Source organism: Malania oleifera, chromosome 10 (assembly GCF_029873635.1).
Source record: "Malania oleifera isolate guangnan ecotype guangnan chromosome 10, ASM2987363v1, whole genome shotgun sequence".
NCBI classification, from domain to species: Eukaryota; Viridiplantae; Streptophyta; class Magnoliopsida; order Santalales; family Ximeniaceae; genus Malania; species Malania oleifera.
The window spans coordinates 25,781,098-25,848,843 of record NC_080426.1 but is presented as its reverse complement, the minus strand read 5'-3'; the positions used below and the strand labels follow the sequence as shown (position 1 = coordinate 25,848,843).

At 35.8% G+C, this 67,746-nt stretch overlaps 1 protein-coding gene and 1 long non-coding RNA gene across 3 annotated transcripts; one reads left to right on the top strand and one right to left on the bottom strand.

The window, feature by feature from the left end:
* Positions 1 to 24,268: 24,268 nt before the first annotated feature.
* Positions 24,269 to 25,326, bottom strand: LOC131167125 (uncharacterized). The gene is made up of 2 exons (XM_058125951.1): positions 25,001 to 25,326; positions 24,269 to 24,570 (listed from the first exon to the last, which is right to left on the bottom strand). Exons 1-2 carry the CDS (start codon positions 25,324 to 25,326, stop codon positions 24,540 to 24,542), a joined length of 357 nt encoding a protein of 118 aa, XP_057981934.1. The 3' UTR covers positions 24,269 to 24,539.
* Positions 25,034 to 51,500, top strand: LOC131167126 (uncharacterized). Of its 2 annotated transcripts, none has more exons than XR_009139994.1 (2): positions 25,034 to 25,695; positions 26,520 to 27,115. It is a non-coding gene; the product is annotated as an uncharacterized LOC131167126 (long non-coding RNA). The 2 variants fall into 2 exon arrangements; XR_009139993.1 differs by lacking the exon at positions 26,520 to 27,115 and adding an exon at positions 51,283 to 51,500 and having other exon boundaries at positions 25,035 to 25,695.
* Positions 51,501 to 67,746: the final 16,246 nt, after the last annotated feature.

The window sequence follows — 67,746 nt, the reverse complement described above, 5'->3', positions numbered from 1 at the left end:
TTGTGAGATATGTATATAATTTTTACAAGTTTAATCCTATTAGAGTGTTTATTATGTAATTTATGTGTATGTCCAAATATTATTAATATTATTATTAAAATACAAAACTTCCTTTGTTTCTAATATTAAAGGGCCGCTCAAAAGGTAAATTCAAAGTTTTTTTAATTAATTGATCACAATTTAAGTTTCGAAAAGTTATGGCTTTTCATTTAAAATAATACTTTGATAGGTAAATAGAAAAAGTTAGGAGGATGAACCCGTTATTCTAATAGATTAATCGAGTGTCGATTTTAGACACCATGGTTTTCAAAAAAAAAAAACGTTTATATATATTTTTATGTGTTAATGGGCAAATATGATAGTACTCGTACAAAATGTTCATTTTAAAAAATAAATCGACAGTATATTATATTTTCTGATTTCTGGCGGGGAAATTATATCCGTTCCTCCAATGTGGCCCTATGCCGGTCGGCTGGATGCATATGACGCGTGGCTCATGCTGGAAAAACGAATCACGTTGATGATGGAAGCCAACGTCGTTAATTGTTCTTGCGGCGCAACGTCAATTTTGAAAGATTTCAAATCTTCAATGGCAGGTTCATTTTTGGAAACAACAATTGCCAGAGATTTCAAATTTTCAATCTATGATATTTCGTCCAAAATTGAAGGGATCTCAATGATGAATTTTCGGCAATTTTTACGACAAGCTGGTACTCCAACATATATTCTTCTCTGTTTTCAATTTCATCTTAAAAAAATCTCCGGCAGCCACCAAAATTTCCAACGCAAAATAAAATTTCCAGCAACCGCCAAAATCTCCAATGCAGAAGAAAATCTCCAGCAGCCACCAAATTTTTTCTTCGTTGCATATATTCTATGTGCAATGTTTTGAGCGTTATTTTCAGAAAATCTCCGGCAACCACATAATCTCCAACCTAGAAGAAAATCTCTGGCAGCGCCAGCCACCAAATTTATTTTCCCTCGCAAATTTTTCTTGCAAGTCAATTTGGGCAGTTTGTTTCAAATTTTTTTTTCCCCACAGGAAGCTTTCTCATGTCTATCCTTATCTTTCACCCTCTTGTTTCAAAATTTCCCCCATTTTGAGTATGAAATCATAAGATTAAAAAGGCCATTGAAAGTGTTAATATATGTTGCCTACCACCTGTTTGTTGAAATGCTTAACTCACTGTATGCTGAATCAAGTTGCCTAGTACTCATTGAAATGATGAATTAGATGGAAAATTAATTAACAAAAACCTCATTAGACATGAAGATTGCTTTGTTCATAATCCTTATCTCGCTCTCTATTGTTTCAATTTTTTTCCCATTTTAAGTATGAAATCATAAGGAAAAAAAAAAGTCATTGAATATCTCAAAATAGTTTCAATTTTTCCCCCTATTTTAAGTGTGAAATCATAAGGAAAAAAAATATGCTGCCTACGAGTTGTTTGATGAAATGCTTAGTTTACTATGTGTTAAATTATGCTTATCACAAAATAAAAAAGTTAATGAGAAGGAGTAGGGCAGTGGACACTATCTATTTGTTAACATGCCCAAACCAAGCAACCCCGTCCTTCTAGCATTTCTTTTGTTATGGATTGTTTTAAGTGGCAACTGTTAGGTCCAGAGGAGTCATGAGTGGACTTGATACACATGGGGAGCACCAACTTGACCCAAAAGTTTAAGTCTATTAGGTTTTGGACCCAATCATATATATAAGCACCCATTATCCACTCAATTTTTTCAATGTGGGACAAAATATAACGCCCCGGACCCGCCACGTGGGGCTTGGAGTGTTAAGAGACCAAACACGCGTATCTGATACTATTCACGTAGCAGAAATAATTAAATAACCTCAAACATAATGTCAAAGTTCTATATTTACATATACGAACCCATAAAATACAATCTCATTATCCATATTACATGACCAGAATAATTAAACATAAAACTATACACATAACCGTTATGGTAACCACTCACAACATTAACCCCACCCTGGAGCTATCTAAACTCGATCACTTGGAAGACTTGAAAAGATTGATAAATCGATGGGGTGAGACACCCCTCAGTAAGGAAGCAATAAGTTACAACAATGTGTAATTGAAGTGTTTAATATACAATTTCAAAATATACATACAGTTGTATTCTACTATCCATAGCAGCCAAATGAACGCATTCATAACACACCATCGTCAACTTCTATGTCGCCCATTCACATTCGCATTTACATAATTATTTTTACTAATAATTCCCAATAATAAGGAAGTCTACCTGTTCATACAAGTAGATTCCCTCTACTCTAGTGCTAACACTAGGGCACTCACCTTCCTCAGTAAGTTCTCGGGTTATGTATCCAGGTAAAGTCTCCGAGAATAGGGAAGGTCACCCACCCATACAAGTGGTTTCCCTCTACTTTGGTATCCACAAATAATTATCAGAATACTCGCTTTCCTCAACAAGCCCTTGGGTGGAGAATTTTACTCTACCAAAAATATTTAAGTACTTAAAGTCACCCGCAACCAATAATAACCATTTCACAAAGTTCCACATATCATAATCATTCCACAAAGGATATACACATTATCCATTCTCACCCACATAGGGTCCATATCCACATAGAATGTAATGTCCACACAAGACTCCAATACACACAACATACACGTCCATATAGGACTAGTCCACACAAGACTATCATATATACAGATTACAACACATACCACCCTGTTCATGGTAAATAGGTAAAACAAATTCTTCATACCATTGCCAATGTTTTACCCCCTAATATAAACGTCCATATAACGACCTCCTTATACCACTGCCAACATTATATCGCAATTCACATGAACCACGACACAAATCAAAAGCAAATCCAATCACTCAAACACATCCACACATCTACCACAGTATACACAATCGAACAGTATCCACAACCAGCCAGTATTTCCAACCAAGCAGAAATCGTAGCCCAAATAGTATTCAAAATCACAATAATTCATTATTCCACAGTACTCGCAACCATTTAATTTTCAAAACTATTTTCATGCCACAATATTTTTCCCAATATACTATATATTCAAAAACAGTATTTTCAATACCTGGATATTTAGAAAATTATACCTAAATATGTAGAATTTATACCCAAAATTAGCTAGTTTAAAATTAATAAAAATGTTGTTATAAAATATTTCCCTTTACCTGCTCCTCGGGATTCCTACCTAAACCAAACAAAACGAGACCATGTATTCCAAAAATCTCAACTTTCTCAAATCTAAAAAAAAATACCCATTTAATACATCCTAGGTTCCATATATCTCAAAATAATAATAAAACCTTAAATTATCTCACTTACCCTGATTTTAGGATGTTTCCCAAACTTCTCAAAACGAAATTTTGCTCCACTTATGTTGTAGAGAATCTTCCCAAGAGTCTCATGGTAGCTTTCGATTGTTGAATCGAGGAGAAATAGGGTCAAAAACCTAGAGAGAAGGTGAGAGGACCGTTTTTCTATAGAGAGAGAGAGAGAGGATACATGTAGAAAATCCTTGCTGAAAATGAAAGGATTCGCTATTTATAGGCAGAGATTTGTTGACGAGACATGTGGACTCGTCGATGAGTCCAAGCACACCGTTCATGGACGAAAATGGAAACTCATCGACGAATTTTAGTAATATGAAAATCTCTCTCGGTAACTCCTCGTCGACGAGACATGTGCCCTCGTCGACGAGCCAAGGTAGAACGTGTAACAACCTGCCATTTAACTTGGGATTTTTTTTATACTATAACATTTAAAATGCTCTAATACCATATTGAACTAAACCCAATCATCAACCTAAGCAACAAGAAGTAGAAATCAAATAAACATAACAATACGTAGTTATATACAATACTAGAGTGCTAAAGTGTTTCTCAAAATATACATATATGTCTGTTTTCCAGAATACCCTCAACTAGTTAGAGCTATACAAAAATACTCCCAAAAATACTCACAGTGCTGTCAGGGCAATACCGAGGCCCCTCTATCTGCGAGCGTGATCTGCTCGCATACTTAAATCACCTGAAAAATGTTAAAGTAATTGGGATGAGCCAACGCTCAGTAAGACGAAATATTCTATTGCTAGTGTGCGGCAAATGAGTTACAATACCGTGAAAATCTATTACTATATAGTCATGTATCACTGAATCTGTAAAGTACAAAACCAGTAATATAAATCTTCATCTTTTACCTGTTGCTTAACATTTCTATACTTAGGTTTCTACTCAAAATACTACTAATATATATATATATATATATATATATATATATTCCGTTTCTGTAAACCTGTATAAACATAGTAATAACTGTAAACTTCCCAGTGGATAACTGTGTGTCATGATTTGACCCTTCATGACAGGGTTGTGCGGCCCGTACGCGGGATTTACCCTAACTGGCCAACCAAGAATAAATCACTATACTCCATAGTTTGATCAGCCCTCCTCAACCCATATCTGATGGGGAGCCTGTTCACTCGTGGGTTCTATGCGATCGACCTTTATACCACGTATTATCTGAATAGGTGGTTGCACTCTATAAACTGTATGTAACTACGATACCGTGCTCTATAAACTGTATGGTCCAACAAGGTCTGATATTATATAATACATCTTTATACACAACTATCTGTTTTACTATAATTCTGTAATAACTGTATAAACCATGACGCTGTAACAAACTATATCTATATCAACTGTGTTTCTGTAATTAACTGTAAATCTGTATATCATGGTACTGTAAAACTATATAATCATGGTATTTCTGTAATTGCTGTAAAATATATTTACTGTCTTTATATTCAGTAAAACACATCTCTAAAAAAAATACTGTAAAGCATGTTTTTGTACTATATCTATATTTTCAAGCCACACAGTAATTTTAAAACATATTAATCATATTTGATAAATTGTATAAATCTCTACTGTAAACAATACTCTGGTGGAACATTTATAATTTTATATTGAAAATATATTAAAATAACTTAGCATAGCATATTTCCCTTGCTTGTTTCCTGCTAAAATCCCCTACTATATCAGGTCCAACACCCGCAGGGTTCTCCACTCAATACCCTGAAAATCATAAATCTCAGAATAAAGCATTACTATTTCTACGTCTATTACTTTTCTTACAACTGTTGGGAACTCAAATTTCGAATAAAAGACCTTACCCTGGATTTGGGATGACTACCAATTTTGTTCCACCGACGATCTGCTCCAGTAGACTTGGAGAGAACTTCGCCAGGAACGTCGTTGCGACCTCGGATCGTTGATCCAGCGACTGAAGGGGCCGAAATCAAAGAGAGAAGAGGGAGAGGCTGTAGGAGAGAGAGAGAGAGAGAAGAGAGCGGCGCTGAAATTCTACGTAAACTGAGTTTAAGCACTATTTATACTGCGAGATTCGTTGACGAGCCACATCACCTCGTCGATGAGTCCTTCAATAATTTCGTCGACGAACTTCCTCCTTCATCGACGAATTTTAGTCTGTCCCAAAAACCCTTCTCGGTATCTCGTCGACGAAGACGGGACCTCATCGACGAGGTCCTGAAAAACCCTCGTTGAGGAAACCCCTGTGTTCGTTGATGAGGCCTGGGGAAATTTCTTGAAATTATCACCTTTAAAATGCAATGTCGTTCGCGTTCGTCGACGAAGTCAATTGCCTCCTTCTGTTACTGATTCCATTTCCCTCTCTCTTTATTATTTAAATACTATTATTTTTCGAATCGTTACTAAACGCTCGTCGACGAGATCAATTGGTTCGTCGACGATTCCTTGCTGATACCCATTGAAATATTTCTTTTTCTTTCCTTTTTCTCTTTTTTATTATTTTTATTAATTAATTTTTTCGAGTCATTACACAAACTCACAAGTGGAATTCTCAACAATCTCCTCCTCACTTGTGAGTTCCAACTACTTTCCTTTGAATGGAATTCGTCTCTCTTTTGGGAGTGTCGCGACGTCCCGACGCGCGTGTGCCCCGTGCAGCGAAATAAGAATCAATTTTAAATATTCAGGGAAAACAAGGAATGTTGGAGCCGCCATTAACCTTTTAGTGTGGTTAGAACACATGATTACTACCCCGTTAAGGGTAGAATGGGTCTATGTTACCAGAGTTGGATTCAGGAGTTCGGTTACGCGAGGGGAAGGTACGAGCACCCCCTACGCACCCATTCTTACGAACGGTACCTAATTAATTTGGAATTATCCCTAAGTCAATCTAGTAAGTCTTTAAAATTACTCCTCTAGTAAATTTATGAATATACATGTGGTATAAATGAATAAAATAATACAAAAATATATTTACTATATATATATTCCCTCAGAACTAAAGGTACATAAAACGCGAAGGCTAATACCCTAGCATTAAGATCATAGGGATTAAAAATCAAAAATACTTTATAAAATACATTCCCAAATTTTATAAATCTTATGGGTTTTCCTAAGTATGAAAATACTAGTTTGGGAGGTTTTGGATAATAGATATAATAATTGAAACATAATAATAAAGATAAAAAAAAACATAGTAATAAACTAGAATATTAGGATACCACAATACATACTAATCAACATATATAATATAAGCCAAAATACTAAAACTATCACAATACAAAATACTAGATATAAATATATGATATTTGCTAAGATTCTAAATATACCACCATACTATAAGACTAAATATATAACACGAGCTAAAATATCCAACATACCAATAATAGTAGAATAAAATATATAATATAGACTAAGATAATGAACATACCATAATATTAAAATAATACATGTACTTTATAAACAAAATACTCAAACATACCATAATAATAATAATAATAATAATAATAATAATAATAAATATCCACAAAAACTATAATACGTAACAAATTACTATAACACTATATATACTAAACATATAATATGATAGCATGATACCAAAACACCAAATATATTATATTACCTAAAATACTAAACTTACCATAATGAATAATACCTTATATATTAACATACTAAAAGTATCATAATAATAATAAATATATAGTATTACTTAAGACGCTATATTAAAATTTACCTAAAATACTAAATTAGATGTATGATGTTACTTATAAATCTTAAGTTGTTAAATACCTAATATGACTAACATTCTAGAATACTAAATACACATACAATTATAGTTCTAAAATACCACATATACTACAACTAATCTACTAAAAATCCTAACATTATATATAACATGACCAAAATTCTAAAATACTAATAATATAATATAAAGTTAACATACAATATAAGCATGAATAAAATAATAAAAAAGTATATCTTACAAATAAGAGCCACAACAAGATAACAACTCGAAACTTGAGAATACATATTACACACTTGACTATTGCAGAAATTATTACGTTTAAATATTACAAATGAAATCTTACCTTGGCAATAAAAAGAAAAAAATCAGTGGAGGTACTTGCAAAGGGGGGATACCGCCGGAGAACTGGGGTTGGTGGCTGCTATTGGTGCTTGCGGTGGCTGGTGGGAGTGACGGCGACGGTGACGCCGTGCTGGGTTACAGGATGTGGAGAGTTGTGACAGAGGGGGTCTTCGGCTGCTTCTGTGCTGGAGTTGACAGATGGTGGTCTGCGGTGCTGTGGCCGGAGTTGGAAGGCTGGAACGAGAATGGAGAAAAGAGTGAAGGAGAGGGTGAGAGCAGGGGAAGAAGAGGGAGACTGAGATGCAGCGGCTGTTGCCGCTTGGACAGAAATCCGGCTAGAAAAGATTAGGCTTTTTTTCTTTGTAGTTTTCTTAGCTCCGCACGCCCCCTTGCTGTGCACCTGCCCTTTGCCTTGGCTGTACCCCTTATATAAAAAAAATTCTGAAAATCCTAAAAAAAAAACTTCCTTTTTGATCTTATTTTTCTTTTTCTTTTCTTTTTCTGCTTTTACTATTATGGTAATAATGAAAATAGTAATAATAATAATAATTATAATAATAATATAAGGATAATAATAATAATAAAATCAATAAGGTTATAATAATAATAGTAATAATAATACTACTAATAATAAATAATAATAAATAGTTGTAGTAAAAAAAAAAAGAAAGATACTATTAGTAAAATAATAATAATAATACTAATAATAATAATAATAATAATACTAATAGTAATAGTAAAAGAAATACTAAAAATAATGACAATAAATAAATAATAATAATAAAAGTGACAATAATAATAATAATAATAATAATAATAATAAATATATCCAAAATAATAATAGTAAAGTAATACTAATAATACTACTGGTAATAAATAATAATAAATAAAAATGATTATAAGAAAGTAAATAATAATAATAATAATAATAATAATAAATAATAGTAATAATAATAAATTACTTATATCAAAATAGGAAAATAATTAATAATAATAATAGTGAAGAAAAAAAAAATAATAATATAAATAACAACAATAAAAATCATAGTAATAATAATAATAATAATAATAATAATAATAAATAATAATAATAATAATAATAATAATAATAAATATATCCAAAATAATAATAGTAAAGTAATACTACTGGTAATAAATAATAATAAATAAAAATGATTATAAGAAAGTAATAATAATAATAATAATAATAATAAAATAATAGTAATAATAATAAATTACTTATATCAATATAGGAAAATAATTAATAATAATAATAATAATAATAGTGAAAATAAAAATAATAATAATAATATAAATAACAACAATAAAAATCATAGTAATAATAATAATAATAATAATAATAATAATAATAATAAAATAATAGTGATAATAAAATAATAATAGTAATAAAAATAAGGTAATAATAATAATAATAATGAAAATAAGAATATACCCCTTATTCTATTTGGCTAGAGCAAAAATAGGGTGTCTACAGGGAGTATGCCCAATTCTCCAAGACTTTATTCGAATCCATCCACAGCCTAGATGATCCTTATTGGTCTCGGCCACACACTTAATCCTCCAATTGTTAACATGACAGGAGAATTAGCTTCACGTTTTGACCTTTTTTACAATTTTGCTCACCCAAAGTTACGAACCGTCGGCTCTATTACCACTTTGTAACGCCCCGAACCCGCCAAGTGGGGTTCGGGGTGTTATGTGTCTCTCAAGAATTTCGAATGGTCCAATATACCTAAGGCTCAGCTTACCTTCCTCCCAAATCTCATAACCCCTTTCACTGGTGCCACTTTTAGGAATACGTGATCTCCTGCATTAAACTCTAACTCCCGTCGGCGTGTATCTGCATAACTCTTTTGCCGACTCTGTGCTATTCTGATCCTATCTCTGATGAGTCTGGCTTTATCTTGAATCTACTGTACTAGCTCTGGCCCCAATATTTGTCTTTCCCCAATCTTATCCTAGTATAATAGGGATTGGCACCTCCTGTCATATAACGCCTCATAGGGTGTCATCTCAATGCTGGCCTGATAGCTATTGTTATAAACAAACTCGACCAACGACATAAACTGTATCCAATTGCCTCCAAAGTCCAGCACACATGCTCCCAGCATATCCTCCAAAATCTGTATCGTCCTCTCTGTTTGCCCATCTATCTAAGGGTGAAATATTGTGCTGAACGTCAACTGAGAACCCATGGCTCTCTACAAACTTCTCCAAAATTGGGATGTAAACCGTGGGTCTTGGTATGAAACTATGGACACTGGCATGCCATGGAGTTTAACTATCTCCTGCATATACAACTCTGCCAGTTTGCTTATGTAGTAGTTAACTCTGATAGGAAGGAAATGGGCAGTCTTCATCAAACTATCTACGACTACCCAGATGACATCCTAACCATGCAATGCCGGCAGTAATTCCGTGACAAAATCCGTCGATGTATGCTCCCACTTCCACTCGGGGATCTAGAGTGGCTGCAATGACCCTGCCGATCTTTGATACTCAGTTTTCACCTGCTAGCATGTCAAATACTGCTTTACATATTCATCTATCTCTTTCTGCATGTTGCTCCACCATAATGACTCCCAAAGACCCCTATACATTTTAGTGCTTCCCGAGTGCACCGTATAAAGGGATCGGTGCGCTTCCTCCAAAATAATTGTTGACTTTTTGGTCAGATCCCTATTTTGATTATGACAAACTACAGTATCACATATGTGTGCTTTAAGTATTTGAGCAGGTTTACATTTTAGTTAGCTTAGATAATGATGCAATTTGGCAGCCGAGAAGCACTTAAACAAGCACATCATTCGGTGCATTCCATGGAAATGTAGAGGAGCAGAGCATGAAGTCCTTGTTTACTTCAAGTTGCAATGACCCAAAGAATAATGATATTTAAATAATAAGAGAGAGAAAAATAGAAAAATGTACAAAAGTGGTAGCAGGCTTCGTTGACGAGCGCGAAGCATTCGTCAAAGACGTTGCACTGTGGGCTCGTCGACGAGGGAATGCTTCGTCGAAGAGAAAATACCGAGACGATGTTTTGGGCGACTCTGAATTTCATCAACGAAGGGTTGAGTTCATCAACGAATTGCCTCTTGACCTCGTCGATGAGGTGACGTGGCTCATCGACGAATTTCATAGTATAAATAACCTCAAACTCGGATTTTTAATGCAGAAAATCAAAAATTCACACACTCTCTCTCTCCTCCCTATGGTTTCTCTCTCCTCTCTCTTTGATTTCGATTTCGTTGTTTGCCGGATCAACGATCTGAGGCCACCACGACGCTCTTGGGGAAATTTTCTTCAAATCTACCGGAGCAGATTGTTGGTGGAAGCGAGTTGAAATTCATCCCTGGGTTCAGGTAAGGCTTTTTAAGCAAAATTTAATCTTACCGTAGTTATAGGAAATGATATTCACGGAAAAATATTGAAATTTAGTTTTGAGAGTTATTGTTTTCAGGGAGTTGAACGGGAAACCCTATGAGTGCAAGACCGATATTTTAGGGGGTTTCTTTTCAGTGTCAGGTAAAGGACTAAACTAAATGAGTTATTTTCCACGCAAATTATTATTATTTATCAGAAAATTAATTTTCAAAAAAACATGTATTATATTTGATATTATTGAATAAATGCATATTTGAGAAAATACTGCTGTTATAGAGGAATTGCGATTTTAGAATGAAATGTATGATTTTATTAAGTATTGTGTGACATGAATATCATTTTTACATGATATGTATTTATATTATGGCGATTTTGCGAATAAGCATGTTTTTAGGAATTATGAAATAATACAGTATATGATGATTTTGAAATACATGATAGATGACTTATTTATTTAGAATGATATGTATGAGATTTTCAACGTAAGGCCGTGATTGATAGCCGGCGCAAGGCCGTGTTTATGAAAAGTTTGGCGCAAGGCCGTATTTATTAAATGTTCGGCACAAGGCCATATTTATGAAAGTATAGAAATGCTATTAATCCATTTATGTTAAATGCTATATTATCATGTACTATATGTTATCAAAACCCAAATGTTAGTTTAGTTCAGTTTTAGGAGCACGGTACCGTAACTATATAGATAAGATATCTATGTTTAGACTTGTGCTAATCACCCCACAAGGGGTGGGAGATGGATAGTCGATGTGACTTTCAGTGTAGAGTTGTAGACGTCCACCTGACAGTCTGGACCAGGGTGTGGCGGGTTCATCGTACTTACATACATTTTTTATTTGGCAGTGGTCGGCCAGCCATTGTCGGGTCCCGCCTTTGGGCTGCACAAGCTGTCATGGGGGGGGTAATACATGAAATTAGCTAGCTATTCATCCTGGGTATGTTTTCAATATTATCAGTTATACCAGACATTTTATTAATCATATGATTTATTAGAAAATACGAGAGTATATGGTTATTCAGTATGTTATGATGAGTGTTTTCAAGTATATGAAATGTACTGTATATATATATATATATAATTGCATCAAATATTCATGTTGCCACATAACTATATTTAGTTTATTTTCCCTTACTAAGAAGTGTCTCACTCCCGAACTTAAATAATTTTCAGGAAACCCAGAAAGACCAGCGGATCATGGCTGTTGTTGAGTTAGTTGTACTACCCTATTAGGAGGGTAAGTTTTGATCTAAGGGTGGGAAATTCATGTTGTAGGTCCCTAGATATGAATATATTTTTGTATTTTGGAGATTGTATATAAATACAGTATTTTGGGAATCAGTTGACTCTGGTGTTATATATTTTATGGTTATAAAAATGTGATTTATATTTACTGCTGCATAGGTTTCCACTGTGAATGTCAGGTGTGTCCCCGTTACCCCACGGGTTTAGGTTGACTTTATTTTTAAATATATTTTATTATATGATTATATAAGTGGGTTGTTACAGTTTGGTATCGGAGCTTAGGATACTAGGTTCTGTAGACTCTAAAATGCAACAGTAACAATACTTGAGTATAGGATAAGGGAATTTGAGGTCTAATTTTGTAGTCTAGATGCAGGACTTCCGTGGTGGTTTGTGTGATTTTCCTGGGATGATGATTTCAGGAAAGTCATGGTAAACTATCGTCGGGTTGGGTATTTAGATTGTAGGATTAAACCTTGAATTAAGATTAGGATGGATTAATTAAGGAAATATTGTACTACTTGGATGATATGTTATGGTGATAGGGTTCTAAGTTAAGTTATTTGTTTTTCAAGATAGACCTTGGTGGCAGTAGTGCCCACGCCAGTGGAAATGAGGGTGCTGGGCCCTCAGGCGCTGTGGGTGGTGATTCAGATGCAGTCTTACGCAGCGTGGCATAGCAGGTTATGACCGAAATTGCTAGGAATTCCAGGGAGCAGGGTGGTTCATCTGCAGGCCACGGTAGCTCGATCGAGAAATTCATTAAGATGAATCCTCCGACTTTCTCAAGAGGAACTGATCCTGTAGTCGCTGAAAACTGGGTGTAGGAGATAGAGAAAATATTTGCAGTTCTGCAGTGTTCAGAGGAGCAGAGGGTGCTATTTGCTACCTACAGATTGACTGGAGAGGCCGAAAGATGGTGGTCGGTGGTGAAACTCTTAAAGCAGTAGAGGACAATACCTGTGGAAATGACATAGGAGCGGTTTAAAGAGATATTCTTCGATAGGTATTTTCCAGCCTCGTCCAGGGAAGCTAAGATTGAGGAGTTCTTGAATCTGAAACAGGGACAGTAGATCGTGCTGCAGTACACGGAGAGACTCATCAAACTATCTCGCTTCGCCCCGTACATGATTCCAGATGAAGCGAAAAAGGTATGGCAGTTTGAAAGAGGTCCGAGGAGATAAATACATAAACAAGTGTCGATACTAAAGTTACAGGATTTTACTAAATTGGTGGATAGGGCCACTATAGTAGAGGTTGGGGAGCGGATAGAGGCTGAGGAACAGAGACAAAAGAAGAGATCCACACCTTCTAGTTCCCAGTAGGGAGTCGGCCATGGTTCGTGGAAGAGAGGTTGTAGTGACCCGAAGAATAATAGTATTTAAATAATAAAGAGGGAGAAAAATGAAAACAGTAACAGAAGGAGGCAGTCAACTTCATTGACGAACGCTCCGTATTTGTCTACGACATTGCATTTTGGAGGTGATAATTCCAAGAAATTTCCTAGGCCTCGTCGACGAACACATGGGTTTTGTCGACGAGAAGATACCGAGAGATAATTTTTGGGAAGACTGAAATTCGTCGACGAGGGTGCAGATTCGTCAACAAACTTTCTAAAGAACTCATTGATGAGGTGACGTGGCTCTTCGACGAATCCTGTAGTATAAATAGTGCAAAACTTCGGATTAATTCAGAAATTTGGCGCTGCTCTCTCTCTCTCCTACGACCTCTCTTCTATCTCTCTTCGATTTCGGTCCTGTCAGTCACTAGATTGACAATCTGAGGCCACCACGACACTCCTGGCAGTCTTCTCTTCAAGTCTGATGGGGCGGATCGCCGGTGGGATCAAGTTGAATTTCTCCCTAGAATCAGGGTAAGGCCTTTTAGTCAATTTTTGGCCTTTTGGAAGTTGCAGGAAATGATGTAGGCAAAGAAATATTGATATATTGTTCTGAGATTTATGGTTCTCAGGGTGTTGAGTGGAGAACCCTGCGGGTGTAGGACCCGTCATAGTAGGGGGATTTTAGCAAGAATCAGGTTAGGGAAATATGTTATACTAGGTAGTTCTAAAATGATTTTCAGTATGAAATGTATATTTTTACCAATTTATTATTCACAGTAGGACATTATACAAATTATTAATTATGAATATTATGTATTAAATCACTGTGTGGCTTGAGAATATAAATATAGTACATAAGCATGTTTTACAGTATTTTTAGGGTATGTTTTACAAAATATACAGCCAGTGGATATGTTTTATAGTAATTACAGAATACCATGATTATATAGTTTTCAGTACCATGATTATACAGTTTCTAGTATCATGACTTACAGATTACAGTTCAGTTCAGAAATACAGTTGACACAGTTACAGTTTATTTCAGTGTCATTGTTATTACAGTTATTTCAGAATCATGGTAATTCAGATAGTTGTATATAGAAATATATTATATGGTATGACCCTGTTGGACTATTACAGTTTACAGAACACGGTACCATAGCTACAAATATTCAGTTCAGAGTGCAACCACCTATTTAGATAATATGTGGTAGTAGGTCGATTATGTCTAGACATGGACAGGCTCCCCATCAGATATGGGTTGAGGAGTGGCCGATCTGACTGAGGGAGTATAGTGATTTATCCTGGTCGGTCAGCCAGGATAGATCCCGCCTACGAGCCGCACAATCCTGTTATGAGAGGTTAAATCATGACACACAGTTATCCACAAGGAAGTTTTCAGTTATTATTATGTATATACAGATTTATAGAGACAAAGAATATACTTACATACATTAGAAGTATTTTGATTAGTAACCTAAAATACTAATATGTTAAGCAACATGAAAATGGTGGTGGTTTCTATTACGTGTATTGTATTCACAGATCCAATTATACATGATTATATAGCAACAGATTTTCATAGTAATGTAACTCTTTTGCCATACACTAACAATAGCATATTTCGTCTTACTGAGCGTTGACTCATCTCGTTACTTTAACATTTTTCAGATGATCCAGGTAGGCGAGTAGACTAGGCTCGCAGATAGAGCCTTAGTATTGCCCTGTCAGTAGAGAGTGAGTATATTTTTGAGAGTATTTTTGTATAACCCTCATCAGTTGAGGATATTTGGGGAACAGACATATATGTATATTTTGGGAAACATGTTAGCCTTTTGGTATTGTATATAATTATATACGGTTATGTTTATTTGATTTTTGCTTCTTACTGCTTAGGTTGATGGTTGAGTTTAATTCAGTTTGGTATCAGAGCATTGTAAATTGTATAGTATAAATAGCAAGTCGTTACAGAGGTGACTATTACAGAGATCGGAGGCAGGAGATCGGGAATCGTGGTTTTTAGGATGTGCAACCATCTCCAGCTTGCCTGACTTGCGGGAAGAGACACCTGGGGGAGTGTTGTGCCAGGCGAGGTGTCCGCTATCGGTGTGGGGAGCCAGGGCATTTGCTGAGGGATTGTCAGGCTCAGATTGGTGCTGCTTCCGCTCCTAGACCTGCTCGAGGAGGCTACCAGGCGCCACGTGGAGGCCAGTAGAGGAATATGGCTCCAACTAAGGTCTTCGCTCTAACGCCGGGTGATGCTGAGACAGCCGGTGATGTGGTGACAAGTACAGTTAATATGTTTTTATTTAAAGTTATTGCACTATTTGATTTAGGTTCCACACACTCATTTGTATCTTCGGGGTGTATTTAAGTTATGTGGAGCAGACACACAATTATTAGATGTTGAATTATTAGTGGCTACACTGACTGGGTCAGCGGTGAGGTGTAGTAGGATGCTCTGGGGTTGTCCAGTTGATATTCAGGGGAGGATTTTATTTGCTGATTTGGTGGTGCTGGATATGCATGGGTTTGATATCATCTTAGGCATGGATTGGCTAGCAGCTAATTCTGCCGTTATAGATTGTTGCGTGAGAGAAGTGATATTCAGACCTCCAAGGAAACCAGAATTCAAATTTACAGAATCACGAGTGCAACCTCTACCTCAGATGGTCTCAACTGTTCAGGCGAGGTGGCTGCTCTAGAGTGGCTGTCAGGGATTTGTGGCCTTTGTGAAAGAAATATTAGAGAATGAAATGAAGCTTATCAATAAGCCTGTAGTAAAAGAATTTACAAATGTGTTTCCAGATGAATTACCAGGTCTACCACCTGATTGTGAGGTAGATTTCCTTATTGATCTACTTTCAGGTACAACACCGATCTCTAAAGCACCGTATCGAATGACGCTGGTAGAGTTGGTAGAGTTAAAAGATTAGTTGCAGGATTTACTTGATAAGGGCTTCATACGACCTAGTGTATCTCCATGGGGAGCTCTAGTATTATTTCTGACGAATACTCCTGCTATATTTATGGATTTGATGAATAGGTTAGCCTTACCACCAGTCTTTTCTAGGATCCACGACATATTTCCTGTATTTCATGTTTCTATATTGAGGAAACACGTCCTAGATACCTCCTATGTGATTAGTTATGAGGCATTGGAGCTTGGTGATGCCTTGTCTTATGAAGAAGAGCAGTGCAAATTTTGGATTGGAAGGAATAAGAACAGCATACAAAGAGGATTCCACTGGTAAAGTGTTATGGCGCAATTATGCAGTTGAAGAAATTTTGTGGGAATTGGAGGATAAGATACGCCAGAAACATCCGCACCTGTTCGGTGAAATCCAGGGTTGAATTGGTAGAAGAAAGTGAATGATGGTGTATGTTTATAGACTTGTATAGTATAGGAAAGGTAGTGTTTTGGATTTTGGTTATAAATGGTTTGGGGGGAGTTTTTCTTTTGATGTACATGATTGTAACTCCCAGAACCCTTTTCTGTAACCACAATATTCCTCTGCCATAAGTGAGGGTGATTAATAAAGTTTTTTTGGTTTCTTTTAAATGAGGATAAAGAGCTGGATAGCAAATTTCGAGGACAAAATTTTATAAGGAGGGAGAATGTAGAGACTGCAAAATTTAACTTATGAAAATAATAAAAGAAAAGAGGAAGGGAAAAAAAAAAGAAGGAAAAGAAATTTAAAAGGGGCAAGCAGCAGGGACCGTAGACGAGATACCAAGAGGAAGGGAAATTTAGAGAATTTAAGAATCGTCGACGAACCAGCTTATCCCATAGACGATTGTTCTTCATTGGCTTGTTGTCGAATCTGTAATAACTCGACCTAAGAAATCCAGATTAAATAAATGAGAAAAGGGAAGGAAAATTAAAAGGAGAAAATAGTAGGGCTTGTCGACGAGGCTTCTTCTCTCGTCGACGAAATCCTTTCTGTGCTCGTTGGCGTGATTCAGAGGATCGTCAACGAGAGCATACCAAAAGATTTCTGAAATTTTAGAATCTCAGGCTTGTTGACGAGGCCAACTTTGTCATCGACGAACTCCCTTCTTCTGCTCATCGGCGAGTGCTCCAATTCGTCGACGAGGCTGGCCAGGTCAAAGGTTTATAAGTTGAATTTTTGGTTGCTTCATTGTTAAGAAAACTCAATTCCTCTCTCTCTCTAGAATTCGAAGGAGACTCTCTCTCTCTCTCTCTCTCTAAGATCTTGGACCTTCTGTTACCCGAATCAACGATCCGACGTTACCACGTGAATCAAGAGGAGAATTCTACGATTGTAGCGGATCAGATCTTCATTTTGAGGATTTCTGAGTTTTATCCTAAAATCGAGGTAAGGGTCTAAGTTCATTTTTAGTCTGGTAGATATGTAGTAAATAGGATTGTATTGAAGTATTGTTCTTTGGTTTTTAGGTTTTGGGAACTCGGTTCGCACTTTTAAAGCCGTTTAGTTCGTATTTCGGTTTCCAAGGAAAGATAAGGGGATTCTATTTATATCAGTTATTTGTGAAATCTGAATCAGTAAAACTATGGTTTACGATGACACAGATGTTTTGGTTACTTATTTGGGAAAATCTATCGAGTGAAATTACGAGATTTTTGGGTTTATGGTTTTTTTTTGGGAAAATTGGGGTTTTGGGTATCATCTCAGTTTCTGTTGGAAAATCATATTTTGAATAAACTGTATTATAGGGATGATCATACCTTTATTTATGTTAAACTGTATTCTCGAAGTAATTATGATGTAATTGTTTATTTACCCAAATAAGTGTGGCATGAGCTTGTGTATTTAAATGATTTGAGTTGTGAATCATTGAATTGAGATATAGGAACAGGAGTTCCAAATTGTTCCAGGTTTTGTGAAAATGTCGATTCGGAATAATACCGTAGAGGATATATCAAAGCGGGCCGGATTAAAATGCCGTAGGCTGAGATATTGAACTGAGTTGGAATAATATTGTAGGCGGCTGAGTCGGCTAATTACCGTAGGCTTAGATATCCGACTTGAGGCCAAGGATGTGACATACCACCTATGATTCTGGTTTATTCGCGAAGGGTGTGAGACACCAGATTTGCGTCGGTTAAACATTGTGGAGGCTTATGCTATGCCAGGATACCGGGTGCATCGTGTAATGCTGCCGACTTAGGCCGAAGAGTGTGACGACACTGATAGATCAATGTGATTTGTGAACTATACTGGAACTGTATTGTGAAAATACTGGAATTATGAAATGTTATGTTTTACTGATGAAATAACAATCATGTGACCACACACTGATATAACCTGATTCTCCCTTACTGAGAAGTGTCTCACCCCAATCATACAAATGTTTTTCAGGTCCTTCGAGTAGCCGACACTAGCGTCCTAGCGTTTCAGGAGCGTGGTTGTTGGTTAGCATTGTCTATGTACTTGTGTAAGTACTAATCTTTGGCTGGGTTGTCATTTTTAGGTTATGTAGGTGTTTGGGGGTATGTGATGTATTATGGTACTAGATCCTGGTTTTGTATAGATTCTAGTATGGTGTTATGAATGTAATAGGTTGAATATTTCCACTGCGTATATTGTGTATGTGATGGTGTATAGGGTATACGTGAACCCTACGGGGTTGAACCCTTATATTGTGTAATATTATGGATGGTTGTATGATACAGGGACAGGTTAGGTTATTAAATCACACCTTGGGGCCCATTTTTGGGTTTGGGGCGTGACATAAATGCCTAAATGTATAAGGATTAAAGTATATGTATATACATACATAAGCTTAACTTGTAAGCTGAATAGGATTGGAATTTGAAAAAAAAAAAAAGTTATAAAGAGCAGCGCGCTCTCTCTCTCTCTCTCTCTCCCCCTCCAGTTCACTCGTCTTTCTCTCCTCGTCTCCTCTCCCTTTCTCCTCGGTTTTCTCGACCATATGGGTGTCGATTGAAAATAAAAAAATATCACTGGGCTCCATTCTCCGCCACCGACATTTCTACTAGAGTGGATTTTTTGTAGGAGCGACGTAAGCATATCTTCTGGGATAAGGCAATTTCTCACTTTTACCATAATTTTTATTAAATCTTAAGTCAAATTAACAATCAGGAACCACCACAGGATTCTTGTAACAATTTTCTACAACTCTAGTAGAGCGTAAATTTGGTTTGAGGTTTTGGAGCATAGCTCCAAAATCGGGGTAAAGTTGTATTTTTGGGTTTTAATGATTATTTGAGGGAAACATGTTAAGGAATATTATTAGAAAGTGTTATGGGATTGAGATGATTGGTTTGGAATTTATGGATACAATGGCATTTGCACGGACACCGTAGAAGCGGTGTAGGTCCTTGCGAGTTTATTTTTGAGGGTCAGGTAAGGGGGACAAATTTATATCAGTATTTTATTAAGGTGAATTGGTTATTTACGAGTTTATCTATATGATTTTCATAACAGCCTGAGTATTGGAAAATGATGATTTTGTTTAAGATTTATATTTGAGATAATTGCATATGATATTAAATCTATGTGACATGAGAACAATTTTTCCTAATAAATTGAATATGAATTATTGTGGTATTTGGGCTTGCATATGTGGATGTTTGTAATAATTATGACATGACGAATGAATTGTTATGTTTGGTTCCTGTGTGGAAATGTATTGATGCGTCTGTGTGAATTACCTAGTGTGGTTATTTGCATGCATCACGATATAACGTTGACATGAGGAGGTTGTTATATTGCCTAGATATAAATCATGATATGACGTTGGTAGGTCGAGGAGTTCGTCATATTGTCATTTATATGGGGTAGGACATTGGTAGGTCTGAGGAACTTGTTCTACTGATGTACTACGGGTAGGTTATGGGGATTGGATACTGGTGAATAGTGGTGCCTGTGTGGGCCATGTGTCGCGGAAGCCGGAGTGGTACTTGTGTGGGCCACGTTATATCCTGTGTGGATGATGGCGCCTGTGTGGGTCATATTATGTACCTTGTGTGGATAGTGGTACCTGTGTGGGCCACGTGTAGATAAGAAGTACGTAGGTGCCTGTGTGGGCCACGTACTGATATGTATGCAGTTGCTCTGCATGGGCCACGTATTGAGGACATTGGAATACTAAGTATGAGATGCATGATTCCTACGTGGATGTGTTGTGCGCATGTGAATTTAATTATAGCATAATAATAATGATATAATATATTGTGAATGCATGTGTGTGTATGCGGCGAGGTAAACATACCGCCTGAGGCTTGCTGAGAAAGACGAGTGCTCTGATAGGTAGTTTTTTGGTATCAGTGTAAAAGGATACTACTTATATGGGCAGGTAATCATCTCGATCCTCGGAAACCTTCTCCTTTAATAAAAATAAAGATGTGTATACTGGCGGCGAGATAATTCTTTGCCTGAGGGCTTACTGAGTAAGGTGAGTGTTTTGGTAGGTATTTTTTAAGTACCATAGCAAAGGGAAGCTACTTGTATGGACGGGTAATCTTTCCTATCCTTGGGGACTTTCGCCTGTATAAAAATTATGTACTCGTGCATATTAGATGTAACACCTTAAACCCGCCACGAGGGGCCCGGTGCGTTAAGAGATCGACACGCGTCTCTGATACCATTCACACAGTGAAAATAATAAATATCTTCAACAGAAAATACTAGAGTGCTATATTTACATACATTGATCCATAATAATTACAACCTAATCCTTCACATTATAAATCCATAATTAATACATATTAAACATAAACTAAATACATATCCGATCTGCTATATTTAACTCACAAAACTACCCCATCCTGGAGCTAGCTAAGCTCGATCACCTGGATAACCTGAAAAGATTTAACATATGACGGGGTGAGACACCTCTCAGTAAGGAGGAAATAATTTATAATAGAGTGTGGCTGAAGTGTTTATAATACAATTAAAATATCCATCTAAAGTGTACACACAGTTCACAAGAAGCCAGATAACATGCCCATAATCGCATAAGATCAACATCCTTATCATCCAATCACATACCCATAACCATCAGTATTTTAATGTTAGTTTCCGAGAATAGGGAAATCCACTCGCCCATACAAGTGGGTTCCTTCTGCTCTAGTGCTAACACGAGGGCACTCACCTTTCTCAGTAAGCCCTCGGGTTGTGTATTCAGGTAAAGTTACCGAGAATAGGGAAGATCACCCACCCATACAAGTGGCTTCCCTCTACTCTGGTACCCACAAATAATTACTAGCGTACTCGCCTTTCTCAACAAGCCCTTTGGTGGAGTAATATACTTTACCCTAAATACTTAATTAATTAACATTCATACACAACCGACACAATCGCTTCACAGAATTTCATGCATACGCCCATATCATAATCAATCCACACAGGATCAAATCACACAGCATTAGTGTCCACACAGGACTGGTCCACACAGGACTAATCAAACACACTGCATCAATGTCCACACAGGACTGCTCAAACTACAACATTGACGTCCACACAGGACTACTCAAGCACAGTATAAATGCCCACACAAGATTGGTCCACAAAGGACTAACCAATCACACATATTACACGGTCCACACAGGACTAATCAAACCACACAGATTACAAAACAAACACCTCGTTCATGGTAAATAGGTAAACAACCTCCTTATACCACTGCCAATGTTTACCTCCCAGTATAAACGTCCATATAACGACCTCCTCATACCATTGCCAACATTATATGACAGTTATACCAGGTACAATATAACAACCTCCTCATACCACTGCCAACGTTATATCATCATTTACATGAACCACACCACATATCAATTATAAACCTGACAAATCAACCATGTCCAGCAAATACCACAGTATACTCAACCATACAGTATTTTCAACCAAACAATGTTCACAATCCAATCAATGTATTCAACTAGACAAGAATTTCAGTCCAATGACATTCACAATCTCAACAATTTCCTCATTCCATTAAGCTCAACAATCATTTAATGATCAAAATGGTTTCAACCACATAATTTTTTCCCCCAATTTAATACTAATATAATTAAAATAGTAATTTCAATATCAGTTTGGTTCAGAAAAATTATACCTGTATATGTAGAATTTTCACCCAAAATTAGTTATTTTAATAATTACTAAAAAGCTATTATAAAATATTTCCCCTAACCTAATTCCTGAAAAGCCTCCTAAAATAACTAGTCCTGCACCTACAGGATTCCCTGTTCAACGTCCTGAAAACCATATCTCCCAAAACTAAACTTCAGTATTTATTCGCATATAATATTTCCTACAATTAGGGTAAAGCCAAATTTTACATAAAAAACCTTACCTTAAATCTGGGATGAATTCCTAACTAGTCTCACCGATGATCCACTATAGCAGATTTGTAGAGAACTCTTCCAGGAGTGTCGTGATGACCTCAGATTGTCAAACTGGCGGAAATTCGGCCCGAAATCGAAAAGAGAAGTTGGTAGTGCCGAATTTTAGTGAGAGAGAGAGAAAACATGCAGAGAATTCCCATAAAAATGAAAAAAATCCACTATTTATACGTAGGGACTCGTCGACGAGACACGTCGATTCGTCGACGAGTCCTAGTGCACAGTTAGTTGACGAGACAACCAACTCGTCGACGAATTTCAGTCATGTGAAACACCTTTCGGTAATTCTTCGTCGATGAGACACGTATCCTCGTCGACGAGTTAAGAAGAACATTCATCGACGAAACCAAGCTATTCGTCGACGAATGCTTGGTGCCACCTTTCGAATTTATTCCTTCTTCCCCTTCCATCTTCCTCATTAATTTAACTTGTTTGAAATTTCTCGGGTTGTTACATTAGATGTGTGTATGATATCAGATGTCAGTGATGTTATTAATGATGCGTTTTCTCAACTGTTATTGATATTATATGAGAAACAATTTATTTTGATATATATATATATATATATATATATTAAAACTTATTTGCCACATATTGTTATAATTTATTCCATCCTTACTAAGAAGTGTCTCACCCTAGTGTATTATCAACTTTTCAGGTTCTTTTGGAGATCGGGCTTGAAGGTCTGAGCTGGGACTGTTTTTGGTAGCTTTCTTTATGGGATATTGTGAGATATACATATACAGATATATTTGTACGAGTTTATGTTTTAAAATACTAGTTGTAGATACAGATATCTAAATGTTATAGTGTTTATTTTTTTTGGGATGTTATATAGAACTCTAGTATTTATTTGAGATTATTTATTTATATTCGTTGCGTATATGTTAATTATGGTATTAGAGATCGAGGATTGAACAACGTGGTACTCGAGTCCCATTTGGCGGGTTCGGGGCATCACAGCAAGTGCTAATACATCTAACAACGCCATATGTGGGGAGCCAAACATTTATTCATTTAGCATATGAGATATATTATATGTGTTCGTAAAATAATACATTGAGGTATTTATTAAAGTGTCCTCACTTGGTTATTTTTGTAGGAACAACCAGCTAGCTTCCAGTCTCCTTTACCTGTACCGGTCTCCTTCAACAGGCCTCCACCTTGCCATTGAATTTTGGTTAGGTATACTTTGTATGTTTGCATTTTATTTAATGATTTTATTGTAGGATGCAAACACTAGTTATTAGAAGAGCGCAGAGCTTTCGAGGACCCAACCATAAAAAAATAATTTCACCTTCTTTTTAAATTTTTTTACAATTAAGATAAATCATCATTCCTAATTAAATTGAATAAATTAAGTGAAAGATCAAGGCTCACGGGTGATGGTGAGAAATTTAAGATGTCCATGAACCATGACGCTGCAACCGAAGAAACACTTACTCATGCACACACAAGAACTGGCGATAAAGAAATTTTGAGATAATTATATAATATTAAATGACTATAGTTGTAAGCATCTAGTACATAAAATTTAACCAGCATTAATATTCAGTCGTAAGGAGAAAATGTCATTTAATTTTTGAGCCACCCTGCAGCCTCTCAATATCCAACGAGGCTTCTACTTTTCACTCCCATGCATCTGTTGCTTACTGCCACACACCAAAAATCTTTGCGAAAAAAATGCTCACATATTCTAAGCAGCTTCACTGGAGATTAAAATGACATAGCCTTACTGGTTGCCGTTGTCATAACTCACATGGCTGACCAAGAAAAGTAGAAAACCTTTCCAGAGTGAAATAAAATAAAATAAAATAATGTTGCAAAATTATGAGTAGGCAAACAACCCACAGGTATAAGGATTATAAACAAAGCAATCTTCGTTTGCAATGAGGTTTTTATTAATTAATTTTTCATCTGATTCAACATTTCAATGTGTAGTAGGCAACATAATATTGAGCTAAACATTTTAACAAACAGGTGGTAGACAATATATATTAAGGCTTTCAATAGTCTTTTTTTCTTATGATTTCATATTCAAAATGGGGGAAGAAAATTGAAAGTAGAGGGGGAAAGATGAGGACAGACCTGAGCAAGCTTACCGTGAGGGAAAAAATTTAAAACGATTTGCCCTGCCCGACTCGCAAGAAAAATTTTGAAAATAAATTTGGGGAGTTCAATGTTTGTGCTTACACATAAACTTGGAAATAGAGACATGGAAGAGGGAGTAGCAGTGGGTCGGCTGCCTCTCCATCCCGGAGAGGGAGCCGCCGCCGCCACCGCCACGGCCATCGAACATGCGGTTCTGCTCCATACCCAATGTCCTGCCGTCGGAGATGGATTGCGGCGCCGACATTGCCGGCTTCGTCGAGACCGTCATGACGAAGATAGAGCTGCCGACGAATGTTATAGTGGCTGACGTGTTCCTGCATTGGGCGGTGGAGGTTCGAAATCGCAAGAATATTCCGTTGCCGTTGCTGTACACGTTGTCGGCATCGGTATTTTGAATTATGCATCATTTTTTGACCGCGCCGTCGAGAACCAACACTTTTCGGTGAAATTGGCAGTTGTTGTTCCCAAAAAATGAACCTGCCGTTGAAAATTTGAAATATTTCAAAATTGAGCTCGCGCCACAAGAATAATTAACGGCGTTGGCTTTCATTATCAACGTGATTCGTTTTCCAGCGTGAGCCACAACCACGCGTCACGCATCCAGCCGACCGGCATAGGGCCACGTTGGAGGGACGGGCGCCGGCTCCCCTTCTGGCGCTTCTTCTCGACGGTCGAGTCTCTCTCCCTGCTCTCCCCTGGTCTCCCTCGTCTCCGGTCGATGTAAAGCTCCCTCTCTCACGCTCTCTTCTCAATGATCGAGCGGACAATCGAACCAGGTATGGAATCTCTCTCTCATGTGTGCCCTAGTTTTTTTGGCTGTATGAATACGAAACTTATGTTGATTTTTGTTCTGCTGTGCATTATGCTGTCGAGTTTTTTTTTTGGGTATCTGTGTGTGTAAGAGAGACAATGTTTGATTCAATTAAAGTTTTTGGCTCTCAACGGTAAGGGTGCCACACCCAAACATGCGTTAAGGCCATACTCTCCAAGCATGGAGGCGTACATCTTATCCTCCTCAAACCCCTGATGGCGTGGGAGCCTTGTAACACTGATATTACATTTACATTTATTTTTGTCATATTCTGCATTCTTTCATGGGTATTCACTGAAATTTGAAAGATTAGAAAGAAAAAGATGCAGCCATGGTGACTCCTACTGCACCGCATTGGCCAAGTTTTTCCTAACTTAATGAACTTCTTGTATATGAATTTGCAAGAGATGGGTTGTTCTACTTGTTAATGTATATAACACTTGTTCCATATCGATTTGGTAAACAAACCTTGCCCTTACTAGACTATATATAGAATACCCCTCTTGTATACAAATTACACCATTCAATACAATTCTCTTCTCTTGTATTCTCTCTCTCTCTCTCTCTCTCAATATGGTATTAGAGCCACTATTTCCGTTTAGTGGTCCTTGGCCTATCAAGAGTTGAGTATGCTCCGTGATTGCCACTATAAGTGGATCTTTTGCATAAGAAATACTTTTTGTGTAGCTTGGTATATCAAGAGTTGAATATGCTCTATGATTGCAACTATTATTAGTTGATCCTTCACATCAAAAAGACTTCTTGTATAACCTCTTCATACCTGTCCAGCTGCCTCTAGCTGCTGCCTGCCTCCGGCCGCCGCCACTGCCTTCGATAGTTGCTGCTCGTCCCCGGTCACCGTCTTCGACCGCCCGTCTTTGATCACCGCCTCTAACTGAAGTCGCCCGTTTCTGGCCGCCACCGTTGTCCTCTAGCCATTGTCGTCGCCTCCGCACACTATGGAGCATCTTTGAGGCTTCAAAACCCCATTGCCATCATTATGGAAGACCCCAACTACTTTGTATGGGCTCAGGCTATGTCGAGCTTTCTCAAGTGCAGAAAGCTTTGGCGATATGCCACTAGCGATATCACCGAACCAAAGAAAATTGATGGTGAAGCCAATTTGTGCGCAAGGATCGGTGAGAAATTCTCAGTAGAAACTTTAGCATTTATGTGAGCAAGAGAGCTTTTTGAAGATTGTAAGCAAAGAGAGCTTGATTGCTGATTTTAATTCTTGGTATCTTTAATCCTTTGTCTTGGGGGGTATTTATAGAGTTTAGAAAGTGTATTTTGTGTTCCCCAAGTGACTTGGAGTGTTTCCCAAGTTTTCATAACGTTTAGAATTCAAAAACTCAATTTTGGAAACTTTCCGTTACTTTTAAAAATCTGAATTTCGAAGAGTCAGTTGATTGGGTTTGAAGAGTCAGTCGCCTGGGTCAACACATTCAGGTGCTTGACAGCTTCGACCACCTTTCAGCATTTTGGTCATAACTTTTCCTATACAACTCCAAATTAGACGTTCTTGGTATCAACAGAAAACTAAGAGAAAATCTCACAACTTTCATGTTGAACACTTTTTAAAATAAGGAGTGTTTGATAGAGAAAAATGCGCATCAATGCAGATATAGAAAAAAAAAAACAAAATGTGGAAAATCCTGTTTTGATACTTTTCATTCCAAAAATAATTTTAACCTTTTTGAATTAACTTTTGACCTTATAAAAATATTTTCTAAGTATTTTAAAAGGTATTTAGGTCCAAGAAATTAACCTAAGAGTTTCATGCATTCATATTGAAATTGTTTGAAATACTTAGATAAAGACTTCTTAAGACTTTGACATTCTAAGCACTTAAGTCTTTATGCTTGTCTTTCTTTGAGTCTATCTTGTCTTCAAGTTTCAATATACTTTCTATCTTTGAATCCAAGCTTTTCCTTCTTCAATTTTCTTTTGTTTCATCATGGGCCAAGCATAATCTTCATGCGAGCTTTTTTATAAACACTTTTGAGCTTGATTTCTTTTTATGAAAACTTTTGAGCCTTCAAACGTATCTTAGCAAAACATGTTAAGTTCCTTTAGTTTGTTATCATCAAAATAAGATTCTAAGCCTTGTGAGGCCAACAATTTCCCCCTTTTTGATGATGACAAATAAGGAACAAAAAATTGAGTAAGCCTTAAAAAGGCTCTCCCTTTCAATAAGTATCATCTTAACACCATTTGCAATATCAAGATCAATTTCAATATCATGCTCATATATCAAGATTAATTATCATGTTCATATACCTCATTTCATAGTTGAGCCAATATACATGCTTAGGTATGCAGAGTCATGCTAGTGTCATGCTCAATTTTTGTCCAAAACTTCTCCTCCTTTTTGACATCAATCAAAAAAAGCAAAAAAAAAAAAAAAAATATATCAAAGCAATGAGCAACCATAAGCAAAAGTATATATCCAGTGAATGCACAAAACAAAACTTTGCATTCATCATGCATAAAAAGATAGAAAACAAGTCTCAAAGTAGCATGAGAAAATACAAAAGATTGTATATAAGAATTTTCAATAATTTCATAAGTCATGATATCATTACATAACAAATCTAACTCCCTCTGAATGAAATGTATTTCATATTCAATAAATTCATAATTTCATTCTTGAAGTGCAAACTATGTATCCATAAATAATATGAGTGTAAATATTATGTGAAGCTATGTTTTTAATTTTATCATGTCATGCTCATTTTTAGTTTGCTAATATTTAGTTTTGCTAAATTTTCTCCAGCTTTTTTATTTTTATTTTTTTATATCAACAAAAGAATAAACTGAGAGAAATATTATGCAAAGGTACTAAGGACCAAAAAAATTCTGCATTTATATCACAATAACAAGGTCCATAAGCCAGCATATATTTCAATCAAAACATGGTCATCCATTATTCATCATGCCAAAAATATATAACATAATCCAACATCAGCATGTGAACTAAGATGGTCAAGAGAAAACAAATAAAAGAGCTAAGCAAAAAGATAGTAGCGTCAAACATTTCAACTCAGTTTAGTGTTTTTGACTTTTCTGCTATCTTCAAGCACTTATCCTTATTTCTTATTCAAAATTCTTATGCAATAAGCTCAATTTGCTTTAGATTTTATTTCTTTTGATTTCAGATAATTTTTTTGCATATGAATACCCAAAATTCATATGGCTTTCCAAATCTCAATACTTTCTAAGTTTTAGCCTTGTACCATCCAAGCTTTCTTGATTTGTGGCCAAAAATGCCATTCTTGTATTTATTTGTTTTAATATTATAGTTGTCAATAATCTCATAAACTCTTCTTTAAGATTTTCCATTTCAACTAGTTCAATATTTTTGTATTAATTGGGATTAAGTGACTTTCCATATATTGAACAAGGAGAATTTTTCTTCTTATATTTAAATTTGACTATCTTGAATCTTGTAGACTATCCTAATATCTTTGGAGTGAACTAGTTTGTGAACTAGGCCTTTTATCTAGGTATCCATACTTTCTTGGGTCTGGATGGTTTAACAAGTGATGTTTCTTTTATTCTCCAAACTTGTCTAGTTTTCACACCCTTTCTCTTTAATGGACATTCAAACTTAATGCGTCCTTTCTTCTTACATAGAAAACATGTGGTATGTGTGTAAGAATTTGAGGAGGTGCTAACATAGTCTTTGGAGGCTTTTGCAAAGTACCCCATGTAGAGGTTCTTTTTCCTTGTATTCTCAACTCCATTGAATCCTATGCCTTCTTTATTCAAGGACATTCTTTGTGCGCCAATCATTTTATCAAGATTTTTTTTTCCTCTAGTGAAGTTGTAAATTATTTTATTTTGATCCTCAATTTTCTTTTCAAGATCACGTATTTTTGGGTCTTTTGTATTTTTACCCTTTTCTTGATTTTAAGACATTTTGCTGATTTTGTTTTCTAGTTCAGAAATATATAGATCTTTCTCATTATCAATGGAAGTTTGGGATTTTAGATCTTCCAATTCTTTTATCATTTTTTCATTCTTGCTTTCTAATCTTTTGATTTTTAAATCCTTCTCTCTTTCAGCAAGATTTTTAGATTCTAATTCTTTCATAACAGCTTCATTCTTATTTTTCAATGAAGTGTATCGTTTAGTTACTTTAACGAGAATTTTATGAACCTTGAATTGTTCACTTTGTAATTCTTAGTAAGATGGTCTACTCTCATCATTGGATTCATCAGATGAATCATCACAAGAATCATTAAATGATTTGGATGAAGAGCTTTGTACTTCATCAACATCCCATGCCATAAGACAACCATTTGACATCTCTTGATCGCTTGATTCACTCTCCGAACTGCTGGTGCTTATATTGTTCCATGTAGTTGCCTTCATTGCCTTTTTCTTTTTCTTCTTAGAATCCCTCTTAAGCTGTGGACAATCCGGTTTAATATGCCCAACTTTCTTACAATTGTAACAAATAGGGGGTTCATTTTTAGTTTACTTTTTACTTGTTTCCTCTTTATTTGATTTGGAGTCCTTGAATTTTCTTGTAAATTTATTCTTCTTTCTAAGGATTTTTGCAAGTTTCTTGGTTATGAAGGCTGTATCATTTACATCCATCACTTCTTCATCTAGAGCTTTCACTTGAGACTTTAAATGCAATGGATTCTTTGTTTTTAGATTTTCCACTTCTTTCGTTTTTGCCATCTAATAAGTGAGTAGGGAACCTATTAATTCATCTAAGGAGATGTTTTTCAAATTTCTTCTTTCAGTTATTGCAGTTGCCTTAGGTTCCCAAGTCGGTGGAAGTCCTCTAAGAATTTTTCGAATCATTTCATATGTTGAGTAATTTTTCCTTAAAGCATTTAATGAGTTTATTATGTGAGTAAACCTAGTATACACGCTAGTGATAGTTTCATCCGGGTTCATCCTAAAGGCCTCGTACTCGCTTGTGAGCATGCCGATTCTACTATCTCTAATATCGACCGTTCCTTCATAGGTTACCTCTAACTTTTCTCAAATTTCTTTGGCTGACTTACATGCCATGACACTATTAAACTCATTTACATCCAAGGCACAATATAGTGCATTCAAGGCACTTGAATTAACTTGTAGCATCTTAAAATCATTATCGGTCATGTCTTTTTCCTCTTTGGGTGCTTCTTTGCCATCAACTAATTTAGTGGGGATGTGGTCACCATTTGTGACAACTTTCCATGCCTTCCAATCCATGGTTTGCAGGTATATCCTCATTCGTTGTTTCCTAAAAGTATAGTTGACACCGCAAAAGAGGGGTGGTCTATAAGAGGATTGACCCTCGGCAAAGGGAGATACACCTAGGTGTGCCATTTAAATCTTTATATAGCTTCTAATTTAAGATTTGCTATAACCCTGCTCTGATACTAATTGAAAAGTAAGGTGTACTCCCAAGAGGGGGGGTGAATTGGGTTTTAAAATTTTCTTTATAAACTTTTAGTTAAGTATAACCCTTCTTCAATTTTAGTTTTGATTCAACAAATATATATATTCAGCAATCACACTCTTCACTCAAATCTTATCAACAAGAGAAAATATTGCTAATTCAACTTTCATAATTTCAATAGATGAATATTTAGATCAGATTTTCTTTTCAGTATACTTCAAAGACAATATTGATATTTGAAAGTTATCTTGAGTATCTTGTAATTTTTTTTTCAATAGAATAATTTATTTCACAAAATTCATATCAGCTGTGCATTCAACAATTTCAACTTTCAAGGCTTTATCTAAAAATTCAATCCAATCAATCTTTTATGTTAAAGATCAGCTTGAGTTATATTCATGGTTCTCACAAAAAAATTTGCAAATTCATGTGAGTTATATTCTCCACCATGATCCGTGCGAAGAACTTTTATTGGGTTGCCAACCTCTTTCTCAACAAGCGCTTTATAGCATTTAAAAACTACAAAGGCGTCAGATTTTTCTTGCAAAAAATAAACCCATATTTTTGACTATAATCATCAATGAAGGTAATTATATATCTTTTACCTCCATTAGAATGTGGTGTTATTGGCCCGCAAATGTCGGAATGAACAAGCTCCAATGCCTTCTTCGCTCTCCAATATTTTCCTCGTGGAATTGTTTGCGGTGTTGTTTGCTAACAATACATTCTTCACAAACTTGAGAAGGAGCTGTAATTTGAGGAAGACCCATCACCATATTCTTCTGTTGTAGTGTTTTTAATCCTCCAAAATTCAGATGCCCATATCAGAAGTGCCATAGCCATGCCTCATCCTTCAATCTTGCTGAGAAGCATGAATGAGTGGTGTTGTGGAGATAAAGTGGGAACATACGACTCTCCGTCATGTTAACTTGAGCAATTAAACCCAACTTTGCATCTTGAATCTGACATACTCCATCTTTGATAGAAATCTCGTATCCCTTTTCTTGCAACTGACCCACACTAAGCAAGTTGGTCTTTAATTTTGGTACAAAAAGAACATTAGTGATTGTGTGGGTGGAATTTCCTTTAGTTTGGATTGTTACCTTTCATTTTCCCATAACAGAAATCATGGAATTGTCACCGAACTTAACAGAGTTGCGAAAAGATTCATCCAAGTCAGAAAATGCCTCCTTAACTCCACAAATGTGGTTGCTGCATCCAGTGTCTAAATACCACATGTTTTGTTGAGTTTCTTCTTTCACGTGACACACCATAAAAAGAGACACATCTTCTTCTTTTTCTGCAAAGTTAGTTTTTTCTCCACTTTGTCTATTCAAATTAGTTTGACATTCTGACTTATAATGGCAATGCCTATGACATCTGTAACATTCAACATTGGACTTGTCTGCTGACTTTGGTCTATAAGTTGTTGAGTGGTGGCTGCCACATCCTCTGCCTCGTCCTTGAAATTGCCTCTCTTGATGTAGATGATTTTGTTGTTGGCTCCCACAATCATTGTTGAATCTGCCTCCTCTACCTCGACCTCTGCCTCTACCTTGTCCTCTATCAGCTCCACTGGGTTTAGAGTTATTTTTTGATAAGGCCTTCAATGCTTGTTCTTTTTTCTCCTACTGGTTAATTTTCTGCTCATGAACCAGCAAAGAACTTTGTAATTCATCAATTGAAAGTTCATTAACATCATTAGCTTCTTCTATAGAACAGACAATAAAATTAAATTTTGGTGTCAAGGATCGAAGAATCTTCTCAACAATGGTAACATCCTCTGTCTTGTTGCCATGGATCTGCGTCTTGTTAACGATTGCCATCGTTCTTGAAAAATAGTCTGCAACTGACTCTCCTGATTTCATTCGAAGCATTTCGAACTCTGAACGAAGTGCTTGAAGCTGCTGCCTCTTAGCCCTTGCTGTACCTTGGCACTTCTTCTTCATGGAATCCCAAATATGCTTGGTGGTGTCCTTGCAAAGAATGGTTTCCAAGATTGAGCGATCAATAGCTTGGAAAAGGTAGTTTTTTGCCTTCAAATCTTTCAGCTTCAATGCTTCTAACTCTGTTCTCTGCGCATCCGTTAACATTGTATCGGCTGCTGGTTCTGTTACCCCAGAAACAATCACCTGCCAATACTCTTTAGAGGGCATGAAATTCTCCATTAGCATGCTCCAATGATCATAGTGACCATCAAAGCGGGGAATGGCTGGTTGGACAAAATTTCTGGTTGCCATAGTTTTGCTGCTGCAAAAGAAAATGGAGCTACTGCTGTATCTCACTCTTACCTCAGGAACTCCTGTGGCTCTGATACCACTGATAGAAAAACAGGAGAGAAGAGCTTTACTTAATAGAAGGTACTCCCCATATATCATTCATCACACAAACAGCCTTTACATAGGCTAATACACAACAGTTAAAAGCATAAAAATAGGCACTAAACACAAGCACTACTAAACATGTAAACTAGCTCCTATGGAGCACTACTCAACGTGTAAAAAGAAAAAAAACCGAACATCCTAAAAACTAGGACAAAAGAAAAACTGCCCTGACTTTTTAACAGACATAAATCCAAGTTCTTTCCTTCAAGTGTGGTTGGTATTAAGTTCTAAAAACTGCTTCAAGTTCTGAACTACTGAATCAATTTATATTTTGAATCTGTAAATTTTTTATTGGATTGATAATTATTCACTCTAGTGTTTGAATACATGCATTTTCCCCATTTATCCTATTATTTTGTTCTTCTCCAGTCCTCGCAATTCAAGGTTCCAACCTTGCGCAACATTATAGAACCAGAAAATACCATCACAGAAAAACTAGTCTACCCTATAAAAAATCATGGCCAGTCACCATATAAAAAATCACATATTACTGTTCAAGATCATCATGTGTGTGCATGTACATATACTATATATACAGGCATTCCATAACATCATCATTGATCTGTTGCATTTATGAGAGAAAGGAATGGAAAGAAGAGCAAACATTATTTAAGCATGACCATAATCATCCCCGAATTGCCTCTTTGGTTGTCTCTAAATTTTTTAAAACAAGAACAATTTGCAAATCACCAAAGTCATTATATTTATGCTTGATTCACTAGTGTTTGCTTCCATTCTCCATAATCATCCCATAGTCATCTTGTTGTGATTTGATTTGTGCTCCTACTAGTTTATGCACAAAGGGAGAGCAATGATTGGTGTAGAGGAGGACATAGACAGATATGACTTTGCTGGAAACTGGAGGAAGAAGGACCGTGACAAGAGGATGAGATTGTGAGGGAGTATCAAACTAGGTAGGCAAGAGAGGACAAAGTATTTCAATTTGAAACTAGTGGTGTTAAAGGGATGAGGTACATGATTTGAGAGAGGGAAAAATAAAGAAAGGAGAAGGGGGTGTTTATGGGAAGGTATTAGATGAGAGCAGTGAGTTATGTGAAGCTAGAAAGTATAGTTTGATCGAAGTAATACCCTTTTGAGTGGTAATTCAAAAGCTAGAAAGCGCTAATACTCTAGGAACCTTTGATTGTTAGCATTCGACATGTCTTGGATATCGACATGACATGCATCTAACATGTGTAGGAAATTAAATTTAGAGCAAAAGACACTAACCTCTCCTGAGGTTTCAAAAATCCCAAGGACCTCCCTTAAGGTTTGTGAAAAAGACACAAACCTCCACTTGAATTTTGTAAAAAGACAAGTTTTTTGAGGGGAGGTGTGTATCTTTTAGGCAAACCTCAAGGGAGGTTTGTGGCATTTTTGAATCCTTAGGAGAGGTTTGTGTCATTTTTGAAACCTCAAGGGAGGTGTTTGTCTTTTTGTCAAGCCTGAGGGGAGGTGAATGTCTTTTGTCCTTAAATACCTCCCCTGAGGTTTGTGGAAAAGACATAAACCTCCCCTTGAATTTTGTAAAAAGACAAGTTTTTTTAGAGGAGGTCTATATCTTTTAGGCAAAGCTCAAGGGAGATTTGTGGCATTTTTGAAACCTGGTTTGTGTCATTTTTGAAGCCTCAGGGGAGGTCTCTGTATTTTTGTCAAATCTTAGGGGAGGTGAGTGTCTTTTTTCCTTAAATTTAGTTTATTTTTTGACACAACCCTAGCCGACACTTCTCAGTGTAGTGTTGATCGACGCTTTTTCTTGACACAACTTGAAACATTTTGAATGCGACACTGAACTCTTCTTAACATAGCTGAACTCGTCTTTTATGTTTTTAGATTATTAATTGTTCTTGGACCAATGTTTTTTGTGCTCCTTATTGCTAAGTACATGGCAGCTGGTGGTTTTTTGTTATTGAATTGTTTTCATTGTTGAGATACTATTATGATAATGTTATAAATCTGATTGTACGTGTATGGATTTGTAGTATCAAATTATGAATTACAAATTCATACATCGAATTTAGATGAAATTCAGTTTTAGAATGTGCATTAATGATGCCTAAAGTCATTGTAAATGTAATTTACCCTAATATTTTACATCTAAAAAGGAAAATCCAAAACTGAATACATTGTGTTGTATCCTCCTAGTTTTTACCAACTTGTTGCGTCGGTTTTGTGTAGTTTCCATGTCATGTGTCGATTGGTGCTTCTTAGTTTAAAAGTGTTCCTTGACAAGGCTAGTTCACGTAGTGGATCTAAAATTAAGTCCATATCATGTAGTATCTTGAAACTAGGATCATATTAGCAACTTAAAATATAAGGACACTTATCGGCAAACGTATGGAGATAGTGGATACAATGATTAGAAGGATAATTAACGGAATTTGCCTTTAAGAGACTAAATGGGTAGGGGAGAAAGCTAGAGAAAGAGAAATTGAAAATTCAGGATTTAAACTTTGGTATATTGGGAAAAGAGAAACATAAAAATGGGATAAGAATAATAGTAGACACAGACCTACAAAGATAATGTAGTAGATGTTAAAAGAATAGGGGATAAGATCACAAAAATCAAGATAACTCTAGGTTCGGAGATAATAAATGTCATTAGTACATAAGCTCCCTAACTAGGATTAGCAGAAAACCTTAAAAGACAATTTTGGAAATATATGGATAATATTATATAAGGGATACCGGGGTCTAGAAAAACATTCGATGGAGCTGATTTGAATGGACACATCGGAAAGGACGATATAGGTTATGAGAGGATACATGGAGGCTAGGATATAGAAATGAAAAATGCGACCATGTTGTGATTCTAGATTTTTCCATGTCTTACGATTTGGTTAATGAGAGGCTACATGGAAGCTGGGGATATGGAGATAAAAAATATGGTAGTGTTACAATTTTAGATTTTGCCATGTCTTACGATTTGATTATAGTGAATACCTGCTTTAGAAAAAGAGAATAACACTTAATAACTTTCAAGAGTGGGCAAAATAAAAGTTAAATAGATTTCATCTTAACTAGGAAAGGGGATTGTCTATCATGTAAGCATTGTAAAATTATCCCATGTGAAAGTTTGACTACACAACATAGAGTCCTAGTATTAGATATATGTACTAAAATGAACAACATAAATCAACGCAATAGGACTAGATGGTGAAGCTTGAAGGGGGAAAATATAGTAAAATTCACAGATAAAGTGATCAAAGAGAGTGATTGGACGATAGGGGATAAGGTGGATGCGAGCACTATGTGGCATCACTAATTCTATCAAAAAGATTACAAAAGAGATTTTTTAGGTGAACCTAAAGGAAGATACTCAAGCAATAAAGAAAGTTGGTGGTGGGATCAAGATGTTCAGAAAGCCATAAAGACAAAGAAACTAGTATAAAAGATGGAAAAATTATAGAAATATAGAAAACCTTGAAAAGTATGAAGAGGCAAGATAAAAACTACAAAAAAGGCAAGTGGTGAAGTTAAACATAGAGCTTATGATACTTTATATCCTAGACTAGATACAAAAGAAGGAGAAGGAGACATATATAAAGTTTCTAGAGTTAGAGAAAGAAAGTCGAAAGATTTAGGCAATGTAAATTGTATAAAGGACGAGAATAGTAATGTCTTGATTAATGAAGAAGATATAGAAAAAAGGTGGCAAAGATACTTTAATAAGTTGTTTAATGAAAACCAAATTGAAAGTTTTAACTTTGAAGTGACAAATGAGGAAAAGACTAAAACTAGGAGATCTATTCACAAAATTAGAGTCCATTGAAGTTAACTTGACTTTAAAAAAGATGAAAAGTGGGAAATCTATAGAACTGGTAACATCCCAATTGAAGTTTGGAAATGTTTAGATAATAAAGGAAGTATATAGTGAATAATCTATTCAACATTTTTACAAAAACCAAGAAAATGTCAGAGGGATGGAGGAAAAGTGTGTTAATACCTATATACAAAAACAAAGACGATATTCAAAATTGTAATAATTATTGCGGAATTAAGATTATAAGTCATATGATGAAACTGTGGGATAGGGTAATTGAGCAAAGAATACGACTAGAAACAAGGGTTTTAGAGAATCAATTTGGTTTTATGCCTTGGAGATTGACAATGGAAGCTATTTATCTTTTAAGAAGATTAATGAAAAAGTTTAGGGAAACGACGAGATACTTGCATATGTTTTTTATGGACATAGAGAAAGCCTATGATAGAGTACCTATGGAAGTTTGTTTGGTGGGTATTAGAAAAGAAGGAAGTATTTAGTTGATATACTAAGGTCATTAAGGATATGTATGATATAGTAACGATTAGCATTATGACTGTAGGAGGAGAGTCAAGAGAATTTCCAGTCAAAATAGGTGTACATCAAGGTTTTACTTTGAGCCCTTATCTTTTTTGTTTTAGTGATTGATGATCTCACTAGGAATATCTAAAATGTGATCCCTTGGTTGATGTTGTTTGTCGATGATATTGTCTTGATTGATGAAAGTAAGAGTGGAATCTAAAGTTAGAACTATGGAGGACTATTGTCTTGATTGATGAAGGTAAGAGTGGAATCAAAGTTAGAACTATGGATGACTATTGTCTTGATTGATGAAAGTAAGAGTTGAATCTAATTTAGAACTATGGAGGACTACTTTAGAGTAAGGTTTTAGGATAGGTATAAATAAAACAAAATATATGAAATATAATTTTAGTAACGGAAGGAGGAATATTAGAGATAAAATTAAACTTGATAATCAATAAACTAATAGCACTAATAGATTTCAATATCTTGGATCTATTATGCAAGCAGAAGGAGAAATTGAATAGGATGTAATGCATATAATTAAAGCACATTGAGTAAAATGGAGTGTTTTAGGCGTGCTTTGTGATTGTAGAATACCCTTACAATTAAAAGGAAAGTTCTCTAAGATGGCTAGAAGGCCAGCCATGCTCTATGGATTGGATGTTGAGCAACTAAGAAACATGTACTAACAGTAAAAATTGTTGAAATGTGAATGTTAAGATGGATGAGTGGGATGACATTAATAGATAAATTAAGGAGTGAACATATTTGCAATAAACTAGGCATAGCACCGGTCAAAGACTAGATGAGGGAAGGATGACTTAGATGGTTTGGACATTTAAAACATAGATCAAATAGCGCACCTGTGAGGAGGAGTGAGTTAATTATTATTTCTAGTATTAAATGGGGTTTGTGTGGACCTAAAATAACTTGGAGTGAAATAGTAAGGAAGGACTTAATAGCCCTTAAGTTAGAGGAGGAAAATGCCCTTGATCCGTGAGTTGGCATAAAAGGATTCATGTAACTTACCCCACCTAATTGGACTTAAGGCTTGTTGTCATTGTTGTTGTATTTTGTAGTGTCCTGACGAAGCCAATTCAATATCGTGTAGTAACAATTTCTAGGATTCTTGAGAGATAGATACTTGACTTCCTGATTTTGGGGAGAATATAAGAGATCACTTGGTTAGTTGGGAGATTGTTAGGAGACCTAAATTGAAAGGGACTCTCAGACTTGGTAATGGTGTTCCTAAAAACATCTATCTAATCGGAAACGGTGGTGGAGACTCTCCTCAAAAGTTAATTCCTTATGGTACAAGGTGATAAAAGGTAAGTATGGGACCCATCAGTGATGAATTAATTGATTTCAAATATTAAAAAGGAAAATTCGAGAAGACAACCTTAAAATTGACTATTGGAAAACCTCACTGTGCTGTAATTCTTGGGGAAAAAATTCAATTTTTTTTTGTTGAACCTTAGTTAATTGGATAATTGAATATATTTCTTCAATTTCTTAAGCTTCTCTCATAAATCGGTATAGTAGATGTAGAGGAAATAGAAAGCCTATTTGGTGCATTAGGCTAGGCAAGGCAAGGTATTGCTTTACATATTTACTCGTTGCGTTGGAAGTTTATCAGGACATGACAATTGAAAGTTATACAAGGAAAGCCCATGTAGGTGTTGAAACTTAGAAATGCTTCTAGTAATTTCCATCTTAACTTTGCTGATGGTTGTTTCACTTTTCATGAAGCTAATCAACCAATGGTAAGGGTCATAAATAATACATTTCTAAGTTGTGCTAATGCTTTACATAAGCATGTAAATTTTCAGATATGAGCTTCAATATTTCCCCCAATGTGGATATTCATACAAGGAAAGAGTTGGTGATCTTTTTAATATTCTTTCCATTGTTCTTATTACATCTAGAGTTGAAAATAACTTTTTTGATGATATTTGTGATAATCTAAGACTAATTTATTTTCTATGGCAGGTAGAAAGGTTTTTAGTAAGGCAAATTTATCAATTTTTTCTCTCTTAATATTGAGTTTGTTTTTTAGAATTCAGTATTACTACACCGTGAGGATTGGGACAGAGCAGGAAAGTTTGTTAAAGCTCTCAGTGCAAGTTAGCAGCGATGAACTAAATTGTGCCGTTTTCTTGATTCTGCTAATTTTCTTCCATAAAATTATTTTTTGATATTTGTTTTTGATTTTTTAAAACCTTTTCTATGGTTAAAACAAATTTATTTCCGAGAGCAGTTTCACTGGAATCTAATAATATGATTTCAAGTTCGGTTAGAATAAAGGAGTTTACTGGTATTGAATCTTGATCCTGATCTGTTGAAGAACAAGGAGAATATTTCTGCAAATCCAATTCCAAATCCTGGTTGTTGGAGTGATTTATTCAAGAACGGTGATCTTTGTAAGCCAGAACTGGAATATTTCAGTCCTATGATAGTTGATGGAAAAATCTTGGTTGATCCTCCTCCTAAATTGTTCGAAATGGGAGCAGAGAGATGGAAGAGATCAGGTAAGTCTTTGGGCAAACCTCCACCTTAAACTTATGTTAAAGCTGTTATTGAGAAGATTTGGAAGAAGATTGAGGACTGGAGATTTTTTATCTCCTGGCATATTTCTAAATTGTTGGATAAAGCACGAAAAATTCATGGAAGTTGTAGCATGATCATGGGATGTTATAGTCAATGGTTCTAGAATGTTCTCTCATTCAGAAACTTAAGCTTCTGAAAAAGGAATCGAAGAGAATTAAGACATATTTTAGTAAAGATCAAGTGTAGGCTGAGTGCTGATAGCTCAAAATGGCTTACTTTCTGGGTCCATTTTTCTTGAAGCAGCAAATATATGTTGGAAAGATTATTTGGCTATTCTAAATTCTGATGAGGAAATATTGAAAGCAAAAAACTAGATAAAGTTGGGTAAAGCTTGGGGACAGAAACAATAAATTCTTCTCTGCAGTGGTGAAAGATAAGTGATCTAAGGCATAAATCAGATTCTTGGAAACTCAGATGGTAAGAAACTTGATTCTGATAAAGGTATTGTTTCTGAAAATCTTAATTTCTATTCCAATCTATAGGGAAGTCTGATGAAAATGTTTATCATTGTAACTGGAGATACCTTAAGAGATCATTAGGGATGTTTTTTTTTCTCCTTTCCTGTTGACAAGTCTCCTGTCCTGGTCCAGATGGGTTCAACGGTAAATTCTTCAAAGCTTGTTGGCCTATTATAAGCAAAGATGTTATTGCAGCAGTTTCATCATTCTTTGTGGACTGTAAAATGCTAAAGCAAGTTAAATCTACTTTCATTACTTAGGCTCCAAAAATAAAAAATCTCATTCTTGCTAAGGATTTTAGGCCTATTGCCTGCTGCCACTTGATTTATAAGAGTATTACAAAAATTATGGCAAATAGATTGCAGGACTGTATTGGGGAGTTTGTGGACTTAAACCAAGTTGCATTTATAAAGGGGAGATCTATTCATGATTGCATTTTATAAAGGGTGATCTCTTCATGACAGCTATTTATTGGCTTATCTTCTAAATAGAAAGCCTGCAAGAATTGCTATGAAGATTGATGTGGTGAAGGCCTTTGATTCTGTTAGCTGGGAAGCAATTATTCAACTTCTTCATTGTATTAAAACTCCAAGCCGATTCATTCTATGGGTAAAGAAATGCATAACTACCCCTAGTTTTTCTGTTATTATTAATAGCCAGCCTCAAGGTTATTTCAAAGCACAGAAGGGGATTAGACAGGGGGATCCTATCTCCCCTTATCTTTTTGTCACATGATGTTGGAAATCTTAACTAGATTGTTGAAATTTTCTGCAAAGAATGGTCAGTTATCTTTTCATATGAAATGCAGTAAGCTTACTCTCAGTAATCTTTGTTTTGCTGATGATGTGCTAATGTTAGCAAATGGTGATAGGAAGCCTGCAGAGAGTATTCATGTTCTTCAAATTTTTTACAGAATTACTGGTTTGAGGTGTAATCCTTTGAAGTCTATTCGGGTTTAAATGAATTTGAAGCTCAGGAAATGGACCTTTTTCTTGGCTTTTCACTGGGTAAGCTTCCAGCTAAGTACTTGGGGTTGCCTTTGGTATCCAAACGAATAAGCGAGAGGGATTTTGAAGATATTTTAGGCAGAATTTATGGAAGAATAAATAAATGGAATTCAAAGTTACTTTCTTATGCTGGTAGACTTCAGCTTATTAAATCAGTGTTAATGCATATTCAAATATACTGATCTGCAGCTATTATTCTCTTTCCTTCAGTTATTAAAGAGCTGAAAATATTTTTGAGTTAGGTGTTTTTGGTGTCTGAATATTAAGCATCTTGAGGGTTAGAACAGAGGTAATATTTCTTCAGGAGTGTATGTTACACATAAAATTTGTTTGGTTGGATAGAAGTGGAGAGATGAGGAAAATGAGTGTCTCTCCACTTCTCTTGTTTGGTTGACACAAGGCGTAGGGGAGAGAAAAAGTAGAGTGGGACAAGAACAAGGTGAAAAAGGAGCCAATTTGTTTCGCCCCCAAATCCGAAAGAAATAGAGAGAAACTATAAAAAATGCAGAGATGCCCTTAGGCAACCTGAAAAGGCGCCATGTGGAGACATTCTTGTGAATGGCCATTGACTTTGTCTTCTTTCCCCATATTTCTTCCACTCTCTCTCTTTCTCTCTCTCTCTCTCTCTCTCTCTCTCTCTCTCTCTCGTGTCAATCAAACAAGGAGGAGTGAAATTAGTTTCTTTTTCTATTCTCATCTCTCTGCTCTCCTGAAAGTTTTCTTTTTCTTCTCTCCACTTCTCTCCAGATGAATGGACTCTTAAATCTTCCTCTCTAATGCTCCTTCCAATTTATCGCCTTATTTAGGATTCTCCTCGTTGTGGTGGAAAGAACTGCATTATATGGGCTTTATGATTGTGCATTGTGGATAGCAAAAGAGACCGTTTTGTTCGCTTATGGTTTGTTTGTGAGGATCTTGATAATTTGGTATCCAAAAATATGTTCCTAGTAGGTGAATGGTTTTGTAGATTACCTTTGGAACTTAATTCTCCATGGCATAGGGTTTTCATAAAATAGGGCATGGAGGGTTTGGAATAAGTTATTTGGTATTTTAGGTGAATGTTGGGTGAATTCTGTGACAGTGGACGACTTTTTGGCAGTGCCTTTTGCAGCTTTGCTGGTTTGGCAGGAAAAAAGGAAAGGGCAGCACTTGGAAATGTGCTTTTTCTTGCATTGTTTTGGGGGCTGTGAATGGAGCGTAATGCACGCATTTTTCTAGAGAAGAAGTCTCTTTTGCTGGTTTGGGACAAGAACATTCTTTGGCTTCTCTTTGGTGTGTGGGGCAAGGAATTTAAAAGTGGTGAGGCATGGTTAGCATTATGTATTGGAGTATTAGTTTTTGTTGGTTTCTATCTCTCTTGTTTTGAAAATGATGGTTAGGGATAAAGTTGTAAGAACCCGTCCCGAGAAATATGGATTAAATAAATAAAAAAGGAGAAGAAAACTAAAAAGAGAAAATCAGCAGGGCTCGTTGACGAGACTCATTCTCTTGTTGATGAAGTCTCTTCAGTGGATCGGTGACAAAATTCAGAGCTCGTCGATGAAGAGATATCGAGGGATTTTGGGAAATTCTCAAATCTCAGGCTCGTCGACGAGGCAACTCCGTCGTCGACAAACACCTTTCTTCTGCTCGTTGACTAGGTTGGCTGGGTCAATTAAGTTATAAATATCCTATTCATTGCTTAGCTGCTAAGAAATCAAAGATTCTCTCTTTTTCTCTCTAGAATTCGAAGGAGGCTCTCTCTCTCTCTCTAAGGTTTCGGGCTGTCTGTTACCTGAATCAATGATTCGACGTTATCACGTGGATCAGGAGGAGAATCTCTACCTTTATAGCGGTTCAGATCTTTGTTTCGAGGATTTTCGGGTTTTGTTTCAAAATCGAGATAAGAGTCCGATTTCATTTTCGATTCGATAGATTTGTAGTGGTTGGGATTATATTGAAGTATTGTTCTTCGGTTTTTAGGTTTCGGGGATCCCGTGTCGTTGTTTTGGACCGATTAAATTCGTGTTTCGGTTTTCGGGATAAGGTAAGGGGTTTTTATTTATATCAGTTATTTTTGTAATCTGAATCGATAAAATTGTGCTTTACGATTATACAAACGCTTTAGCTACTTATTTGGGAAAATCTATTGTGTGAAATTACGGGATTTTTGGGTTATAGTTTTTAGAAAAATTGGCGGTTTCAGGCATTGTCTCCGTTTCCGTTGTAAAATCGTATATTTGGTTAAATGGTAATGTAGAGATGATCGTATCTTTGATTATGTTAAACTGTATTTTCGAATTATCTGTTATAAGATTATTTGTATACCCAAATAAGTGTGGATGAGTTGATATATTGAATGATGTGTTTTGTGAAGAGTGTGCCGGTTAACTACCATAGGCTGTGAGTTGTTGAAATAAGATATAAGAATAGAAGTTCCAAATTGTTTCAGGTTTTGTGAAAATGCTGAGTTGGAATAAAACCGAAGGCATAGGACAATCGAAGCATGCTGGTTAACTACCGAAAGTTGAGATATGAGGCGTGCTAGAATAATACCATAGGCGGCCGAGTCGGTTAACTACTGTTGGCTCAGATATCTGGCTTGAGGTTGAGGGTGTGAAATACCACCTATGATTCCGGTTGGTCATCAAAGGGTGTAAGTTTGCGCCATGTTTGCACCGGTTGAATGCTGGGGGCTTATTCTATGCCAGGCTATTGAGGGTGTCGTGTTGTGCGGTCGACTTAGGTCGAAGAGTGTGACGACACTAGACCGAGGTGTTTTGGTGAGATGTATATTAGAACTGTATTGTGAAAATACTGAAATTGTGAAATGTTTGTGTTTTATTGTTGAAATAACACTCATGTATCCACACACTGATATAACCTGTTTCTCCCTTATTGAGAGGTGTCTCACCCCTGTCATACAAATGTTTTTCAGGTCCTTCGAGTAGCCGACACTAGCGTCTTAACATTTTAGGAGCGTGGTTGTTGGTTAGTTTTGTAGAAGTACTTGTGTAAGTACTGATCTTTGGCCGGGTTGTCATTTTTGGTTATATAGCCACTCGGAGTATGTTATGTATTTTGGGAATTAGACTATGGTTTGTATAGACTCTGGTATGGTATGATGGTATGTTATTATGATGTAATAGGTTGAATTATTCCGCTGCGTATATTGTGTATGTGATTATGGTTAGGGTATATGTGAACCCTACGGGGTCGGACCCTTATACTGTGTAGTATCATAGAAGGTTGTATGGTATAGGGATAGGTTAGGTTATTAAATCACACTCTGGGGCCCATTTATGGGTTTGGGGTGTGACAAAAGTAGTGTCCTTTGCCTCGTGGGTTTTTTCTTTTAGTTTTTTTGCTTTTATTTTCTTGAATGACTTGCTACATGATTGAAGAGTTGTTTCGATGTAATTCTTTTTTTTTGTTCATCTTCTCTTATGCAAGGTTAACAGTGTACACACACACACACACACACACACACACACACACATAAATAGCAGAATCGTTTAGATATGTATCAGTTTATGGTAAGGTTAAAGATTCCATTACTCATAAGGGAACTTGAGCTCGATAGAAGTTTTGGTTAGGGCTTAGGATGGATTGTGGGAAATTGCTGTAGTGGCTTGGGATTTTACATTGGAACAATTAGAAACCATTAATCAATTTTCTAGAAATGACGGAATAAAATGCACATGATCTCGATTCTGAAAAAAATTCCTTCAAATGCAACTCTTGCTTCCAAATATTTCATCTGCATCAAATTTTCAGGTATGACTTGGTGAACATTATTTGTGCTACTCCTTGGGAGATGCTTAGAGCTAACTTTTGTTGTGTATTCACAGTTGATGGTCAAAACTCTGTTAGGTTGGCTGTTTGGTATCAAAATTCTAAAAGCTTGGATCATAAACAGGGTACTTCAATAAAGCCATTTAGTTCTTGATAATTCTTCCAAATATTAAACTTGTTTTGGGCAGTAAATTGCCATGTTGTGAGCTGTCAACAAAGGATCGTTAGGTAGCATTTAGAAGTATAGATTTCAGACTTGGATTTGGATTTATGTAGAGTTAAAAAAAATTCAATATTATTTTATACTTGATTGTATCCAAATCCATACAAATCAAAATTCAAGGATTGAACTTTGCTTTCAAAACCCTAATACTGTATACTATCCTGGAAAAGAAATTACTAATTGTACCAATGATTTGAAAGGCGTAATTATGGCGCGCCTTGAGGCATTTTTGGCCTAAAATGTACCATGGCGTAAGTGAAAAAGTGTTGAGTCCATAAAAGCGTACGCCTTAGGTGAGAAGGCGTACGCATCAGGCAAAAAAACTTGCCTTTTTACACCTCAGATTCAAGTCGTACACCTTTTGGTATTCCTGGTTTAAAACACATTTTTAAAAGGCCAGAACCCAGAACGCACTGAAACCCTATCCTCACTCTTTCTCTCTCCCACGAAGCTTCTTCTCCCCTGCTCTCTCGACGAAGCCTGACAAAGCCTCTGCTTTCTCTTCGAAGCCTCGACGAAGCCTCTGCTTTCTTTTCAAAGCCTCGACGAAGCCTCTACTTTCTCTTCAAAGCCTCGACGAAGCTTCTACTCTCTCAACTCTTCCTTTCTAGGCGAAGCTTCTTCTTCCTCTCCGACGATAGCCTCTAATGATTCGTCCAAGCTTCTCGTCCATCTCCAATGATTACTTTAAGCTTCTCGTCTCTATTCAACGGGTCTGAGGTTCTCGTCTCGTCTCTGAGGTTTTTGCTTCAGATTTTAATTGCTTAAATCTTGTCGCACCTGCTGAAACATGTCTGAAGCTGATTCTAACATTGGCAAATTGGCCTATATGATACTTAAGAATTATGTTTTTATCTTTTTGCTCTAACATTTTTCTCATTTTTATACTATATATAAATTTTTTAATTTTTTAATTTTTTTAGAAAATACAGTCCCAAAATGCTTACGCATTGCCTCGTGAAGAGTAAAACGCCTCGCCTTATGCCTTCGCCTTTTAAAACACTAAATTGTACCAACATGTTTAGAGGCAGAGGATTGTGAGGATTGCACTATCTTGTGGACTGACAACGAAGGACCATTTAGGGAAGTTCCTTAATCCTTATATATAATGTACGCTATTGCTGATTATGTCAATATATTTAGGGGGTTAACCTTTGTGGTGTCAATCCCTCTTTTAATGGAGAAACACTTAGGCTAGGATCGTATCAATTTTTGGTGTAGAATTTGAATTGGTCTTGATTTGGATGAAATTTAGTTTTATTTGATCTAAATTCACCTAAATTCAAATTTATCATTCAAATTTTGACTTTCCAAATATGAGGTTGGTGAATTTTTGTTGCTAACTAGTAACCACTTGGACTTTTATCAATGTGAAAAGAGCAACCATAGGATTGATAAGAAGAAAGGCTTGAATTCTGGATCTAGCCAAACTTTTGACGATTCAAATATTCCAAAAATTTTGGTGTTGATTTAGATCTTAAAGATAAAAATCAGAATTAATGCTTGATTTTTTTTTTTTTCGCGACTTCGAGAACAGTCACAGACATGCAAGAATTAGAACCAAACATTGTAAGCAAACTCATATAAAAATATATATATATATAGACACACACACAAACGACGACGACGATGATGTAGCTGTGACGGAGAAAGGTACCAGCATTCCGACAGATGAGAGCACTTGCGATGGCGACGACGTAGCTGCGATGACGAAAGGTAACCAGCATTCCGACGGCCAAGAGCACTTGCGACGAAGACGTAGTATTAAGGAACTGAAGTCGTAAGGAGTCCCTTAAAGGGATTTTGAATTTCGAAGATGGATTTGGCCTCTTCAATGCTTCCGCAAACGATTTTCCACCAGTGAAAACTTCCCCCTTTCCGACCATATCATCCCCCGAACCACTCCCTGCAACCCACCCACCATCCGCACCTCCCCTTAACCTTTCGGTAACAGCTATTGGAGGCAGCACGACCATGGCTAGCGGCTACCTGTTTTCCATATTGATATCCTAAAAATAAAAAATCAATCTTTTGTTTTTTTTGATCAAATGGTAAATGTATATTGATCAAAGTATGTACAACTACTCTGGGCATCCCTAGGCAATACCAAGGAACCAAAGGTTCCAAACATACAAAAAGATACATTAACTTCCAAGGAACAAAGGTTCCAATCATACTAAAATTACATCAGGAGACCCGGGCATACCCAGGATACATCATTAGCCATACATGAGTTATATCAAAATTACATCAAAGCCTAGGCATCCCTAGGGGTCATTCAGACCATTTCATACATAACTAGCTTTGGGTGATATACTTGGAACTAGCTAACCACATATATATCAAATTTGTTAAATACGACCATGTAAGTGTGTCTTTGAATGACTTTAACAAGCTCAAGGGGAGAGATAGCTTGCCCCTCAAATCTGAATTTATTTCTAAAATGCCATATAAAATACACGGTTACAACCAAGCCAATTTTCTTCCCTACAGATATAATGTTGTTTCCTTTAGCCTCCTTATGCATCCATTTCGCAGCAGCCTTTATGGTTGTCATACCCCTCTTTAAGCCCAACCATTTCTTTAATGATCTTCCAAACCTCATTTGAAAAGTTGCATTTGAAAAAGAGATGATCCATAGTTTCAATTTCACCTTTACAGAAGGTACACTCAATATCAATATTGACCCCCACCAGCTTATCACATGTAGGGAGTCTTTCCTTCACTGCTAGCCAGAGATAGAAAGCTTGTTTTGGCTGGGTTCCATTGAACCATACTTCCCTAACCCAGGGAATTATATGTTTTCTCTCTCCCAAAATCATAGCATTTGTGGGAGTTACATTCCACTCTTCCAGTAGCAGAGAAGCTCTTTACACACCTCCAGATTTTTCCACCAGCTGATCTCGAATCTCCAGCAGTTTCTTGAATAGGTTAGAGTCCTCCTTCTTTGCTGTAACCTCCCATATTCTGCAATTGTTTAAATAGTTATGGTGAATCCACTTAGTCCATAAGGAGTCTTTCTTGGCATGTATGTTCCAAAGGGCTCTAGTCAACAAGGCCATATTTCAAGATTTCAAATCAACAACCCCGAGTCCTCCTTCATCCTTAGTGAGACAGATATCCTGCCAAGCTACCAATGGTTTCCTTCTTCCATTCCACAAGAAGGCCCTACATAGCTTCACAATCTGATTGAGCACATTCCAGGGGATGGGGAAGATGGCAAGCCAGAAGCATTCCACCCCTTGAATGATTGAATTAATAATCTCCAATTTTCCTGCATATGAGAGGGAATTCCTTGGCTATACCTTCAACAAGTCTAATATACGATTGACCAAGGGACTGTAATGCACATATGTCAACCTGGAAGAAAGCAGAGGGACACCCAAGTATCGAATTGGGAATTCACCCAAGCACATACCAGTTAAATTCAGAATCTTCCCCAGTTGCTGATCCTTAATCCCTGCTTGGAACAAATTTGATTTAAGGGAGTAAGCTGTAAGTCCCGAGCACCTAGAGAAGTTTTCCAAGCAATCCATTAAATATTTTACAAACATAAAGTCACCCCTGGAAAATAACATGAGAGCATCAGCAAATATTAAGTGTGTTATTCCCTGTTCTTCACATCTCGGGTGGAATTTAAAGAAAAATTTCCCTTCCACTGATTTCAGAAGCCTTGACAGATACTCCATGCATAGAACAAATAATAGAGGAGAGATGGGATCACCCTGTCGAAGGCCATTCCTGTAACGACCCGAAGAATAATGGCATTTAAATAATAAAAGAAAGGGAAATGGAGCTCGTCGACGAGGCCAGGATTCGTCGACGAGAAAATACCGACAGAGGTTTTTTAGAAGCCTGAAATTCGTCGACGAGGGTTATAGTTCGTCGACGAATTTTCTACAGGACTTGTTGACGAGGTGACGTGGCTCGTCGACGAATCTGGCAGTATAAATAGGGTTAAACGTGATTTTTAGTTCATTTTGCTGCGCCGAATCCCTCTCTCTCTCCCCATACGGTTTCTCCTCCTCTCTTTGATTTCGAGCCGGATTTTCGCTGATTCGACGATCTGAAGCCACCACAACGCTCTTGAGAAAATTTTCTGCTAGTCTGTTGGAGCGGATCGTCGGTGGGATTGAAATGGAAACCATCCCAAATCCAGGGTACGACTTTTTATTCAATATTTGGATTTTTGACAGTTGTAGAAAGTGTTATACGTGTAGAAATACTGAACTTTAATTTTGGGGAATGTTATTTCCAGGGTGTTGAGTTGGGAACCCTGTGGGTGCGGGACATATTTTCTTAGGGGCTTTTCAGGAATCAGGTAAGGGGATAAACTAAGCTAGTTCTTTTTAAGAAATGTATGTATATATATAACATTTGATTTCAGGAAAGTAAATATGTTCATATATATGATTTATATTTGGGAAAATACTGTTGAAAATGATGAAATGTTGAATATATGAAAAACCTGTTTAGTGTGGTATAAGTAGAAATTGTTTTGAAATACTGTTTTCTGGAAATGTGATTATGTTACGGATTTTATAATGGAAAAATCGGCGTACGGGTCGAGATTTTTATATATGGTTGTCGGCGTACGGGCCGTGCTATGTGTATGATTTGCCAGCGTATGAGCTGAGTTATGGATATATTTTGCCGACGTACGGGCCGTGCTATGGATGTGATTTGTCAGCGTATGGGCTGTGTTATAATTTGCTGGCGTATGGATCGAGCTATGATAAAATGTGAAATACCGGCATACGGGCCGATGATTTTCATGATATACGTATATATGCAAAATGATATTATTAATCTGATAATTAATGATATGAGATATCCATATATAACAGTTTTAATATATGTTATATGATATCAGAACCTGGTTGACTTGGTCTAGGCTAGCACTTGCACGGTACCGTTGCTATGTGTCCATGGTTTTTGTGATCATGATATCTGTGTTAATGCCGTTGTACGGAGTGGTGTAAGATTGGATGGTCGATGTTTTTAAGAAGTGTGTGATCACCCCTGGTGTACGGATTAGGTTAGGCAGACCCATTAGACTTACAGACTGTACTTTTGACTTGGCAGTGGTCGACCAATCATTTTCAGGTCCCGCTTTCGAGCCACAACCCAGTCATGTGAGGGTAATACATGACAACAGTCAGCTAACTTTTCAAAAATATTTTTGTATTATTATTATATGAGATGAGATATGTTTATAAAAATGCAGTATATTCTGCCATGTTTTGATGATATATATATGTTTTTCCAAATTTGACAAAACAGTTACTGAATATGTTTTGTATGGTATATGTATAACACAAAATACTCATGTTACCACACATTGGTATTAGTTTATTTTCCTTACTGAGAGGTATCTCACCCCAAAATTTTATAAACTTTTCAGGAGCCCCTGATAGGAGAGCGGGTAAAGCCCCCCTGGTCTAGTACGGTAGATTTGCCCTTCCAGAAGGGTAAGTATTTTGATAGGGTCGGATGTATTTTGTGGAAATGGCCATAAGACATATTTTTTTGGGTTGAGTGTTGTGTATATATATGTATACAGTGATTGTAGTAACTCTGGTATATTGTGGTGTATAATATAATGAGATGGATATGATTGTATGTTTCCTGCTGCTTAGGCTTCCTTTTTGTGTTCTGATGTATCCTTGGTACTCACGGGTCCAAGTGGATTGTGATCTGCTGAGCTATGATTTGTGATATTGATTTAATTATTATATTTTGGAAAAAAAAATAAAAATTTATGCAGGTCGTCACAATTCCTACCTTTAAAAAAACCCACAGAATCTCCCATGGAAGAGAGAACTGAGTTGCAATGGCGACTGCAAACTCCTTTTGGCGTGCGGCATCCCTCAAGATTCCAATCTCTTCCCGGCAGTTCACGAAGTCGTCGTCGCAGCTACTAGACGTCTCAGTCATAAGTGCTTGGCTGTTGGAGCGCTTCGTACGTCGTCACTGTCATCGTGAAGCCCTAGGCCGTCGGAGCTCTTCTCGGAATGGTGGTACCTTTCGCCGTTGCAACTACGTCGTCGCCTTCGCCGTGTGTAAGCTCCTTACGACTTTAGTTCCTTAATACTACGTCTCCGTCGCAGGTGCTCTTGGCCGTCGGAATGCTAGTTACCTTTCGCCGTTGTAGTTGCGTCATCGTCGTATGTATATATACCACCGTTTTAGGAAGCACTCCGATGGCCTAGGGTTTCATGGTGATGGCGACGACGTACGAAGTGCTCCGACGGCCAAGCACCTACGACTGAGACGTCCAGTCCCTGCGATGGTGACTTCGTGAACCACTGGGAAGAGTTTGGAATCTTGGGGGATGCCGCACGCTAAAAGGAGTTTGCAGTCGCCATCGCAACTCAGTTTTCTCTTAACAAAAGGTTGATTTTTTATTTTTAGGTTTTCAATATGGAAAACAGGTAATTGCTAGCCATGGCAGCGTCACGTCCGGTAGCTATTACTGGAAGGTTGAGGGGAGGTGCCGACGGTGGTTCACGGGTTGTAGGGAGTGGTTCGGGCGATGATATGGTTGGAAAGGGGGAAGTTTTTGCTTGTGGAAAATCGTTTGCAAAAGCATTAAAGAGGCCAATTACATCTTCGAAATTCAAAATCCCTTTGAGGAAGCTGGAACTGTTTAATGGGGGATTAGGATTTGTTTTCTTGGATGTAAAGATGGAAAGGGTTGCTAAGGATCTGAAGTTTGCGTTGGTGCTTAAATTTCTTTCTGTAAGGCTGTCTATCAATGTCCTTCGGAGGCATATTATCTAATATTGGGGTCTTTTTAAAGTTCCAATGATAAATTTTATGAACAATTATTATGTTTTGTTGCATTTCGTAAATGAAAAGGACTACATTCATGCGTAGGCATGAGAAGGAAGATGGGTGGTAGGGTGCCAATTTCGTCTATTTAACTAGTCCGTAAATTTTGATGTCAACAAGGAGCCATCGATTGCACCACAGTAGATTTTCTTACCAGGTTTGCCTTTACATTTATATATACTGGACTGTTTACAGAGTTTTGCCACTAGATTTGGTAGATTTTTGGATATGGATAATGCCATATTATATAGAACATGAGCCACTAGTGTAAGATTTTGTGTTGAAGTGGATTTGCCGAAGGATCTTGTGGAGGGTTTTCCGTTGGTAGTAGGACAAAAGTAGAGTTGACAAAGGATAATATATAAGAAGAGGAGTTTTTATTGTAATAAATGTTATAGGTAAGGTTACACTGATGTGGTATGCCGGTTTGGAGTAAAACCTAAGGATAAAAGGAAGGTAGGTATGAGGAAGGAGGGAGATGAGGTGGTTTGGAAAGAAGTGGGTAGAAAAGGAAATGTGATAGTAGAAGAGGAAGATCCTGTTTTGTGGATTCAGGATCAGAGGGTGTAAGAAAAAAAAATGATGATGTAAGTGGTCATTTGAATGTGAATGAAAAAAATAAAGAAATTGTGAATGAGGTTAGTAATGCGTGTACACATAAAGTGGATGAAGTGAACTTGGTAGAGAAGAATAGTGGAGAGAAAGTCGAACTTTTTCAAGATCATAAGTCAAGGATGTTAGGGGTGCAGGTAGAACTAGGTGGTTGTTTTAGGACTATTTAGGAAATCAAAGTTTTTGATGAAAAAAGGGGGGGGGGGGGGGGGGGGGGGGGTGGGGGGGGGGGGGGGGGGGGGGGGAGAAGTTGAAAATGATAAAGATGGGAAGGAGTTTATTGTGGAGGAGGTGGATGAGAGAGAGGGGGAAGAAGAGGGTGTGGTGTGTAGAGATAATTATGATGTGTTATTTGAGGGAGATATGGAGGTTTGCATTGATACTAAAAAAAAAAAAATTGTTCTGATTCAGGTAATGTCCCAGTGGGTGTATCGAAAGTAAGAAATAAAGAAAATGTGTGTAACGCCCTAAACTCATAAACTCGGTTCAGTGCATTATACCTGACTAATTGTGCTTTGTGGCACCTCGAACTCGCCTTGTGAGACTCGGGTGCCACATCATTCATTTTCCTGTACCTATTATTCCATTAATAATTATGCAGCGGAAAACATAATTACAGTCCTCTATTAATAACATACCAGAATTTTCTACTTCTATCTACATTCTATAATAATCCATTCAACCATCTGCACCCACATATATATACATTTCTCCAACATCCAGTATTCACAACCATCCATAATTTAGAAAACTTAAAACATAAAACATAAAATTTAATATAGTTCAAAAATATCATCAAACTTATACCCTTTCTTTCTAACTAAAAAATATTATAACAGCTTGAGCTCTCTAAGCTCGATCTCGTGGAGGTCTTGCAAAAGATAAGTTCATATTCGGATGAGATACATTTTAATAAGGGAAGAAACAATATATTAAAACAGTATGTGGTCAACATGAGGTTTGTATATAACATATTATTCATCATTTACAAATCATTAACATAATTTCTAAAATCATTTTCTGATCTTATTTAAATACATGTAAGGTATTTTACCCATGAAATTACCTAAAGATAGGGGTGATTACTTGCCCATACAAGTAGCACCCCTCTGCTCTGATACATTAGGCAACCCAAAGGTCACAACTGAAGCATATCAGAACACTTACCTTAGTAAGCCCTCAAGTGATAGATTAATCTCGTACTTATACAGTTCATATAAAAGTTTATCAGCGAAGACTTCCGAGAATAGGGAAATGTACCTGCCCATACAAGTAGTTTCCTTTTGCCCTAATATGTTATGCAGCCTACTGTCACATTTGATATTTATTAGGGCAATCGCATTTATCAGCAAGCCCTCGGACGAAGAGTCTGCCCCGCCTAAACGTAACATGTTCTACTAGCATAAATTCTAATAATACCATAATACATTATTTTGTCTGTCATTTCTCTGTAATTCTCATATGTTCATATATTCAGATTTGTTATTTTGTTGCGTTTCACTTTACGTGACTCTTTTCCATTTTACATTATTCACATTTCATATTTTATTTTCGTTTAATTCATTTCCATTTCCATTTCATTTCATAATATACCCAGCATCTTTCAGCTATTTTCCCCAACATCTTTCAACTATTTTTCATTATTCACATTTCACATTTCATTTTCGTTTAATTCATTTCTATTTCCATTTCATTTCATAATATACCAAACATCTTTCAATTATTTTACCTAAAATCTTTCAGCTGTTTTCCCCAACATTTTTCAGCTGTTTTATTTAACATCTTTCAGTTATTTTACTCAATATCTTTCAGTTGTTTTACATGGTTGCATTAACACTTACATGCAATATATTTCATATAACATTTTCATATTCAATTCATTTCTTATAAATTTTGCATCTCATACATATAATATATTTTTACATAGAATTCCTATTTACTCATGCCACACTATTTAGTAGTAAAATTCATATATATTTCCTATAAAATAAGTTAACCTACATTTAACATTTATATGTTGAAAATATACCTTTCATTTCTTACATAACTATCTTGAATACCTTTCACTTTCATTAGTTTATTTTCACATATACGTATCTAATAAACAGTCCTAAGTTCGGAAAACATAATTTTAATGATTGACATTTTAAACCCATATCGAAACATATACACGTATATATAACCTAATTCATTTTCCATTAAATTCATAAAAATTCTGGTTTAATATAAATTTTTTCCCTTACTTGATTTCTTGAATTATGCCAATAGAGACTTCAAAAAGATGCCTGCGGCGCTCACTCGAACCTTGATTTAATAATTTTAATTTAATTAAATCAACCCTAAATAAAATACTATTTTAACATTTTCTAAACTCATAAATTCTAAATAAATAATTATACCCTAAAATATAATCAATTTATCTAATTCTCCAAATCCTACTCTCGCTTTGAAGTGGTGTTTAAGATAAATTGAAAATTTACTCCATCCAAAATGACGACGATCGCGACTAGGACCTAGTTGTGGTGCCCGATCGTCGATTTGATTAAAGATCTAAGGAGAAGTTAAGAAAATAGGGAAAAATTACCTTACCCCAGGAATTATGCATACACCGCTCTTATGACAAATTCGTTCCGATAGAATTGTCGGTGGTGGAATTAAGAATCCAATGGTACCTTCCGTTTTTCGATTGGTCGAATACCCACCGAGAAATTGAGGAGAGAGAGGAGGGGGGAGAGAGGTGTGACTGAAACGTGAGGGGGGTAGGCGCAACTTCTCTGTAGAAATTGAAATTCAATTTCAATCTGGATGCTTCTTTAAGAATCCAGATTTCATATACCTATATATAAAAATATATTATATTATAATAATATAATATTATACTTTATTATATAAACATATATATATAAATATATATAATATATATAAAAATAAATAAATAAATATTATATATATAAATATATAAATATCATATACTTAATTTAATTAATTCAATTTAATAAAATTTAATCAATTAATTAATTAGTAATAATTATTATTATTTTTGTTTTACATTTCCATGCCTATAATTTTTGGGGACGTTACAATGTGCAAGTGAGAAAATCTAAGAGGGTTAAGGCAGTGCCTCAAAAATTGAACTTATGATTGACAAAATTATGTTTTGAAATATAAGAGGGTTGAGCACGCCGAAGAGAAGATTAAAATAAATTGTGAAAGATCAGAAAGTTTCGATTTTGATTGTTTTTGAACATTTTCAAGATGCGGAGAAGATACTAAGGTGGGCGGTGTATTTGCAATTTACTAATTTTTGTTCTAATGTAGAAGAAGGTGGGAAGATTTGATTATTCTAGAAAGATGATGTTCAGGTTGATTGGGTGGGTGCTTCAAATCAATGTTTAACAGTTTTTTTAACAGAGGATAGATGCTCTTTACTTTTTACCTTTGTGTATGTTAAATGTTATCATATTGAGAGAAGAGAATTATGAGAACAACTTCAGGGAATTTTGAGTTTTGATGTGGCTTGGGTTGTTATGGGAAATTTTAATATAATTCAGTAGATGAGGAAAGGGTGGGAGGTCGACCTCGTTTGGGTTCGTCTATGGTTGAATTCAATGATTGTATTAATAGATGTGGTTTATTGGATCTCAGATTTGAAGGAAGTCAATTTTCCTGGTATAATAGCCATCAAGGATTGACGAGAAGTTGGGCGAAACTTGACAGGGTGCTGATTAATAATATTTTTTCCGTAAAATACGATGAAATTAAGACATCATTATTGAAAAGAAATATTTCAGATCATTAACCTATCATATTACAATTGGGTGCGAGTATGGAGAAGTATTGGCTAGCGTCTTTTAGATTTCAGAACATGTGGACATCGCATGGGGATTTTTTCAAAATGGTTGAAACATCTTGGAGAGAACATATAGTGGCGGATTTAGGGTTTTGTAAATTGGCGGATAAATTGAAAAGACAAACAAAGGCTTAGGGTATGGAATAAACAGACTTTTGGTCTTATTGGTGGTATCATCCAAGAGTTGAAGGAAAGGGTGGAAAAATATGAGAATTTACTGCAGGCAGAGTACTCAGAATCAGTTGAAGAAGAGTTCCTTATTTCTAAGGTTGAATTGGAGGTATGGTATAGAAAGGAAGAGACAAGGCTGACGCTGTAAGAATTCGAACCGTGATATATTAGTTTAAATAAATAAGAGAGAGACAAATTGAGAATTTAGCAGGATTCGTCAACAAAGCTAGAGTTCGTAGACGAAGTCTATGTAAGTCTCGTCGACAAAGTTCAGAGGCTCGTCGATGAGGAGAAGTCGAGAGATTTCAGGAAAACGGGGATCTCAGGCTCTTTGACGAGGCCACCGCTTCGTCGACGAAGACAATGGCAGACTTGTCGATGAGGACGCCCGAGTCAAAGGGCTATAAATAGGAATCTCTTTACTTTCAAGCTAAGAAAAGTCAAATCCTATATATATATATATATATATCTCTCTCTCTCTCTCTCTCTCTCTCTCTCTCTCTCTCTAGAACTCTCCCTACTCTCTATCTCTCTAGATTTCTTCGCCGTTCGTCGTTAGAATCGTGAATCTGAAGTTACCACGAGGATCGTGAAAAGATTCTCTACAAGTTCTACGGATTGGAATCTTGTTTCAGAGATTTTCGAGTTTCGGCGAAAAATCGAGGTAAGGTTTGGTTTTCAATTCTGATCCGGTAGTTTAGTAGAGAACAGTGTTGTGAGTATCTTTTGTATTGTTGATTATAGGTTTTGGAACTCGGTTCGCTGTTTAGGGGCATTGGAGTTCAGGATTTGCTATTTGAGAAAAGGTAAGGGGAATTGTGTTTATATCGGTTATTTTTGAAATCGGACTAGGTGGAACTGTGGTTCACGATCCTTTGTGTGTTTTGACTACTCATTTGGGGGGATCTAATGGAGAAAACTAAGGGTTTTTCATGATTACAATTTTAGGAAAAGGGAGCGACGGAATGCATCCCTGGTTTTGTTGAAAATCGAGCGTATATGTTGACTTATACTGTGTTATAGGGATGACTGTGCCTTGACTTATTTTAAATTGTATATGTTTGGAAAACCATGATTTTAGATTACCAAATGGGTGTGGCTTGTTTGGTTATATGAACATGTATGTGTGTGTGATTAGTTGAAATGTTAGTAGGAACGCGGTTCCAAAATTGTTCTAGGTATTGAGAGTGTCCGACCCTATATCCGAGGGTGTATGAAATCGCTGGCCATAGATTGACAGAGGTCCGTCTCTATATCTGAGGGCGTGAGCCTATTTCGGCAGATCAGGCCGAAGGGTGTAGATCCACCAGTTTAGCGCCGATACGATGCCATGGGAGTCAGGGACTAGCCATGTGCCGGTGGCGTCGTGTTATGCGGGTTGGCTACTGGCCAATGTTGTATGTCGCGAGCCGATTTCAGGCCGATGAGTGTGACAACACCGGGATTGCTGATCATGTGTATGTGTGCGTGTATGCACTGTGGAAAATTAGTACTAGACTGCATTCAACTGTGTGTATGTTGCATCATGATAACATTCAAATGCCACATACCAATATAACCTGTGTTCTTCCTTACTAAGAGGTGTCTCATTCCTATTGTACGTATGTTTTTACAAGTCTTTCGAGTAACCGGAACTAGCGTCCTGGTGTAGGGAACGTAGTGGCCGGTGTACTGCGTTTAGTGCTTGGGTAAGTGCTAAAATTGTATTTTAATGGGTTGTCATTTTGGGATGTATTGGGCACCCAGTTGTACGTTGTATGATAGAGCCTATTTCTGCTCTTGTATAGACTCTGGTATGGTATTGCTTATGTGAATAAAATGACCTTATTTTCGCTGCGTATGTTTTGTTGTGTTGGAAGTGTTTAGGGTGCCTGGGAACTCACGGGATTAGGCCTTCATCATTTGTTCTATATCTTGGTCGATTTGTATGATACAGGGACAGGTAGATTACATTTTCACCCTTGAGTCCCATTTTCGAGTTCGGGGCGTGACAGATGTAGCAAGTAAAGAAGAAATGTGTAACACCCCAACCCGTCACGTGGGGCTTGGGTTTTACTTTAGTGATGTTTGTGTACCTAATACCATAGTCAATACATAAATGTAACGGAAATAATGAAAAATTCACCAACATACATTACCAAAGTTTTAAACTACTTTTATACATAAGGTCTCCAAGAAAAACCATATTACAGCCTATAACATTGTACAAAAAAGAAAACTCAGTCTATACACACTACATACATAAAATAAACAGCTAACTCGGCCCCTCTAATATGCTAAACATGATCCTTGGTATTTTCTGAAAAGATAATTTGTATATTGGGATGAGAGACTTTTCAGTAAGGAAGACTAAGTTAAAATCAGTGTGTGGCTAGCATGAATTTTAGTGTGTACAGAAAATAACCAGTTCTTCATTTAACCAAAAATAACATTTAAATAGATGTTCATTCTACATAGTTGAAAATGTCATTTTTCCTTTCCACGGTATAAACCAGTTCAGTGAATAATTAAACCATTTACATAAATCGACATATATGCATATAAGACAACTCCCTGTGACTAACACCATTTACTTCCCCTATGACACAATTTGTGCGGCTCGAAGGCTGGATTAAGCTTGGGTGATTAATTCAAAACTAAGTCAAAACATCATCCTCTGCAAGTACGTCTGCATGCATCCACAACCAAACTACAGGTCTGATGCCCTTTCTTTAATCTCACGCTGGCAGTCGGCTGAGACCCCCAACACTTATATCTAAAACAGTGTGGGTGCACATGGTCTAATAATCAATCACTAGCAACGGTATCGCGCTCACATAACAACTGGTCCCTAGGGTTCCTAAAGTATATCATGCAATTTAAGTAATAAAAACTATAATTTAAATCATTTTTTTTACACTTGCCATTTAATAAAAATTCGGCCCCCAACCATCAAATAAACCGGCTTATAGCCAGCAAATAAAACCTGCCCCCCCAGCCACTATATAAAACCTAGCCTCGGCCGTCAAATAAACTTGGCTAACACCCATAAAATAAAACCTGGTCCCCGACTATTATAAAATTTGGCACCCGACCGTCTTATCAAATCCATATGTTATTCACAAGCAGTTCCAGTATATTTTACAAACAGTTCTAGTATATTTCACAATCATTTCCAAATTCGATTTCACGATAAACCATAAAATCATTCACCTGCCACACATTTTCAGTATTCAAACATGATCCAGGAGACAACCAAGAAAACACTATATTTTTAGTTCATAAGATAAATTAGATTTTCCACCATTCATATTATTCAAAATACTGTACCATGTATCTTAGGTTTGTAAAATTCCCATTGAATGGTTGATTTTCAAAATAATCTTTGAACTTATAAATAAATAAATATATAATAGTTTAATCAGTTCATATTTAATAAAAATCCTGACTTAACTTAATTCCCTTACCTGAATCTTGAAAAGTCCGGTTAAAATCCTAACCCACGCCCACAGCGTTTATAACTCAAAACCTCGAAATCACATTTTCCCAGTTCCATCAGTTCAACGCCAAAATTATAATTTTCTTAATATTCCTAGGCTCACAAAATTTTCAATAACTATTTTATCATTTCCTAAGCCTATAAACTCCAAATAAATAATTAAATTCTCAGAAACAACAAATTTGCTAAATTTCCTAAATCTTACCTTAGCCTTGAAGTGGTGCTTGGAAAGCCCATTTAAAAAATTTACTTCGCTAGACTTGTTGAGAAACGTTCCTAGAACATTGTGGTGGTTTCTGATCGTCAATTTGATAAAAGATTTAAGGAGAAATTGAGGAGAGAGAGAGAGAGAGAGAGAGAGAGAGAGAGAGAGAGAGAGAGGTTACCTTACCATAGGAGTGATACCTACATTGCTCCTACGATAAATCCACTTTGGTAGAAATGTCTGTGGCGGAGAATGTAACTCAATGGTATCTTCCGTTTTAAAATCGTCTGAGAATCGAGGAATAAATTGAGGAGAGAGAGAGAGAGAGAGAGTGAGAGAGAGAGAGAGAGGAAGAAGCTCACGGTCAGGGAGATTTCAATTTGAAATCACCTTTCCAGAATCTTCAAGAAACGTGTATGCTTAGTTTATATATATTATGTTAATATTATACACACACACACACACACATATATATATATATATATATATATATCATTCTACTTATTTAATTAATTTAATTTAATTAAGAATTAACTAATTAATTAATAATATTTATTTATTTATTTATTTTTTTACACTTCCATGCATATTAATTTTCTGAGGCGTTACAAAATGGCTAACTTATGGTGACTAAAATTCAAAGTTTTTCCAAGCAGTGAGTGCGTAAAGAAAGCGCGACTCTTGTGTAAATTCAATGGTGCTTCCTGGTAGTTCGGTGTTGGAAAATATGCAGATGGTTAACAATGAGGCTGTGAATTATTTTGAGCAATTTTTCGGGCAAAATAGTTCAGTGCAAAGGCCAAATCTGAACAGTATTATCCAATCGGTGGTTTCTGAGGATTCTATAAGACAGTTGAAGGAAGAACCGACCGAGTAAGAGACATATGTAGCTATTTCTTCTATTTTTGTGGATAGTAGCTTGGGATCGGATGGTTTTGAGTCTTCTTTTTATCTTACTTGCTGGAAGATTATTAAAAATGATGTGATGATATCTGTAAGGGTGTTCTTCAAAGGTGATATGTTGTTTCGGTATTTTTGTTCCTCTTATATGATTCTTATTCTAAAAGTAAAGGATCCTTAGTCTTTTGATAAATTTTGCCCAATAAGCCATTCCAATGTAATCTATAAAATTTTCTCAAAAATCCTTATTGGTAAGTTATCGTTGGTGATGAGTGTTTTAATATCACTTGAGCAATGTGCTCTTGTGAAAGGGAGGAATTTTTTTGAAAATATAACGTTTGCTCAAGAGATATCAAAATTATTACAAAGGTTGGTGAGAGGAGGTAATATGATGCTAAAATTTGACATAAGTAAAGCGTATGATCGAGTGGAGTGGCAGGTGATAGATAATATTTTCCATGCTTTTAGTTTTTCAGATTATTTTTGTAAGTTGATTCAGAATTGTATTTCTATTCCATGATTTTCTACTATGATGCATGACACTTACATGAGTTTCCTCAAGTCAAAAAGGGGGTTTTAGGTAGGGGGATTCGTTGTCCCTATATATTTTCATCATCATAGAAGAAGTTCTTTCTATATTAATTAAAAAAAAAAGATGACTGAGAAGCGAATTTTACCGTTTGCATATTTGAGTGGTGCTTTTATTATATTGCATTTAATGTTCGCGGATGATGTTGTTATATTTGCTAATGTTGGTAAAAAAATCTGTTAGATAGTTAATAGAGGTGATTAAGGAGTATGAAAGTTGAACTGGTCAAAGAGTGAATAAAGATAATTTAGTTATTTTTTTCTCAAAGAAGTTGGGTACTCAGAGGAAGGGAGAAATTTTACAAGAGGCTGGTTTTATTAAAGGTAAATTTTCTTTTACGTATTTGGGAGTGCTGATCGTAGATGGTAAATTGAAGGACTGTCATTTTGACCCTTTAATTCAAAAAATCAGTAAGAAAATTGAGGTATGTAAAAGTAGACTGGTGATAAAAAAGATATAAGGTATGTTTGCCTCTTTTTTTTTTGGGATTTAAGGATGAGAAAGAAAAAATGAAATGGATGGGGTTAGAAGAAATTGTGTGTTCCTGTGGAGGAGAGGGACATAGGAGTAAGAGACATTTCGGAAGTGTAACGGTCGTTGTTTATGAAATTTGGTTGCCAGTTATTAACACAAAATTTTTTATGGGTTAGATATTTTAAAGCTAAATATGTTAAAGGAGGACATATTGCTCTTTGCAGGTCACATGGATTGGATTCTTCTTTTTGGAGAAAAATTATGCAGTATATGCCTGAGCTGTTATGTAAATCTAAGTGGAAGGTTAGGGAAGGAGATGTAAAATTGTGGTGTAATAAGTTTCTAAGTTCGGGACCTTTGATTTCAGAATTTTTATATGGTGCACATTCACATATCAGATTAAAAGATTTGGTTATTAATAATGTGTAGGATGTGGATAATTTGCAAAAGATTTTGGGTTTTAATAAAGCGGAAGAAGTGATGGAAAGTGTTGAAAAACTTAAAAACTCTTCGGATATCTTGCTATGGCTTCCGGAAAAGAATGGTTGTTTTAATACAAAATCGGCATGAGATATTATCAGACTTAGTGATCCAAAGTTTGATTGGGCAAAGTGGTTTTGGAACAAGTGGTTATCGAAGAAAATTGCTATCTGTATGTGGAAGACTACTTTTGAGTGCTTAAACATTGATGAAAAGGTGAGAATGGTGGGAGTATCACTTGCTGCGGCATGTGATTGTTGTAAGATGAGACAATCAGAAGATATGGAACATGTTTTGAATACGAGAGATCTTGCTGCTGATGTATGAAAGAAGGTTTCGGTGGAGGTAGGTGTACCTTTCCTTTGGCACCAAAACTGGAAAGAAAGAGTCTAAATGTGATTTAATATGACTTCCTGATATTCTCAATTGGAAACATTGATAAGTTTGATTCCTTGTTTAGTAATTTAGAGGTTGTGGAGAAGGAGATGTGTGGTTAGAATGGACAGAAAATTGGAGAGTAGTACAGATGTGTGACTGTCCATTAAGAATTAGGTGGGGGTTTGAGTAAGAACATGATAGTTATGACTCATTTAAATGATACTGATGTTCGGATATTGCAGAATCAGGATGTGCAGATTGTGAATAAAAAGAATAAAGTTATGCAAGGTGTGAGATGACTAAAATTGAGGTAAGGGATGGTTGAAACTAAATTTGGATAAAAGTAGCTTGGGAAACCTAGGGCCGGCGAGTGGTGGTGGCATCCTTAGAGATTATACAAGTTCTTTTATTATTGGTTTTTCAAAATATTTTGGTTCTTATTCTAATAATAAAGTTCAATTGAGAGCAGTAATGAAAGGAATAAAGTTTTGCAAACAATTGGGTTATATCAGTATTAACATTGAATGTGATTCGAATATTGTCGTAAATTGAATAAGATCCAGTAAATGATCTTCATGGTATTTATGAGATTTTTGAAAGCAGCTTTTTGGTTTATTGGAGAAAGTAAATTTTTCTATAAATTATTTGTATAGAGTAGGGAATAAAGTGACAGATGCTTTGACTCGACAAAGTATCATGTGAAGGAATATTTTGTTTACAAATAGTAGTCAATTTCTTAGAGTTATCAAAGATTTGTATATATTGGATAAGATAAGTACGATTTATATGATGCATGTTTAGTTGATTTTTTTTTGGTTTTGATATATGTTTATTTTATTTTTATGTTTAGTTTGATGCATGGAGTGTTTTATATGCTATTATGTAAGTCCCAAGTGTCATTTTGTTTACACAGTATTCTTCCGTCATAAGTGAGAATTATTATTAAACTTGGGACGAAACCGTTATGTGGGTGACTTTCGACTCTTTTCAAATATATATATAATTCTGAGTATTTACCAAATGACAATTAGGATTTGTATTATGGATTTTGGTTTTCTGAATTTGCGACGGTTGTTGAGAATGGTGACGTGCAAGCAATAATAGAACAAAACTATGGGTGTGTTGTGATAAGACACTTTAAATTTAATAACTACGTATATGGCAGAATTAAGGATGTGGGAAAATGCAGAGAACCTACGCACTACACTTGTCCACTTGCCAATCCCCATCCCTAAATTAATAAGCACTTAATATTATTATTCTTTCACAAAACAAAGCGTGTCCGGCACCGGCTCATCCTTTCTCGGTACTCTGGCCAAGGACAACCGGATTTCATTAAAAAAAAAAAAAAATCCAATGCTGAAAGCAATACCTAAATTCTAAGCAAAAAGAAGAAAATATTACTATAATAAGAAGAAGGTGTCTTCGCTTTCTGAAAATGTTGAATCATGAATGTGACCCATTTCATTATTATATCTCCAACTTGTCTGGATTTCGATCCCCTTCTCTTATAATTATAATAATATTTGAAATCCACCATTAAAATATTGTAATCTACGTGTAATCATAATTAGTTAGGGAAAAAAGATTTATGCTTTTCGTAGAAAATATTTTTGCTTTCTCTTTATTATTTTAATGATGTGGTCCATCAAGGATTTGTTTGACAAAGAAAAGAAAGAAAAATAAGATAAAATTATTTTTTATTATATTTTCTCTCTATTTCAAGAATTATTTAAAATATAAATTTTATTCTAACATAATTAAAATGTTATATAAAATTAATATTTTATTTATTCATTTAGTGTATGTTTTATTTTTCTCACTTCCTAGATAATCAAAAACAAGAAAAAGTGAATTTATTCATGTTTTCTTTTCTTTTCATAACGTTTTTCATGTTTCGGACAAACCTTAAACTAGCATTTGAAAGTATAAATTTGAAAATTGAAATTTGAATTTATGTAAATTTGAAAGAAATTTAATATGATTTATATTATATTCCGTCTTAATTTACATGAATTTAAATATATATATATATATATATATATGTGTGTGTGTGTGTGTGTGTGTGTGTGTGTTCATTCAATGAACATTTAATGAGTATTAAATGTAGATTGAATAAAAAATTTAATTCTACTTTATTATTAAATATTGTATCAAATATAGTAAGTTATGGTATTCAAAATTAAATTCATCAAAAGTAAATTATTTTATTAAAATAATTAAGAACAATCCCGTTGATTGCGGAGAAATAATATGGAAGTACATATATTGCTTCTTATATATGTAGGATTTCGTCCAATTCACATAGGAGAAATTAGAATATCGTAACCATAAAAAAAATAAAAAAAATTGACTTGTATAGAAAACATGATTTATTAAAAGAAACTTAGTCTTTCTTAAATAAAGTTCTTTAAAATTGAGCATATCGATTTATTTTTTCAGCTTCTAGAAAGCATTCACTTTGAATAACTTTGTTAAAATTTCCAACTCAATCTCCAGACAAATAACTTTCAATTTTAATTTCTTAACACGCTCAAATATATTGCTTGATATCGATGTGTTTACTTCTTACAATGAAAACTAGATTATTTGTTAAAGTGATAGAAGACATTTTCAAACTCTTTTTTTTTTCCTTTTCTTTTTTTTGAATATACTCTTGCTATCAAATGCCTTTCAAGTGACTTACATTGTATTGAGCCTATACTTGGTCACATATACATTTAGCACCAATAGACTACCTCCTATAAGTAAGAATAGGAAACTTAATTTCATGTAATGTTTTTCTTATTTGTGTGAATTTTTAATTGATAACACAAATCTAGAGATCATTAGTGATAAAAATCATGAATCAAATATTTTCTGAACTAGTCAAAATTTTTAAAAATATTTGTGGGTGTTCTTAGTGAAGTGGGAATGCCTTGACAACAAAAAAATTAGTTGGGTTTCTGTAAAAGATATGTAACTGTTCGTGGACAAAGTTGAAGTGTACCTAACGTCAAATTTTATGAGAACGTCGACCGCATAAGTGGGGTAGCGTCACAAGCTGAGTTTGTTCAGGGTATTATGCTTGCTTGTGACTGCTTGTCTCGTGCGTTTATGATGAGTTTTCATCATGTAAATACTAATATAAGTTTATTTTTCAAAGATAGTTTTTCCCTAGGCTAAAAAGGAGAGTATGATTCCTCGTTCATATTGATGTCCCCTAGTGTCAGAGTGAGAATAACATATAAAGCTCTTTAGGGGAGGGTGAATATTAATCAACTTATAAAATTCACTTGCTATTGTCAACTTGTTTAGTCTACTTGTCTCCCTCGCTAGACACACATTGTTAATGGAAGTGTTGATAATGAATTACATTACTTCAATGTTTACTGCTTAAGTGTTACTGCTTTCATAAGTTGCTTGTTGCTTCTGCTTATATCCGTGTGAATGACAATGAAAGTGTTTTGTTGGTGAATTGTGGTAAATGTTAGGCTAACTAATTAAACAAGAGGACTTTAGCCAGCACCGCACGGTCCTTTCACAAAAGGTGTGAAATATTCGACCCATGACATATATATACAGAGAGAGAGAGAGAGAGAGAGAGAGAGAGAGAGAGAGAGAGAGAGAGAGAGATATGCCCACACACAAAGCATTTGTGCTTATAGTAATATTTTATTATAAAGAAAAATATTAATTAAATATAAAAATAATATCTATAATCCTTTGTTATTTATAATTTTTTATTTAATGTAGGAATGCTGAAATCTAACATATCACTTTTATTGCACTTTTTATGCTCCTTAACTAATTGATTGAGTGTAAAATTACTAAAATTACTATATTTTGTGTTTAGGTTAATAAAATTAAGCATGCAAAAAGCATGGAAGTCGAGAGAAAATGCTTGCTGGTTGGAAA

Bases quoted from the DNA above. Each gene is read 5' to 3' on its own strand.
- LOC131167125 (XM_058125951.1), bottom strand. From the start codon at position 25,326: ATGATGCATAATTCAAAATACCGATGCCGACAACGTGTACAGCAACGG. The intron at 24,571-25,000 runs GTAAGCACAAAC...TTTCTTGGTCAG, and splicing joins CTCTATTTCCAAGTTTATGT to CCATGTGAGTTATGACAACG.